The following is a 72,089-nucleotide window of genomic DNA, read 5'->3' as shown; positions in this document are numbered from 1 at the left end:
AGAGTGCTGCATGCTTGGCCATGCTGCTCAGCCAAGGCTGGCATCACTGAATTGTTCTTGCAGCCAAGAGCCATTTTGAGATCTTAGATGCTCCAAGACAAGGGTCCATTTAGCAATAGCCAAAGAAGTGTGAAATACAGTATTCTGCTCAGAGCCACCTCATACAATCAGACCCATCTGTAAAATTCACTCACTGTTCAAGGAAACCTCCATGCAGATGTGTGACAGGGATACCACTGCCCATAACTGTTAAATTTAAACTATCACAAGGATACTCTGTCTCCTCCACCATCAGGGAGCTGCCAACAAACCCCCTTTAATCCTCACTGGGCCATTCTTTTTACTCATCTCTCTGGTGAGGAAACTACAAAAGCACTCAAAAGTCTTCACCAGCACTTACTGAGTTTGCAGACTTGGAAAACTGGTTATTTCAGCCCCAAATGAGTCCGATGGTCAAAGACAGAAAATACCTGTCCTTCCTATTGCTGAGCTTCTTTCTTTGTCTCCTGTCTAGGCCGAGATACAAAAGAGCTCCACTGACAAATACCAGGCTCCAAATCCACTTTATTGCAAATTACACACAAGAAACATAGAAAAGAAGATAAGCATTATTGCTAGACAGTGAAAAACATTTTCTCTGTAAGTCTACAAACTGTGTTTTAGTTCAAAGTGTAGTGTAAAGTCTCACAAAAAATGTTTCCATTCAGCTTTTATAGCATGGCAATAGACTAAAATTTTCTGCTCTGGTACTCAATTTTTCAAAAGCATGTAACAGTAATAAAACATAGATAAATAAGGAAAAAAAATCCTGAAATATCTAGTGGTATTTTTCCCAAGACAAAGTCCTCTGCATTATTTTTCTAGATCTCAGTAGGCTTAAACGTTTAATTAAGAAAGAACACACTTACCAGACCACTTGCAGAAAATTCATTTTAGCATGAATTTCAAGGTAGAATCTGTCTCTCCTGGGGCAATGGTAAATCACTTTTTTGACCAGACTTCTAGAAGCAGACTAAGCAAAGCAAAGACATTTCTAAGGAAGACAGCTGGGAAATGTGCAGTGACATTCTCTGCATTAATAAACCAGTTAAGACAAGTAGTTGCACTCTCAGATAAGGTAAACACACAATAAAGTCGCAGGATTATAAATTAGATCTAGATTAATACACTTCATTCTGCATTAAATTAAAAAGATATTTTAGTGTATGCCACAGCATTAATCAGGACATGCTCTGAATACTTACAAGGTCGTTTGGGTTTGTTTTTTTTTTTTTTTATCCTGCCCAAATTACATTACTGCAGTTTGACTTTTGAGGCCGTGGTCTGCAAAATTAAGCAATTGGATTTAAGTGAGGAATAAAATCGGGGATCGATGCTGAAGCAGTTTCGCTAATGCACTTAAGGCAACTTTGCCAGCTGGAGGGGCTCTCGCGGTAAATCACAGGCTGCTGGCGGCGGACAGAAGCACGGACGAGGCAGAACCAGCGCCGGCCTCCGCATCCCTCCCTCCTTCCCGCGCGTTCCTCCCATCCCTCCTTCCCTCTCTCCCAGCCCTCCCTCCCTTCCATTCCTCCTTTTCTCCCATCCCTTCCATTCCTTCCTTCCCTCCTTCCCTCCCACCTCTCCTTTCCTCCCTCCCCTCCCAGCCCTCCCTTCTCTCCCTCCCCTCCGACCCCTCCTTTCCTCCCATCTCTCTCATCCCTCCCGTCTCTCCTACCCCTCCTTTCCTCCCATCCCTCTCATCCCTCCTTTCCTTCCTTCCCTCTCTCCCTTCCCGCCCATCTGGCGCGTGCCGCTCCGATGGAGGGCAGCGCGCGAGCGCCACCGGGCGGCGCGAGAGGCCGTTGGTCCCTGCCACCCCGCGGCAGCGCCCCTGGGCGGGCACTGAGAGGAGCGGGGGGGGGGCGACGGGGTCGGGGCAGAGGCAGAATCTGCGTTGCCCGGGACAGGCGGAACCGTGGTACGGAGTTCGGGTGGGTCCCAGCAGTGGTACGGGTGTGTGGGTAATTAAATAAATACAGTACCCCGCCGAGTGGAGGTGGGGGGATCCTCGCGGAAACCGCAAGGGGTGGGTATGTTCCGAGGAAGATGGAAGCTAAACGATTAAGTTTCTCTTCTGGATTTTTTTTCTTTCTTTTTTCTATTTCTTTTTTTTTTCTTTTTTTTTTTTTCCTGAGAAAAGAGGTTTTACTTTAATTAAAGGTGATCTGAAAAAGAAGAATAATTTTTTGAAAACTCAGTATGTTACTCCAAAATACTTGTATCATCCGCTGTTCCTTACTTTTTAAAAAAGTGACAGGCTTCCAAAATAAATATGTGTTCACTGCTGCAGCTTAGCTAGGAAATTGTCAGTAGCAGATAGTATTGGCAGGTCAGGGAATGCAGAAGAAATGGCGCACTGAAACTGGATGGGAAGCCAGAAATTGCTGCCCTGCTGAAAAAAGATCTAAAACAACTTTTTTTATTATTTTTTTATTTCCCCAAACAGCCAATGAAAATACCATAGCAGATTTCAATGAATGAAAAGGCCCAGAAACCAAAACCAGAAGAGATGCTCATCCCAATGGAAAATCAGAGTCATTAGGACTGATTCACCTGTCTGTCTCCACACACACAGAGAGCATGCACAGGGCCACAGGAGAAATTTATCAGCCATGATAAATTCAGCTCACACAGAGACCTCCTGGGCTACTTCTGTTAGAGACACTGACAGCAGCACCTCAACTCTGCAGCCACAGTCTGGACACACAGTCTGCATGGAATGAGGAAAATGCAAATCTGTAACGGAAGAGGAGGAATTTTCCTCAGCTTCCCACCAGCCTGCAGCTGCCTGTGGGCCAGGCCCTGGAGATCCCCACGGGGTTATGTTGGATGCTGATGACACCAAGCTGGACAGCCCTACAGACCCTCAAGTCAAAGGTCTGTTTTCTTCTGAAAATCTAAAGTAGCCACGTGTCAGCCCGCTTAGCACAACATGGCCTAGAGATAGCTTTCTAACAGACAAGGCAAAGGGAGGAAAGGAGAAAAGGACAATTACCTCTGCCATGCAGCAAGCTTTGATTAGTTAAAAAACATGCTACTGCAGGTGGCCTTGGAGTCACTAAGAAACACAAGAGACAATGCCACATTACAAAAGCCATTCTACGGCCAACATACTGGTACCTTCCCTCTACCAGGCATGGATTGTCTGTTTGCTATCAAGCTGCAGGGAGAGATAAGCAGGTAGGAGACAGACATGACCATGGCTGGGTGTTTGATCTGTCTGGGAAATGCTAAACCTCATCTGAGTGGCCCACAAAGAGAGAATATGTGAAGTAAATGTGCCCTGGGGCTAATCACTAAATGCAGTGCCATGTTGTATCTGACATGTCATACTGCTGGACAGAACCTTCAGAACACTGGGCAAAACATGACACACATCTTTAATTTTGCGGGTGTCAGTCCTTCATGAGCATTTCAGACAGTTCTGATTTTTTGCAAAAATGAAAAGGCCATCCAGAATATCTGGGGATTTAAGAGAAAAACCTGGATATTCACATGCTGTCTGTGTTGTAGCTTCTGAAACAGGAAAAGCCTTTAAAGGACACTGCAGGGAGGAACCTTCTAAATTACCTGTACTCTGGGAGAAGTTCTGAAGGACACGAAATGGAAGAAAGTGGTGATTTTTCTGCCATTACATGTCATTTGTTAAAGCTTGAACGGAAGTGACACCTGTGGAGCATTCTGGTTCAGAGTTCATGTAGCATCACATAAAGGTAACTCACAGCCTTGGCAATTAAATATACCCTCCATATTACTGCCCCCTCAGATTGCTCATCTGCAAACTCACCTTTATGGGGGCTGCACAGCAGACTTGATTCCTCATTGCTTTCAAACAGTGCCACTTCCCAGTTTAATTGAATAACTGCACTTCTTCAACTGCTGACTCTTAAAACAAAGTTGGGGTGCAGGAGTCAATCCAGGTACCCAGCCTGCACTATGACTAGGACTTAAGAGTTGTAGGTTTGAAAGTGAGGGTGCTTGTACAAGGAGAAAATCTGATATTCTCACTTAAAAGTCTGTTCCTAAGGAAAATTTTGGTAACTGTTTTGGGAGGACCCACACCTGTCCCACATTCTGCATCTACCCTTTGTAATCTGCCTAACAGCATGCTTCAGATGTACACAGGTAGCTCCCTGGGACAGATTAAAGAATCTCTACTCTTTATAAATCTAACATATTACTAGATTAGCCTACTGAATTTTGCATCCTTCCACTATGTTGATTTCTACTTTTACTATCATAATTTCAAATGTTCCTGTGGAAAGTTAAATAAAACTCATATCTGTGAATTGCTGCTAGCTTCCCATGGCTCAGTGCATTGCAGACATCTAAACTGATGTTTCCTAGGGCCAACAGTTAATTTACTTCAGGTATTAGCTGTGAAATCTCACAAAATCCTTCAGTCTTCCAGTGTCTCTAGGGCAGGCAGTGGTCAGCTGCTGGCTTGACTGTGAAGGGACACCATGGTTATTTAATCACTTGCATGCATTGCTTATTAGGGTACTACAGATATTTGGAGAACATCATCTCTGTATTTCTCCAAATATAAGATATGTAATGGTAATGAAACCACAGTGGGTCGGTATCAAAAATACCTCCATGCAGAGATTTTTAGAAGTATTCTATGTGACTTGCATGCAGTTTCCCTTGGTACAGTCTGTAATGAGCCCAGTCATCTGAGGTGCCCTTGAAATATTTCATAATATCAGCATGTAGCATTCTGTGTACACTGCTGGTTCCCCTAGGCACAAAGCAGTTAAAAGATATCCTCTTGCAAAGAGAACAGATTTGTCAGCTTTAGTTTGTGTTCCAGAAAGCACATGAAAGCCAGGAAGGCGGTCCAAAAAGATACAGAGCTCCAGGGCTAACCTAACTTAGAGCCACATCAGTTTCCATTGCAGAACTGGAAAAGCTCAGCTTCACCTAATTACCTCCAACCTTACTGGCAAGTAGCAGTTCATGAGAGCTCTGCTTGTTCTGTTCTCAGCCCAGTTTGTTCTGCCCAACACTGTAATCAGTGAGCCAAGCCCACTGAAGTACCTTCAGTGCCAACAGCCTGCACAAAAAGACCATGACTGGATGAGGGGAGTTTCAGAGAATGGGAAGAGTAATGCAAGGCTGACCGGGCAGAAGGGAAGACATTAAACACCACATCAAGCTACACTCGGCTTCTGTTGCACTGCCAGAACAAGGACACGTTCCACAAAACTCACAAATAGCTCAAGAAAGTTGTTTTTTGAGAGTATCGGTAGGGACAACCCGTAATGGAAACCTGGAGGTAGCAGAGCATAAAAACAGCTATTAGTTTGAGTGCTTTATAAATTAAAACCCTCCCTCCTGTTACACAACACAGACTACCCTTGACTGTGACACCACTTCCAGGCTGTTGCTTGGAACAGCCATGAGGTAGTTGTCACAGTGCTGTTAGTGCACTCAAACTCCATGGGCAGCACATACTTACTTTGCCAGCTATAATTCATTATTCTTGCCCTAGAGAAACAGATGCAATGCCTAGCAAAGACAAACACATGAGAGGAATCATTACAAAGCATTCATCAGACCTTTGGGTGATCATCTGTAGAGGTTTTCCAGAAGCATTACTCTTCTTTCAGAGGTGAGAACCACCAACACTCTGTAGAGAATTAAGCCAGTACTGTATACAATGTTGGTGCACATGCATCACCTACTTCACCATAAATCCTCCTGGCAAGGGACCCCATGAGCATTAAAGTTTTTTCTTCTTCCCAAGAATGAAAGCCAAGTCTTTTGTTTCTATTTTGCAGAACACTCCTCCTGCTGGAGACCTGCAAGGTACAGAGCTCAGGAGCAAAGGAATTTTGACCTCAGATACCCACAGGTAAGGAGGAAGGTGCTTGAGAGTTAAAAGTGTGTCAGACAGCATCATCAGAGTCCAGTGGTATGAGGAGTGATTTGAAAGGCCATGTGGGTCAAACAGACAAAAAGCCAGTCAGTCCACTCAAGCCCTCCGCTCTGCTTGAGCCACTCAGCTCAGATTGTGCCAGTCATATTCCCCTAGTGAGGACCAATTTGGCAGCTCTCCACTGGGATGTATAACTTTATCCACAGGACAGAGACATCTGGCAGAAAGCCATCAAGCTTCAATCCATCTTGATCAGTATACAACCTTTGTTTTTAGCTCCATGGGATTAAATTTATTTCCACCTATGACAGACAGTGTTAAAGATTCTTTCCCCCCAAACAACTCGTTGTTGTACTTAAAAGTTTTCCATATAGCTGTGTAATGAGGCACACAATGCTAGTTTTCCCAAAGGAATTCCTTTTTTCTTTTTCTGGAAAGATAGTCACAGGATGAGTCAGAAAGTCCTTACTATGCATCTCCATCAGTGTTTCCCTCCATCTTACCATGACAGGGCATGTTGTTGCAGCTGAGCTCTACTAGGAGTGCAAACAGATGCTGTAAATACCTCTTTCACTGCTGGAGCACCGTGAACTTCACCAGTACTTGGTAGCATCTGCATCCCTACAGGATCTTAGGTATCGCTGTCTGCAAAGATGGAACATTATGGCCAAAGCTGGAAGAATGTAGGTGACAATTTACTCACAAGGGCTGAGGGCATGGTAGATAGTGAACATAAAGTTTTTGTGGTGACTGAAACCCTGATAAGTAAGACAGTCTGGAAAGCACTCTCCTCCAGTCAGTCTGGGTGACTGACGCAAGCTTCATCCACCCATCATGGGAAAAACCTTTAACAAAGGAATAAGTGGACAAACAGCCAGAAGGAACAACATGTATGCTTTTATTAATGAGGATTTAAGATAGTTCCAGTGTTAAACTGGAGAGATACTGCAATAGAAGCAACATTAAAGGTTGTGAAAACCACCAAGGAAGTTCACATGTATGTAACTCTGCACTAAATTTTTAAAACACAACTGCTCCTGTATCATCACTAGTACTTATTTGTACACTAGTACATTTGTGCAAACAGAACTGACCTAGACTGGCTTTTCTGCATCTCACTGCCTCTTCTTCCCAAATACCCCATTGTTTATTACAGGCAGTTGCATGGGACATGCTCTGTCCCGCCGCTGCTCAGAATTCTACAGGACATTTTCATACAGCATTCATTTAGCAGCAAGATGCTTTTTCCCCACTCCCTTTGGGGAAATCACATGGGTCTGCTGCAGCCTGCACTCTGCACTCCAGCATGATCGGGAAGCTCTTTTGCCCCCAAGTCATGCAGTGGTTGAAGCAGAATTGCACACTTGGATGCCTGATCCTGCTCTCACTAAGTGCTGCATGATATCTGGCACCTGTGCTAGGGAGATCTCTAGTGTCTCTGGGACTGCCACAGAAGTACAGTAAACTTTAATTCTGGCAATTATTATCCACAGATGCACCTCTGAGGCCAGCCATGCACGAGGTGATCTCGGGTTTGCCAGAAACATAGGGCTTTGCTTCAGGTGCCTTTGCATCCCACATCCCTCCTGCAGGGCTGGGCTTCCTTGTCACTGCAGGGCATTAGGACTTCCCGTGGCAGGATCCACCACACCAAGCATCTTCAGATCCTAGCACAAATGGCAGAAGAGCCATTGGTACCATTTAGCTATGCTTCATAGAGAAGGTCTCTAATTTCCCTGTTTTTCTTTCTAAGCAACTCCAGTTTAACTGGGGTTAATGCAGCTGGGTTATGCAACTCCAATTTAACTTCACTAAGGCACAGTTAAACACTGCTCAGTGAAACTGTCATTGCTTGCTTGGTTTTGCCATTTCACCTGACACAAAAAATTAATACTCCAGCATCTGCTCAGGTCAATGGTGCCAGAAATACACAACAGCTTTGCTAACAATCTTCCTGAACACAGGAAGACTTTGTTTACAGCTGTGCCTGCATTCAGACCGTGCCAGTTCCTGGGCAAAGCTCATATTGCTCCTAATAGAAAGCAAATAAGCCAGGATCCCAGATACAGGTCAGCAACTGTGAGGAAGATTAAGCACGTGCAAAACATGCTGCAGTACCAAAATACACCTGGTCTGTTAGCCTCATGAACAATTTCAGCTTCATTAATACACACATGTAGCTTCTTTTCCTCTCACCCCATCTCCTCCCTTCCTCTCTTATATTGTGTCATCTTATATCACGACAGACCTCCAGCCAGCCCTGCTTTGCAGCCACCTCTCACGTGCCCTCTCCCCAGTGCCATCCTCTGAATCATAATCACCAAGGGAGTGGATTTTATTTGCTACTTTACCATACCCACTGGGGAGAGCACTGGATTAGCAACCTACACCGCTTTTTTTCAACCCAAAGAAGTGCTGAGAGCTCTCTCACACATTTGCCTTGGTCTGTCAGGGGAACTTGTTGGTTTCAATCTCTAGCCCTACCACTCCTTTGACAAAGAGGAGGACAAGTCCAGGTATAGTTGGCATCTTGGCTACCTGCCTACTCTCACCAGGGTGTGTTTAGTCAGATGCTTGCAGTTTGTGATATGCTTCTGGGTGCACCTAGAGATAGACTTGCCTTCTCCAAGGAGTGCTTTGTGGAGCAGATGACACAGGGACAGTTCCCTTTTCCTCTCCTTGAGATGATGAGAGTGAAGAAGCACAAAGTCAGCAGTGAACCATCGGTTATGGTTCACTAGGGCTTCCTGCACTACAAGGCCTTGAAGGCCCAGTAACAGGGAAGGCCCAGAAATGTACATGTGTAGATTTGTAATTTCTGAAAAACACTGCATTTCATTTAATATTTTAAGGGTACAATGATTTTTTAGTTAACTTGGTGACATTATTGTCTCTAACTGCAAGAACCAGATACTTAGTGACCATTCTGGCATGTCTGGCACAGCAATAGTATGCCCAGTGCTTCAGCAGCACTTACTCATTTGCACATTTAAATCAGCAGCACTTTGTGTGCTGGAATGGAAACTAATTTTTAAAGGGCTTTAAAAAAATTATTTGTTTATTTATTTGTTTGTTTGTTTTTAAATGAGAATAGGGGTTTGTGGATTGCTATGGTTCTTCTTCAAGAAGAATGTTTTCATCATTTGACATAATTTCATGTAACTTCAACTCTCCATTTTTACTGCAGTAGGATCTGGTAGTGCATAGTGCTTTCTATGACCAAGACAAATGCCAGTGTCCCAGACACATGATGTGATAGAAATCAGACACCTCATTTGGCTTGCAAGATAAAGTCATCACAGTAATAGTGGGGATCCAGAAGCGCAAAAGTAGTATTTAGGATTTACAGAGCATATTAAACCTTCAGAATATACCCCACATATGTTTTAGTGTCAGCTTACTAGATCAAGGTTCATGCTTTTGTGCATTAACTGTTGTACTTTTTCAGTTTGTAAGTTCATCTTGCTATAAAGGAGCTTTTTTCAGAGCTCAAAGGAACATTATATTTAAATCCCAACAAAATTCCAAGAATCTCAGATTCCTGAAGCATCTGGAAACAATACATTGAAATAGGTTGTTTTAAAATAATTGGAGTTTGCATAAAAGCAGAATAGTGACACTACCTAATTGAAGTTACTTTTTTTTTTTTTTTTTTTTTTATGATTGTAAATGTCTTCATCTTTTGTATGGCGTAACACATTAAAAAGATTCTATTTCACGGATAGGTAAAATCTCCTGTCAAAGAAAAGAAAATATCACTATCTTTCATGAGTAGCAGGTAATCCTCAAGTTATTATCTACCAAAATTCAGGCCTGGACATTTGATGCCCAGAACAATGTAAAAATATTTCCCACTTCTGTTTCATACCTTTCAGAAGGCATTAGAGAAACTTTTCTTTTTTTTGTCTCTTTAATGAGGCTATGTGGTGTCCTTTCCTCCCCCTCCCAGCAGGGCTCACAGCTACAGTATCTGCGGGGGCAGAGGCAGCACCTGCAGCTGTAGCAAGCTTGCTGGGAGCAATCACCAGGCACACGAAGGGGGGTTGAAAAGCAGCCGCGGAGGAAAGAGTTGGGGGGGGGGGGGGAATTTCTTTCTCTCCGCAGCATTTCTCGGCCTCTGAAAAACATTCTCATGAATCTATCATACTCTTTACCAATATATGAGAAAAATTTAACAAAACCTACCAAAAACTTTAAAAACCAAAACACTATTACTACTAAAATCTGGTGGAATCAGCCTAAAATAAATCAATACAATCTCCCAAACCAAATACTTGTATCAGAAATATTATCACTGTGAATCCACATTTAAAGGCGTTTGTTTCCATGGTCAAACCCATCTGCTCGGTACCCAGCGCACTCCAGTACCTGTAGGTAAGCACATATAACCTCGACCAGTCAGTTTCACCTCTGCCGGCCCTTCCCATTGTCCAGTGATGGAATTCTTGAATTCCACCAAAATTTTGTAGGAAGGTTCCGAAGCAAAGTCTGCTAAAGCTTTTTGGTGAATCAGTATCGGAGGTTCTGTACGATCTCCTGTAAGGCGTAAATAGTTCATGACATACACAGCCTTACTTAACCGGTCCTGAGGAGGACTCCCTTCCTCACCCCTTTTTGTCTTTCAAGGAGTGTCTTTAGTACCAAATGGCAACGTTCCACTATTGCTAGACCCGTAGGGTTATGAGGAATACCAGTAACATGTCAAATACCCCATTGTCCACAAAACTGTAGAAAACGAGCAGAAGAATAAGCGGGGCCATTGTCCGTCTTAATAGACTGAGGTACTCCAAGAACAGCAAAGGATACATATAGATGTCTGATAGCATGTTTCGTTGCCTCACCAGTCTGAGCAGAGGCCCAAACGGCCATAGAAAAAGTATCTATAACAACAGGCACATATTTCAAGCGTCCAAACTGTTGTACATGAGTGACATCCATTTGCCACAGTTCCAAGGATTTCAAACCTTTAGGATTGACTTCCATCCCAATACCAAGATCAACCTTTTGGCAATCAGGTCAAGATTTCACAATTCCCTGGGCATCCCCCAGAGGTAAATGAAATTGCTATGCTAGGACTTTAGCAGATTGATGAAAAAAAATGCATGAGATTGTCGAGCCTGTGAAAAAACATCAACAGAAGAACCAGTCCACGCTGGTGCAACTAAATAGTCAGCTCCGTTATTACCGATAGCCAAACCTCGGTCACTAAGATGACTCTGGATATGAGTGATAAAATAAGAATGTTTTCTTTCTGCTAAGAGTCTTAATAACTTCTGCAATAAGAAATACAAATGCTTATTTGAAATTTCCTTCAAAATGGCATGATACATTCTCAAAACAATACCTACTACATAAAGTGAATCAGAGACTATATTTACAGCAGTATTATTCCACGTTTCAAAAATCCAAATAACTGCAATAAGTTCAAGGGTTTGCAAAGAGTCAAATGACTTCCCTTGAATTAAATGTTCTTTCCATTGCCCAGGCGTCTCCTCCCAGGTAACAACAGCTTTACGGGATTTTTTTCCAGCATCTGTAAAGACCATTATGCCGTCCACTGGACTGTCAGACAAAATAATACATGATTCCCACTGCATGTTAGATAAAGGTGGTAACAAGCAATATGAGGGGTAAGAATTTGCTATTTCCCCACTAAGCTGTCCCAAGGCTATTTGCAGGTCCGTTGAAGTTCGCAGTAGCCAAACCAAATAGTCTTGCATTAGGGGGCAAAATGATCTGTCTCGGGTCCACTCCAGCGAAGTCTTGACATCACGCTCTGTCTTTTTTTTTTTTTTTTTAATTTTTTTTTCTTTTTTTTTTTTTTATCAAAACCAATAATAACAAATATAATTGATAAACCTTGTCTAATTAAATCTCTAAGCTATCCCTATATCCTTAAATGATTTAACCATTCATTTAACCCAGTATATGCAACAGTTAATTTTTTCATGTTATCTTAATCATTCATTTTTGGTTGTGAATTGACTCTGAATGATCAGCTAAATTTATGCAAATACACCCTATCCAAGTCTTCACAAACATAACCTAAAAGCTAACAATAAAAAGTCAGTGGCAGCACGATGTTGTAAAACTGCATGTCTGACACTATCGACATTTTTTAGCATCTGTTTTAAAATACCAAAAGTTAAGTTCATCTGCTTAGCAGTGCAACTGAATAGCACAATCAACAATGAACATATAGATATAGATCCCATAATCAACATATAAACCATCACATAAATTACAACATTAACAAAAACCTGTTATCAATACAACACAATACTAAAAGCACATTTCACACTGCAGTGGAAGGACTTAAACAACTTTTTAGTATGAGGAAGTTCAGATGTCCACTGGCGCGTAGAACCAAGGGGGTAGAGGAGGCTTATCCGACAAAAGTTTATCGGGGGGCCCCAAAAGCGTCCCCAGACCCCTCCCGGGTCACAGCACGGTGGCGTCCTGGTTTCCTCCATGGTTGCCAAATTGAAGCCCAAAAAGCCAAATAAAATTGTTTAGAGACAAAACTCCAAGCCTATAAACGGCAAAAGCACACATACACACACACATTTTTTTTTTTTTTTTTTCTGCTGTGGTGTCTGCAGCAGGGCTCATTCTCTGAGCAGCAGCAGTGTGTGCGGGGGGGCAAGAAGCGGCTGCGGAGGCAGGAGTGGGGGTGCTCTCCATACCAGGAGCAACTCTCACTCTCCACAGCAACTTTCAGCCTCCAAAAAGGCATACTCATTCTCATAACTGTGTTTTTTGTCTTACTTCTCACCAATATATAAGAAAAACTAACAACCACTAGAAGATTCAAAAATGAAAGGATATTGCTACTAAAATCTGGTAAAGTTACCCTGAAACAAAATGAAATGGTACAATTTCCTAAACCAAAACTGCAAGTATAATTACTAACCAAGTTTTTTATCTCTGTATGAAACACCAGTGTACCATGCACCACAATATACATCAATATTGAGAACTATATTGCAATGATGGTTCTTAAGCAGCTTTATCTTAAGCATCTTTACCTCAAGCAGCTTCTAACAATTGGGCTGCTGTAGCACTTTTTTGGGAGTAGTCCTAATGCACTTTTAGTTTTTTCATTAGCATTGTCATACGCCGACATATAAAAAAAATTTTTTTTTCTTTCTTTTTTTTTTTTCTTTTTTTTTTTTCTTTTTTTTTTAACAAATCGAGATGTGATATTACCACTGAATAGAAGTGATCCACAAATTTTTAATATGACTCTGCTCTCTCTATTTAATATTTGTAAAGGAAAAGTTTGCTTGTGCAGGATCATGAACAATTTGCAAAGCCTTATATGCCAATTCTTGTGAAAGTTGTAACACTTCAGTTTGAAATTATGCCTGCAAATCTGCTCATACAAAAGGACAAGCACCCAGTAACATTTGTGCTTGCACTCCTTATATTGCATCGGTGTTCTGTCTAGGAATCACAGCTGCATTTTCACATAGCATTTACCATTTATGATGAAATTGCAATTGTTGAGAAGAAGTTAACAGAGTATTAATGAGCATTTTTGTGTCATATGGCATCAACAATTGAGCAGTAAAAAGATGTTGCAAAAGAGATTGAGTAAATGACTCAAACCGATTTCAACCCATACTGTGCAATGGCAACTTCGACTTCTTTTATCATTTCCCAATCTAATGCAACCCATTGACCTCCTCCTCCTGGTCCCACAATCACTGGAAAACCATCGGACTCATATTGGGAACCATTTCTCCTTCAACTATAGCATTTGAATAATTCCCTTCCATCTAGTTACTGGATACACATTAGCACCCCCCCCACTACCCTTCCCTCCCCATGTTGGATCTGGAAGAGGTAGAGCAGTGGGTGTTAAAGGGTTAAGGGAAATAGGAGCAGGAATAGGGAATGGATCAGGGGGTAAAAATGGATTAGTGCCCCATTGTTCGGGATGTTCCCTGGAGCAAAAACTAGGGTTTTTTCAGGGGTATACTCATCCTTGGTCTCCAGTTCTGTCAGCTTCTTCAGCAATTTCCTTAGTTGCTTGTCTCCGAGTCCCAGTTCCTTCCTTGATTGTTGCTCTATAGCAGGCACTGATGGTGTTGACAGGTGAAGCAGAGGATTAGTTGATGGCAACTGTGGTCAAGAAGATAAATCAGGCTTCGGAGGTGGAAAGGTGGCAGAGCAGTCGGGAGCCACAGTAGGCGGGTGCAAGGTTGGGAGTCTGCATTCCAAGATTCCTCACCTGTGTTCTCCGGCTTCTCTCCCTCTAGGTCCTCCGACGATTCTGATGGTGTTTTCGGTTGCTTTTGGTTTTGCTTCTCGGTCCCATTTTTACTTTTCATCCGACCCCCAGGGTCAAATGGCACAGTTGACTGAGCTTGAATCAGTACAGTCCCTTCAGGTGCTGGTAAGGGTATTTTAGGTGTCTCAAACAACTGTTTAGAGGTCAAGTTCATATTTTGAGCATTCATCGGTACTGGCAGGTCAGATGTTAAGACAACAAACGCTGAGGCTGCTGCTGACCTCTCACTTTTCATTTCTTTTAAGGTTTCTTTAATCAACTTCCAAAGTGTCGCTAAGCGTTGTGCCTCCTTATCTCTATTGCTACTTTTATCCCATAGGGCAATACCTATGGCTCCCCAAGTAGGTAACTCAAAAGCAGTACCCATTGAGGGGATCAAGTCTCTATCCTGTGCCCATTTCAGTAATTCACGTAAGGTCCTGCCTTCGTGTAATAAATCTCTCATAGAGAGAATATATTGGAGGAGCTTAACTACTGCCTCTTCTTGTTGTACATCAGAGTGTAGACCCCATCTCCTCCCCAGCCGCTCACCTGATCAGGGCAAGATTCTTCAATTCCGAGCTCGTTTATTCCATAGCCGGGCACCAGCTACATAGACTGCTGGGGCAGCAATCTCCTTTCGACTGGCTTCTCCGCTCCTCTCTCATTCCAGCTGTCTTCATCGCTCTTGGAAGCAACAGCATGAGAGTCCCAGGTCCGGGCCATCCTTAGTCCCTGGTCCGGGCCACCCTGGGTCCCTGTTCGGGCACCATTTGTGGGAAAACAGTCTGCGGAGGCTTAAGGATTCCATGTGCACATCAATATGATTGTATGAAATCGTTTATTAACAACTTGCACTCATTTTATATAGAGAAGCCTTGTTTACACCATCTTATCATGCAGGTGGCTTTGTATTCCAATTACACATACCATTCTCACGGAAAGATTCTTCTCACATAATTATTTTCCTCTTCTGTTGCCAATTAAGTTATCTCTTTCCCAGTAGCTCATTCTCAGAAAGCCTCTAACTAGGCCTCAATAACCATTAACCCAATGTGGCCTAAACTGAAGTAAGTCAGGATTGCTCACAACCTGTATATTTCTGAACTGTTTCCCCAACAAGGGTGTATCAGGCAATCATAGGAGTAAAAGCAAAGAAGCAGAATTGAAAGAACACAGTAAAATCTATTTCCACCTAGATTGCTGTGCACCCTGAGCCAGTCTTATTGTCAGTCTTACCAGCTTCAAAGGATGATTTTGAGGAACATACTCCTAAGTTGTGTTCGTCAGCAACACCTGGGCTTTGCAGCAGTCCTTGTTCTATCTAATACAGAAAAAAATGCATCCATGAGAAAGAGAGCCAAGTAAGCCTTTGTTAAGGTCAGATAAAGGAAAGCAAATTAATTTCACAAAATGTGTTTTGTAATAAAGGTAGCATAAATACACCTCATTGCTGCCACTAATTTTATAGGGTGTTGTGAACCCTGCTTTGCAAAATGGCCAAGCAGAGTGGGAAGGTGCAGGGAATGGAAGTGAACAATTACATTTGTTCCTATCCCCAGCATGTGATTTTTGGACATATAATTCTGTATACTTTTAACATGTTGTTTCTTAATTTCCTATATAGGGTGATACAGTATGGGTAAATCCCTGTAGTTTTCTGTTTTTGCAAGGTCACCACACAAGTGGATCTGTAGAAATGTGTAATCAGGGCTAGGTTTAGGGCTAGGGTTAGGGCTAGGGCTAGGGTTAGAATAGAACAAGATGTTTTCCACAAAGTGGAATGCTTCAAGGAGATGTAAACTACGTTGCTGAAGAAACACAGACAATTTTCCAGGGAGTGAAAATACAAATGGAGGGGATTTTGTGTGCCCCAGCTGTGAAAAACAGGAAAACAGGGTGAGGGAACCTCACTCATGTGGGCAAACCCCCATGCTTCCATTCTGGAAAACTGTGCTTCCTGTAACCAAAGGGACGTGAAGAGCAAATTGAATCTGGTAACAACCAGGAAATACTGTCATCTGCCTCACATCAAACTGGTCTTTCAGCCCACTGATACAAAGCCAGAATAACTTTGCATCTCTCACTGTCATTACCCACCTTGAAATCACATAAAATGCTCGGCTGCACCCAGATTCTGCATGTCCCATTCACACATGGTCACAGATGTGTAAGGCACTAATGGCCTCACTAAGTACTGCGCCTTGCTTGCTCTTCTCTCAGAAAAAAAGCCCTAAAGATCTGAACATTCACAGGGCAGAAAGTGAGGCTGAATTTGGGGCCACGCCCCTCAAGGGTTACACCCCACAAGGTGGACTTGTACAGCAAAGGGAACTTCCCAGTTCTTACAACTTTCATCTTAGAAAGAATTCTGCAATAATCTGCATATCAAAATAGAACCATGACCTTGGAAAAGCACTGGAAAACAGGTTTTTTAGTGGAATTGTGCCATGTGTCTGTCCAAATACTGCAAGTTAGTTTTTATTATTAATCATTCTTTATAACACACTAGCTAGCTCTTGGGATGATGCCTGGTTCTGTCAGATGTGAATCATCAGATGTGCAGCAAAACCTTCTGCCCACTCTGCCCTTGGCAGCTCCTGCATTGTGGCTATGTGGCTGCTGTAGGGTTTCCTGCAGGAGGAGATTCCGCCAACATGGCCTTGGGGCTTCACAGGCCCATCACTGTGCCCCCAGAAGGCTGGTGCTACTCATGGTGGAGTACAGGGAGCAGGGAAAGGCATTTCGATGACTTTTCTACTCAGCACTGGGTGCAGCCCAGTGTACCTGGTGTTGGCTGCATTAAACATCACGCCCTTCTGAGCAGCATAGGGCAGCTCTTCCACTAGGATTCATCACCGAACATCTCCTCACTCCAGACACAGTCAGAAGAGAAAAAATACTCTTTTATTGTGTATAGCACCTGCTGGAGCCCAGGAGTTGTGGCAGTTCATCCAGTAACTAGAATGCAGACCCAACAATAACAAAATAAAAAAGCTGCCTTTCCCTGTGTTTATATCACTCTATACACTTCAAAGGAAGTATTTTGCCTGAAATTATAAAATACTGCCTCTTCAAGACTGAAAAAGCCTTTGTCTAGCAAACTAGCAAGCCATAGAATGGCTTGGGTTGGAAGGGACCTTACAGATCATCAAGATCCAACACCCCTGCCATGGGCAGAGACACCTACCCCTGGACATGGTTTTTCAAAGACCCATCCAACCTGGCCTTGAATACTTCCAGGGAGGGGGCAGCCACAACTTTCTTGGAAACCTGTGCCACTATCTCACCACTCTCACAGGAAATAATTTCTTCCTAATGTCCAACCTAAATCTCCCCTCTGTGTCGTCTTGCTACACATCCACACAGGAAGTCCTACCCCAGCTTTCTGCAATAAAATCCAGAGACACTCTCAAAGCTGAGCACAGGAAGCAGTAAAAATCATAAGTAAAAATCATAAAAATCTCTAAGTATAAGAGCCCCAGCACTCTCAGCCTTTCCTCATAAGGGACTCTCTTAATCATCTTGGTCACTCTGCACTTAACTCTCTCAAGCAGTTCCCTGTCCTTTAGGAACTGAGGTGCCCAGAACTGGACACAATATTCCAGATGTGGCATCACCAGGGCAGAGTAGAAGGGGAGGAGAACCTCTCTCAACCTACTAACCACCCCCCTTCTGATGCACCCCAGGATGCCATTGGCTTCTTGGCCACAAGGGCATGTTGTTGGCTCATGGTCATCCTTTCACCCACCAGCATCCCCAGGTCCTTTTCCTTTGTGCTGCTCTCCAACAGCTCAGTCCCCAAATTGTACTGGTACCAGGGGTTGTTCTTTCCCAGATGCAAGATTTTACACTTGGCTTTGTTGCAATTCATTAAATTTTTCCCTGCCCAACTCTCCAGCCTACCCAGGTCCCTCTGAATGGCAGCACAGCCTTCTGGGGTGTCAGCCACTCCTCTAAGTTTTGTCTCATCAGCAAACTTGCTGATAGTACACTCTATGCCCTCATCCAGGTCATCAGTAAACATATTGAATAGTACTGGTCCCAGTACTGACCCTTGAGAGACTCCACTAGAAACAGACTTCCAACTAGACTCCATCCCATTGACCACAACCCTCTGGCTTCTGTCCTTCAAGCAGCTCCTGATGCACCTCACCGCCCAATCATCCAGGCCACATTTCTTCAGTTTAGCTCCAGTGATGCTGTGGGAGACGGTGTCAAATGCTTTCCTGAAATCAAGATAAACTCTGTCTACTGCTCTGCCATCATCCATCCACCTGGTCATATCCTCAGTAAAGGCTGTCAGGTTGGTCAGACGTGACTTCCCCTTAGTAAAGCCATGCTGACTGCTCCTGCTAAGCCTCTTGTCCTTGATGTGCCTGGAGACAGCACCAAGAATGAGTTGTTCCATCACCTTTCCAGGGACGGAGTTGAGGGTGACTGGACTGTAGTTAACTGGGTCCTCTTTCTTGTCTTTCTTGAGGACTGGAGTGGCATTTGCTTCCCTCCAGTCTTCAGGTACCTCTCCTGTTCCCAATTTACCAAAGATGATGAGATCAGTTTAATTGAGATCAGTTTAATGCTGAGTGACTGTGTCTACATCACAGTGTAAAAAGTGGAATTAATTATCTTGAAGTTCACAGGTTCACAATTAATATGGATTATTTTTTCTGATTGCTCCCATCTTAAGAAAACCCTGAAGACATTATTACACTGTAAGAGGTATCTTATAATTACTGATTTTATAGCAAAATATTCCATTAGTGGAATAAGAAAATATCAGTTACCTATAAAATACAAAATACCGGTTAGAGCTTTCTCGCATTGAATTACATAATTGAATTGTGCTCCTTGCATGGAATGCAGTTGGGTTCTCTTAACAGCAGGGCAGGTTTATGCTTTCAAGGCTAGTTGGTATAACTACAAGAACAATTTTCTATTGTGAGGCTTGGCAGTATCAGTCAAACTGGAATAGTTTTGACTCTTATTACATTAGCACCATGCACAGGTAATGAGAGGAATAAGTATTGTTCCATTGTGTATTTCTGTTTTATAGGTTTTCTGCAATGTTTTGCAGTCTAGTTTAAAATTACTCATTTTAAACTAACACAAAGTAATTGTTATAAAAGATAAAATGTAGAGTAGGTTATTTTTTTCCAGTCCAAATGAAGTCCAGAGAACTGCCTGAACTTCTACAAGTATATTTTACATGGGACAATACAAAATAATTGTATTTTGCTGTGGAATTTTTTCCACAACCATTTCAAAGGTCACAAAACAGTTGCTGATAGTGATGCTTTAGTAATTCGTGAAGGGAGGCATGAAGTTAGTCCTCTTGCAAACCTGAGCAGTTTCCTTGTGATATAAGTGCCAATTAAAGAGACTGTAGACACACTCCCATGAAATGCTCCATTCACATCTTTTTTAGACTCCTGTAATAGCTACTGAAAGAAGGAGGCTGAGCCAGGCCCATCACTGGTTTGCAGATAGAGGGAAGCCGCCAGCAGTACAGAGTTCAGGGAAGTGTTAGAATCTCTAATAATGAGGACGTGGAATATTTAAAAGCTTAGTGCTAATGTTTATTCACTTTTAAGTGATAATACACCGGTAAAGAGACCTTATGTGAGAAGTCCCTCATGCTGGTGTTTAAATTAAGACAGTAAGTGACAAATGCCTGATCTCCTCAAGACCATTACACATTGGTACTACTAGTGCAACTAAGAAGTATGGATATGTATAAACCCCCAACTTCAAACCAGCCCATAGCTGTTGGCAGCTCCTAACAAGCCAAGAGCAGGAAAAAAACATTCCTGCCCTCTCAGAATGTAAGAGCAGTTCATTAGCTATAAATTTCATTACCACACGTAGATAATGCAATTAAATTACTGTGTGGTTTTCCTGTATGATCTCAACTAGGCATTTCAATTAATTTTACTAAAAAAGCACCTTTATCTTTGATCTGTTCAGGTATTGAAATAAAACTCAAAGGATCCTGAAGGAAAAAAGCTCTAAAAATTACAAAGAGGCAAAACATACCCAGTTCACGAACCAAAACTTACTCTCAGTTAGGGACCTTTTTTTTTTTTTTTATCCTAATAGCTCAACAAAGTAAAATAAAATAAAATGAAAAAATGTGTTCTAGAATTCTGCATATCAGCAGGTAAGGGTAAGACTGAAAGTCATACCTAGAGGTCAGGTAAGCATCCTTTTATCCACAGATCCAGAAAGACACCAAGGCAATTGTTTTTCTTCTTTGTAGCTGAAACCATTTTATTTCCTAACCACCACTACTTGCCACACACTTGTCACAGACATGCTGCCATTCTGTGCAGTGGCAAGACTTCAGGCCATGTGTGTTTTGAGTAAAAGGCTGACTATGCCAATGCAATGACACTTCACCAGTTTTTCAGTCATGCTGTGTTTGTTCAGTGCTATGACATTATAATGCCTTGTCATACGATGCCTGTGTTCTTTGGGGAAAATGGGACAATAACTTCCAGCCTGACAGTTTTTCAGTTAGTTTCTCTGCTTTTATTAACAAGCATATAATATTAATTGGCAAAACACTGGATACAAGCCCCACTATCATAAAATCAAAACATTAAGCAATAATCCGAAAAGGCTTATTCAGACAAAACTAGCCACCAATAGTACAAAAATTACACAGCAACACAAAGCATAAAAAACTGTAAACTTTCAAATGAAGCTAAGCCAAAAATATGGTTTTACACTGTGACAGTTCCAGAATCTTTATTGTGCCACATAGGAGCATAAGGGCTTAGTGGTTTCACTGGCTTATTGTCCCTTAACCATAAAATAGTATTGTTGCAGAAGGAAAGAACAAGCTTTTTTTTTTTTTGTCCAGATAAGTCACTTGAATTCAAAATTCCATTAAAGCAATGCTCTAAGTTGGTAAATAAAGTAAATTTAAAAAAAAAAACAAACTACAAAAACAAAAAAACTGGAACATAAGTAATAAAAATCAGGGCTCCATCCTTCAGGCACAACTAACCATTCACATGAACGATCCATCTGGTTTCTGTGGAAACATCCAGGATATTGGTAAAGTTACCAACATAAGTGTTCATAGAAGTGGACATTTTGTTCCTATCCTACCACTAGGATCTGGACAGGCCACTGTGGCTTTGCTTATTTTCAAAAAGCTCCAAGATGATCAAACATGGATCAAACACCAGGACCAGAGCTTTAGATTTTATATAAATAAACTATAACTCCACAGTAAAACATTCCTGTTGATTTGCCACAAGACATAGAAGGTGTTCCTAGAATAAGTTTGTATTAATCACAAGTTTTAATTAAAGCAGAGACTGAAAAATCATTCCATGTTCCTTAATGTTGCTCCCCCTACAACCTTTTACTTCAAGAACCAATCTCAAGACGTTAGTTACAGTTAATTCTATCTTACATAGACATTCTACTGTATGGGACAATTTTTTGCCCTAGTATCACCTTTAGCCAGTCTAACTGAAGTGTAGGTTGCACTAACATTTCCAGTGAAACATCTAAACTGAAGGAATTACCTGAGGAAATACAGAAATTTGATTTTTCTGTACAGTGAAATCTTCTGTACAAAATGCATTTTAAGTATGTACTACAATTCATCTTGCTGATGTACAGACTGGTTGGCTTCCTCCTGTTATATCTAGCTCAACAGTAAGATGCATAATCCTGTAAAATACACTAGCTGAATGGTTGTATTTATCATCCAGTAGAAAAAAACCCTCTGTTAATCTCCTAGGACTAACTATGCTGTTAATAAAGACAATAAGGGCCAGATAAGCTTTCAAAGGCTTGTAGCCTATTGGAAAAAAATAGCACCATCATAACTGTAGTCTGATATTTTTATGGTTCCATATCCCCAGAGGTGATAATGTTGTGTATACTATTGCACAACTAACAAAAATAAATATTTCAAAGTTTGATGTACACAAATATACCAGACATAACAATGGCACAAACCATTTTCAGATAGGCTGCAAGTCTTGCTGATTGCTTCCACAATTCACGTTAAGGTTTCTTGCAAGATCATTTATTTTAACATATTGCTGACAGATAGTTCTTGCACTTACACAAATTTAAATCCCACACTTTCATCTTAAAACAAAAAAGGAATAACTCAAAAAACAACCTCCCTAAATAATATCCCCAAATAAAATCTCATTTTAACAAGTGAGAAAAGCCATCTACATTCCTTTCAAATTTAATAGTAAGTAGATGCTACATTTACAATTTAATCATATACCTAATAAATGCATGTTTCAAACCTATTGCACAAAAGCTGAAGTAATGCTCTTTACCCACACAAAACAAAAACATACAAATAAAAGCTATTCAAACTCAACGTTAAAGGAAGAAGCTTGTAAAAACATCTTAAAATTTCATTTTATATGCTCGTAAATAAAGCTGGACCACTGAAAGAAAAAATACTTGGATGGTAAAATAGAAGAGAATGCTTAAAATAGAATAAATAATTTTATAAAGTTAAAATTTAAAACACCAAATCTTATTTAAAGTCAATATTATATATTCTATCTGAAGTATCTATTTTCAATGAAACTATATTTACTGAGACTCTGAGCCCAGGTGATTCATCAGTCTCATTGTAGCTGAGGATAACACAAGAAGATAATTCTTTACTGCAGTTATTTACCAGCAAAAGCATTGTGAAAACTACTTCACAGTAATGGCATTATTATGAAACCCAAAATAAACTAACATAATACCACTAGGACTAAGAGATATCTATGCTGAGTCAAACTTCTACTCCAATTTTGAACAGCAGAGTTATTTTACTCAATATATCCTTGATATAAATTGTCTCTTAGGCTTCACAAAAAGTGAGACATGGCTCTGACCCAAACAAGTCTTCCCTCTGACCTCAATTCAATTTCTTCATGGTTTTTTAGTAAGTCTGAATATAACAAACATATGATACAGACACAGTCACATCCCCCTTGAAGGAAAAAGTTCCTGCAGTGACGATGATATGACATGATTTTGAAAAATAACTGGGTGGGTTTGCATTTGGTGTTTGTTTGGTTTGTGGTTTGTTTTTGTTTGTTTTTCTTTTTGCTGGTGAAGTTTTAACAGATTAAACAGATTGTAAAAGCAGTTAGACACAATTATGAGGAAAGAAAAACTAAAGAAAACACCAAAAAACAGCTGTAGGCATTAATACCAGCTTGAATTTATGTACCCATAAAGGTATGGAGTTCTCAATATATTTATAGCACCATAACAAATTCAAGTGATTCTAAAGATGGTTATAATCTTATAAATATATATTCTGCACTATAGATTGTTACAGCAAAAGATAGATTTGAGAGGCTTCCGAATTTGCATGTAACTAATGCACAATTACACAGGAAAATACTAAAATCTCAATGTACTAATGTACTTAAACGGTACTACATCAGTATCTAGTACAAAAAGTTTCTGCAGTACACACATTCTGAGGTAGACAAGTCTCACATATATATGTTTGGTCTTGTGTGTGTATATATATATATATATATATATGTGCTAATTAAGATGGATAACCAAAATGCTCTCAGGGAGTTCTAATTTTATGTCTACATCAGGTACAGCCAATGTCTGTGTAGTGAGGGTGCTCAGAGGGTGGACACCTACAGCCCTGTAGTGCTTTACTGGCTAAAGCCAGTCCCTTATTTAAATTAGGACAGTAGCAACCACATAAACAGCTCTAGAAATGTCTGTTTGTGTACACATCCATATCACCTGTGCGCACTGTTTCATGAGAAGGTTATAAAAATGGTAGAGCCATGATCTCATTTCTTCTCTTCTGCCAGTTGAAGCAATGGTAAGGACGGAAAAAAAGCTCAAATGCATAAGTCTCAGTCCACAAAAAGTAAGACAAAGCCAGAGCCAAATTCGATTCCATTGCCCATATGTGTGCACACTGATTTCACCCCACACCCAGACGCAGCCCCACGTGGGTTTTGCCTAACCCTAACACCCAAATGCAGCTACCCTGTTCCTACATCTGCAAGGACAGTAGCACTTTCTGGCCTCTGTGTGGCTCTCTTTTTCACCTCCACAGATCAGTAGCCTCCCTTCCATTGTCTGCTCCCATACTTTTTGATTTCCTTGCCATTCACATCTGTGACTGAGTTAGAAATGAGGAACCCTGTTTTTAAGGTAAGCACAAGCTGGAGTATCCCTGCTGCAGCAGCAGAGCTGAGAAAGGAGGACTAAGACTCCAAAGAAGGAAACATGCTGAGGAATGTGGTGCTTCGAAAACTCAGTAAGAGGAAGAGGAATTAAAATGTTTGGATAAACCTTCTGCATTATCAGCTTCCTGTTAGCAAGTAACAGGTAATACATTTTAGCAGAAGACAGGAAGGAGCATAGCTAGAGTAAGCTGGGCAGTTACAGGCAAACTTGTTTTCTTATTCAAAGCTATTTATAAAAAAATTACAGGGTTTAATAATAAGAATATTAGCATTAGCATTAGCAACTAGCATTTTGAGCTCACTAGAAAACTCTTCCAAAAAGTATAACAGTAACTATTTCTAGCTGCCAGTAATATGGCATAGGCTGTTTTTAGTTACATAGACACCTCTTTCAGACAAATACTCTCACAATCATACTATATATGCTATACTGTATATAGCTTGCAGAAATCACTTTTAAGTACTTTTTTAAAGAAGCCAACTATTGCAAAATGCCTCACGAACTGTAGCTAAGGGCTGCTGATGGATTCTGTAACATTTATAGTGATACGTGTGTACAGATCTATGCACACACATATACTTGCATGTGTATTAACTATTAGTTAAGGCCAGAAGGTGCCAAAATAATCTTGTCCAACCCACCTCCCCCAGGCAAAACAGCAAGGAACTGCAATAAAGAAAATCACATGCTTTCATAACAAAAGAAGCATAGGAAATACAAAGCTGCTCATACTGATCTGAGGAATTCTTAATCAGTAAAGTGAAAACTGTGTAGTATCTCTCAAAGTCGCCAACAAGCCAGTATTTCAATACCTAGTGAGGGAAAATTCTCTCTAAATTAAAAACTGATTTCTGCAAGCCACAACAACATAAGAAATGTTTATTTTTTTTTAAGTCCACAAAGCTAGTACTTTTGAGTATTTGTCATTATGTGGTGCCATTTATGCCAGAGCAAAATATGAGGGCACATTAAAATCAACTGAAATTACTTCTATTAATCTTATCAAATCAACATGCATAAGGGAGTATCAAAATTATACAATAACACAAAGTGAGGGAGAGAAGTAACTCAGCAAAAATTACAAACTTAACTTGTTTCCCCGATTTTCAGAAGTTTTCAATGCAGCATAATAAATTATCACTAGTCACTATATCATTACGTATTTTCAATGCTCTACAGAACAACTTGAATAAAGCCAATGCAATCAGGCAAACTATATATGAGAGTAACACTTTGCAAAAATATAGCTTTTAAATATTCAGAATGTAAAAAGTAACTAAATGCAATCTGGTGTAAAACCAACATTTTTAAATCACCCCACAACATCCTAACTTATTTCTGTAGAATTGTAAGAGATAAAATTAGGCTGAGCTACATAGAACTGTGAAGTGTTTTCAATATCTGTAAACTTAGTGCTGGTAGTGTCTTGTTGAGTTGCAACTCCTTTCTTCCATACAAAAAAAAGGTATAAATGTTTTCTGTCCAGCAACCTAGGTAACACATCCTTAGAAGAAATATTCAGAAAGACAGTCCGCTATGAAAGCACTACAGTCTTCCAAAATTATTCAGCTGGTTTGTGTCATGTGATTAGTGATGCACTAAGAAGGTGCCAGATGATAGTCTCTGCAAAAATCTCTGTCCAAAAGGACAATAAAGTTCTCTTACAGCAAGTCCATTTTGGGTCTGTAATGTAGCAGTAGAGGTGCTTTCTGCAAGACAGAAACATCAGATAGTTAAGAAACAAAACCAGAATTACCTGTTCAGGAGGCAAAACTTTTGTTCCTTAGACTGAAGCTCAAATGAGCTACCAGAGCTGCTATATAAAGTATCAAAATTTCACCAAGACAAAAGACAAGGTGCTGTTTCATCTGTAGAGCTCAAACAAGATGAAGATCCCTTCCCTTTTGTCTTGGGAGCTGATCACCTTATGATGAGTTCTACCAGGTCTGTTTAACTTGGAAAATCCATTCTCAGTCAAGGAAAAATGAAAATGACTAGAAAGCAGCAGCAGAGTGTGTGGTACTTCACATTTAACAGCTCTCATCTAATTCCTCCTCCGTGAATGTACCCATTGTTTTCTTTTATGAATAGGTTAACATCCACAACATGAAGGAGTTCCTTCCTCTCCAGGTCATTCAGGATCACACAAAACAGATTCCAGAAGGATTCTACTCATGAACTCTGCTTTTCAAAAACTGACCATTTACTTCTATCCTGTCACTATTATGCGAGGCAATTCTTTCCCTACAGAAACGCAGGAAAAACTCTCCTTCTCCCATCTGCAACTTTTCTAGATATGTATCCAAACTATTAAGTTGTTCTGTCTCAGTGTATACTGTGCTGCTTGTCCATTACTAACATTAATTTCTAGTTCAAATATCCCCAGATATATACACTCTGACTCTGTAGGTGTGACTTGCCTGTTTGGTGTTCAATTTTTCAATTCATTCTTACACCCATTTAACTTGAGCTGTCATTTTTTATGTGATAATTAGCATTCAGAATTAATGCCCCACTGTATACTACTATTCACCTTCAAAGAAGTTTTTAAAAGAAAACAGAATAAGCAAGACAAAATTGTACTCAAATAACTCTAGCTAGCCTTTTTTATGCCTACCAGATGCCATTAAAAGTTTTGTTAATAAAGGCAGCTAAGCATTGCAACTACTGACTCTCCTACAGAAGTCAAACAGCCTTCTTGAGCTACAGAATTGAACTGTGCTGAAAATTTCTCCCTTTGCTGCATCACAATCAATTTCCCCACCTATATGAATTAACAGCAGCTTTGACAGTTGGAAAAAAACCCAACACAAAACCCAACTCTTTTTGTGGCTTCTGCTTTCTTTGCTAGACATGGTAACAATTTGACAGTTGATGTAGCATTCCCTTTTACCTCACAATTCACTCCCTTTCATTTTCTTGGAATCAACATTAATACTTTATGGATGTTGTATTAGATATTTCCTAATGTATCTATTAATGAGTTGCAGTTACTACAGTGTAGATAGTTCCAAATTATGCCTATTTTGTTAACATTTTATTTGGTGTCTTCATGATTTACTCAGAACCACTGTGCCATACCTTAAATCTCCATCTAGTAACAACTACAAACTTGAGCGTGTGGTCCTTGCCAAGAATCTCTTCATTGCATAATATGTCCAACTGATAAAACAAAAATAACAGTTAATTCACTGGGACATGATACTGTAAAAATACTACAAACATTTCGCAAGATAGTTTTTCCCAGAAGATACTGGAACCATTCTTGCAGTCACCCTGCAGACAAAAGTAGCACCTGGAAAGAAAAGTGAGCATTTTCTCAACTGCAAGTGCTCAAAGACCATGTTTGTGTCTGCCTAGGGCATACTGTGAGAACTGGATTTAACTGTTTGATTTAGCTTCCCAAGCAGCACTGGTGCCCTTTCCTGAAAGCTTTATATGTTTTAAAAAGGTGCAATTAAAGGATCAGTAAGACAGAATTCACAAATCTCAAAACCAGCTCCATTATTTATTTAACATACTATAAAATCTTTTGCCACCAGCCAAGTGGCTTTCTGATGTAAGCCACATTTCTGATATAAGGACACATTTATTAAATAGACTTTCTGACACTTCCCTCATAAACTATATTTATCTGCAGATACTCAATAGCTATTATAATTATTCTCAGTGTAGAAAAATCTTGATATAAGAAACAGTAAGGGTATAAACATTTTTTAAAATGAGGATCATATGACTACTAAATCAGTTGAACTGAAACAGGGAACACACATGAAAAAAGTAACCTCTACCAAAGTGGTTTATATTAACAATACTTAACCACACAACCCAGAAAGGCCTGAATGTGCACACAGTCCACTTACACAGCTTATCTAATTGGCAATAACTCAAACATGCAATAGTTTGCATTACAATGCAAACCAAGTGGCCCCAAGCTTAAATGCTTTTACTGTGTATCCTGATTACACCACCGTTTATGTACCCTTTAAGAAAACAGGGAGGAATGGCAAAGGAATTAACAATATTTCTCAAGGTTTTTTCCTTCAGTAAAAGCCAAGCAGATTGTTAAATCACCGACTGGCAAAGTGCAACAGAGTGCTTAAACATACACACACAAAAATATCCCTTTTTGAAGAGTGATTCTGGGTTGCAGCCAAGAGTCAACCACTTCCAAACCAATCGAGGAAACAATAGAAGATAACAGTTCTGCTTCAGGAAAAATAGCTGAGTTTGGGAACATACTCCAACCATAAGCCAGAGTTTTGGTTTGAAGCATACAAATGCTAGGAAGGAAGAGAGACACAGGTGAAACTGGCTGCTGAAAAGTTTGAGAAAAAAAGGTGTTGACACACTGGACTGGAAAACAGATAATTTGATTTGAAGGAAAAGTCTTACTCAAATTCAGTGACTAAGTGATGTAATGTAGCATTGGGAGATGCCAAGCAGAGAGTCAACTGCCCTATCCAGAGACTGTGACCAGGACACAGCAGAGATGTAAAGACAGGATGCACTCATATATTTCCCACTGATAATTTTGAATCGGAACTAGAAGAAGAGCAAAGAATTGCTTTCCTTTCTACATCTTTCACCATAAAATCTTCCCATTATTCCAAGTGTTCCGTGTAGAGCAAGGAAAAAGTAGTGAAAACACTCTGCCTGTAGTAGCTCTGAGTTAAGCTTCACTGAGAGCATAGAAAGGAACACAATACTTGTGCTGCTTTCCCTTAAGTTGGGCTTTAGTAGTGTTAAAGTGTAAGCTACAGCCTGCCCCTGTACCAAGAGCAAAATCTCTGAAAGGGGGGTACCTGACTACAAGCTGTCAAACAAAGTACACTGCCAGAGCCCCTTTCAAAGCATGTTGAAGCACATGAACCAGGCCTTTTAGCTCAACTACTTATATTTCAACATGAAAAGAAGCACTGCCAACTAAGTGGCAAGTCCTGTATGGATACAATAAAGGTCAAGAAAATGGCTTTGTAACATACAGTTCAAGAAATTATGTATGTTTCTGTTTGTTGAGAAAACAAACCAAAAACAAATAAACAAAACCAAACAATAAACAAAAACAAAACAAAAACAAAGAAAACCCCACCACACAAGACATTCCTTTGCAAACAATCACACATTTTTCTTAAAGTTTTTGTACCTCCAAAATAAGTTTAAAAAACAAAATATTACCTCATTAAAAGAAGAAAGGTTCAGTTTTTTGGCAATGAACTTCTTTAGATGCAAGACTGTCGCTTGTGCTGAGCAGCGAATCCATTTTCGTTTCAATCCACGCAATTTGCTGCTATTGCATTCCAAGCAAATGCTTACCTTCAGGAAAAAAGCAAACAGTCAGGGATGGCTGGAAAAAACGTGTATTTCATATGCAGTTTTTACTATTACAACAAAGTGAAAAAGTACAAGACTAATGTTCTTTAAACTGAAATGCCTGTAGTCCTATCGGTAGAGTAATATAAACAGCAAGAACACTGTTGACATTTTATGATAGTTTCCAACACAAGTTCTTGCTTTTAATGCAACTGCTAAATTCAGTTTAAATAAGAACTTTAACATGTTTAAAAGAGAACGTAAAGTTTAAAAAGAATGGACACAAGTGACAAAAGACCTTCAAAATTCTAAAGATGATCTCCCCAAAAAGTCTCTCTAATTTCTGCACTTTGGTTCTCACTTCTTTTCTCATCCAGCTATTCATTACTTACTCTAAGCTCTTTGTGATGTTTTTTTTTATGCACTAAGAGGATCTAGGATTTGGTACAATCCCCTTGAAAGTTCCCATACGTTGTAATTGAAAAGAACATTAATCCAAGTTTAATTTATTCTGGACACACATAACAGGAAAGCATAAAAGGAATGGTTTCTTTATCCCAAAAGGAGATTTCATGCTCAAACATGCTTTGTGTTTAAAATTTAGTGGTGAGCTTCCCAGCTTTCATACTATTTTTATGGTATAGGGCTAACTATACCATAGGTCTCAGCATTAGTAGTTTAAAACAATAACCTACAATAACTACAAAATATAACTACATAAGTAAAGTAACTACTTAAGTAAAATAACTAGATAAATTAAAATAACTACAATTAAAATTAACTACGATTAACTAAGTTTGTAAAAGTGCAAAAGGCTTTATTCATAATTATCTACATACATTCAGCTTAATGTGGCCTAATAATACAATACCTTCAAAAAGGCTAGGGAAGGCAGGACAGAAATCCTGAATTTGTTTTGAAAGCAAATAAATAGTTTAGAAACTTATAAACAAACAGAACTATAAAATCTTAATGCAAATGTCTAACTTTTTGTACATTCCTGCCAAAACCAAAAGACAAAACTCATCTTTACACAAAAGCACTGGATAACACTGCATGTTGTTTGTATCAGAACACAGGAAAAGTAGCTTGAAACAATAATTTTTCTTCTCTGTTAGCCTTTCAAAGCACTAAAGCTAAAATACAAGAGCAGAAACATGCCCTGTAAGCTCACCTGTTCATCACTTCGGTGGTAGTCATTATCTTCTTCCTGCTTTTCCTCAGATGCTTCTTTGTTTGAATTTTCATCTGTTTTAGTTTCACCTTAAGTAAGCAAGATATATGGGATAACACTCAGCAGCAGCCTGTAATGCTCATATTATTAAAACAGCATAGCTCAGTACTGCGATATAGAATAAACTTTGCTTTTCCCAAAATTCTGCTTGTCTGCTTAGGCAACACTACCTGCCAACAGCCCCACACATGAAAGAGAGGAATATATACAGAGCAAAACCTTCAGTTCAGCTTCTAACAGCCCACATGGTAGGTCATTTCAGAGACTCCCCATGCAGATAGGCACTGCTATGAAGATCTCCTTCACCAAGAGTAATACAGCTAAACAAAAACAAACAAACAAAAAAACCCCAGATTCTGTGCACAAATAAGTGATGAATCCTACACTCACTGTGATGTGGCAGTGCTGTAAAATGACTGTGATTATAATAAAACAACAAGGCACACACATCCAAGAGGTCTGTTCATCAATTTAATAGCTGCCACACAACCCAACAGAATAAATAAAGGTCCATTTACCATTTCGATGGGAATCTAGGTGCTGTTTTGTAGAACACATCTCCCCTTTGATGTCCCCTGGAACTTCCATGCCGAGTTTGTGATAAAACTCCCTTTGTTTTTTCATTTCCGCTGTTTAAAATTGTAAATATTAATCCCTGTAATAAAGTTCTAATGCAATATTTATGAAGTTATTACAAATTCCTTCCCTCTAACGTGAAACAGGCTTGCCAACAAGTAGTGGTATTGTCAGTATTTACAACTCTTCTATAGTATTCTATCAAGTCATGCCTGCCTTTTTCACAGTCAGAATACTGCAAAGTGATCTGTATAGCTACTATCATAGCATTCCTGTGAGAATGAAACAGTATTTAAAGCACTATACCTTATTTTGAATCCCTCCCACAGTATTTCAGTCAAAGCATTGGTTTTGTACTTTTATTTATAGTTCTGATCTTCAATATGCTGGAAACAATTTTTAAATAATCCAGTCTTATTGATGGTTGAGAATGCTCTGGTTTTGCAGCTTAAATGGATTAAGATAATCTATTTAAATTAAAGTTGTAGCATATATTAAGACAAAAAACTACCGAACAGTTACTATGAAGTACTTCTTTAGTTGAACAGATTCAGTCTTTGAACAGATTCAGTCTTAGACAGGATTATTAAAAGACAAATTGAAAGCTACTTACTAAGAAAAGGACTCACACAGTAGCAGAAACTTCACTAAAACTAAAAGCTGCACTGCATTACTTTCTGCCTCTGAGAAGTCTAGAAAGCTGGTACAAGAGCTTTAAGTACACAGTTTAACAAGAACAAATGAGAGTTACAGTGTGCCAGCATGCAAAAATTGAACTACTGTTCCACTTTACATAATACTGCTTTTCGGAGAAATATTCCATCTTTCCCTGCATCATCATCCCCTGCCAACTGCTGCTAGCACATGTATGAAGTTAAACACTGTATATGTCACAAATGAAGGAGTACTCCATTGTATTTGTCTCAGTTCCCCCATTTGCATTTTCATCACCTGAACTTTTTTTTTTTTCTGAAGTGCTAAATTATATTCAAAGCAATCCCTAAAAAAGAGTGTATCACAACTTACCTTCTTGGAGGCCTGGCACAAGTTTGTAAACAATATCTTGCATTGTTCTGTCATGACTAGCAAGAGAAAAAGAAAATCCAAAGTTTAAGTCAACCACCTTGATTATCTTTATGAAGTTCCAATACTAAACTGACGTAACACCTCTAAATTAACCTAAGATGGATTTCAATCCTCAATTCACTATTCACATCAAACAAGGCAAGACAGCAACATGAAATAAATTATGAAAAAATACAGGCTAAAACAGAAACTTAAAGGAAATTTGAAGTACAGTCTTGGACATGTGGAAGATGTACTGCTACCTGAAGTGTTCTGCAGGAAAGCTGTAAAGGGACTTCTCACAAGGCTATGTAGTGAGAGCACAAAAGGTAATGGTTTTAAACAGGAATAGCATAGACATAGGTTAGGCACTAGGAAGCAATTCTTCACTATTCTTCACTATGAGAGCGGTGGAATACAGGTTGAGCGGGGAAGCTGTGGATGAACCCTCCCTGGCAGTGTTCAAGGCCAGGTTGGATGGGGCTTTGAGCAACCAGGTTGGGGGTTGGATCTTGATGATCTTTAAGGTCCCTTCCAACCCAAACCATTCTATGATTCTATGATACATCTGAAAGTTTTCTAGACAAAGGATTTTTAGTCTTGAAGAGGCAGTATTTTACAATTTCAGACAAAATACTTCCTTAGAAAAATACAGAGTCACATAAAACAAAGAAGCAAATTCCTTTACAGACGTTCACAATTTCCTGGCCTGTTCTGGGACAGAAATTAAGCTTCTGAATGAAAGCATTGGTGTACTCCTGTAGCTTTAGAGAAGATAAATGTACATAAAATAAATAGATAACTGACTAAATAAATTTTTTAAAAAATTCTATTGACTTCTACTTGTCCCTTCAAAGTGTACACTCATACCGGGTTTTATTAGTGCGTCTTGGAATGTGTTTTCAGTGTACATTATTCTTCAAATAATGAAGTGATGGCGTAACTAATTTCAGGCTCCTCAATCAGGATCAGCTTAAGCAATATAAGTGTTCATAAAACATAAACAGTTTTCCATAAAAGAAAAAGAAATCAGCCTCATCTTCTATAAGCATTACTGTAGACATTGCTATAGAAGCAAGAAAGGCATACTGAAAACTGCCACACACATACGCAAACTTTTCACATAGGCAGCCAAAACACTACATCATATGCAACAGACAGTACAAACATACTGTCAGAATTACTTTCATCAGTGAAAGCTACAACAGTTCAATAAAATGAAAGGAAGCACTGACGGCAAAGAAAGCAAATATCCTTTCTGGAAAAAATATTTGAAAATAGCAAACAAACAAGCAAACAAAAAACCCAAAACCATAAACAAAAACCTAGCAAAACAGAAGAGAAAATTAACAATACCACAAGTATGGTCCCAAAGCCAGAGCATATTGTGTAGGGGTCAAAATATAATGAAGGACAAGATTGTTTCAATCTAGAGATTACCACCACTGGTCTAATATTTTTGCTGTCAGTCTTACATGTTCCTATGAACTAAATAGGCCTTTGAAAAATTAACTGAATAATAAAGCTAACAATTACATCTCTTATTAATCTGTCAGACACTGAAAAGCACTGTTCAGCTGAGGCTAGTTACTTTGAGGATTTTGCAGAAGTATAATTTCTACAAATATTTAACTTATGCCATTTTTACAACCCAAGCATACAAAATAAGAATTACTAAATCCCATTAGAATTTACACATAAGTTAAACAGCAAAGTGCATACTTTTATTATTTTTAAATCTGGAAGATGCTAACAGATGTCAAGGAAATTCAAATTCATAGCAAAGTCTGATGTCCTTTATCACCTTCAACCTTCCTTTTAAATCTTTAAAAGGAAGTGACTAAGTGACTAAGAAAGTTTAGGAAAATAGTGTGTATTTAAGATCCTCTAACAGTGTAGAGTGAAGCTAGTTGCACTTTTGGTTTTATACTTACCCAATGTACTGTAGTGGGTGGCTCTGATGTATAACAATTCTACACGTTGGACAGGTGTTGTTTTCCTCCAAATACTTCACTAGGCAACTTCTACAGACTGGTAACAAGGACATTAATAATTAAAAAGAAATAAAAGAAGCATAATGAAATAAAATTTTATACAGTCACAGAAACGCATCTCACTGAAATCTACACAAAGTTCATTTTTTTGCAACATGTTAGCATGATGTCTAATCATGCAGAATACATTTCCAATATCTTCCATTAGAATTCTTGAAACAGAGAAGTGATGCACTAGAATTAAAGACATCTGCATTCAGCCAGTCCTCCTAATAAAGCACACAACACAATCCCACTTTTGAATTTACTAAAACAGCAATTTCTACCAGGTCTACCATTCAGCTTGCACAGGTATTAGAGCAACTGTATGCCATTAAGGTACTGAGACCCTTAGCTTTAATCATGTGCTTCAACTGCTTACAGTCAAGTGTGCAGTGGCAACAAACCCAACACAAAAAATTTTTGTGAAGTCAGATAACCTTACAAAGAACATAAAACTTTCAAAATAGTGGATATCTAGGTTTTATTTGAATTCCAAGTTTCACAGAGTACACTACAGGTAACTTCCAACAAAAAATTTTGTATGTGCACAAACCTTCAGTATTTGTATAATGCCCTGGTAAAAGCTGCTAGAACAGCAGTTCATTAAAAAGCTGCATGGGTTTGGAATTCTTTCCATATGCACAGACACAATCATCTGTAACTTATTCTAAGTAAACTATTTACACTCCCTCTTCCCCCACACCAGAACAATTCTCTTATCCTACTACATATCCTGATTCACTTTAAGTTACAACTCAAAAATTTAGGGAAAAAAAAGGAAAGGGGGGGGAAGGGAAAATAGCTTTTCCTTAAACTGTGGCAGTTCATTCACCTTGAATGCATACATTACCACTAATTACATATGGCTTCAAGTTTGTGGAGTAGAGCTTTAATGTTTGCTTCATTTGCTTTGATAAGAAAGCAAGTAATCTGTTAAGAAAAGCACTGTCTAGTGAAGCAAGCACTGTGCTTGCTGATGCATGATAGATTTTTTAAATTTCAACTAAAAATCATTAAACATGTTGCACAAGTTAAAAAAACAAAACAAAACACAATTTCTTTAACTTAATAACTCCTCTACTTACAAGTATGCAAGCATTCTGTTACAGTAGTAGCATCAATCAGGTATCCATTGCACAGACGACAGGTTATGTGGGCATTAATGTCCCAAAGCTTAATCTTTCTTGTTAGCATCTTTGGTGTCTGCAGAAAAGATGTATGAAAGAAACACAGCTGTAGATAACAGATAAAAGTCGTTTGGGAGTAAAAGGTTAACTAGAATTAACTATAAAGATGATTATACAGTTTTAGTCTCTCGTACACATCATGCACTCATACATACACAATGATAGCCCTACCTTTTAAGGGACAACACTTAAGTGAACAATGTAAAACCCATGCTATTTTGATGTAAAAATTTCAGTAGTATAGGGAAACAGTCTTTATAGCATGTTATTATTAAGTTCTTTTACCAACCACGTTAGTTGGATTTAAGATGAAACTATGATTCTACTAAGGAAAGTCATGACATTGTCTAGTAATGAACAAAATCACAAAAATTTGTAGAGAGAAAATAGTCAAAACAATTTAAAAATTGAAAGCATTTTGAGAACTGAAGCGAAAATAACTGGGTCTGATTTGGCAAAACAGGTTTAACCATCCATTTAAGTGTTTACCTTGTGCCAGTATGGTTAAAGCTAATTTTTTAGCTGCATTTCAATAATGGAGCTGAAAAGTAAACCTTCTGGAATCTCATTTTACTTAACCTCAAGTTAATCAAAGAACTCATTGCAAACTATTATAGCCTCATTGGCAGAGCTGCATTATGCTGTACTAAGAAACATGACCTAGAAAGTTTCTTTCTTTAGAGCAAGGGATGGTATAACCACCACAAAATGTAAGAAAAAAAACAAAATAAAAAATTAAACAGCAGACTTATATTTTTGCAGCAATTCCTATTTCTTTTGGAACAAAAAAACCCACACAAAAACCATGCCTGAACAAACTTATCTTTCATATGTACCGAGACAAAAATTTTTCTGTCAGGCTAAGTTGACAGTATCAGCTAATTAACAGAGCAGGCTAAACTGACCTACAACCTATTTAATTTGTTTCCCATACTGCAGAAGTCACCAAATCACACTGTTTTCCATTGAAGTGACTTTACTGCCCCTGGCTCTCAAATACTAGTTTTTATCTAGCTTAGTTTGGAATACATTTCAGAATTTCAGTGGTGACACATATCCACAAACTTCACAAAGAAACACCATTACAAGCTTGTCTGATCTTTAGTTTAATTTGTCACCATTTAACGAAGTGGTACTAAGCAAGAAGAACTATCAAAAGGCAAAGTTTCACACTGAAAAAATACTTTATATTCCTTTATACCATATGGAAAAATACATCCAACACTCTCATTAAAATCTGTATTGTCCTATACAAAAATGACTAGGCAGACTTCCAGTTCTCATGGCAAAGAAGTATGTGACACAGGAACCAAACTTCTTTTATGACATTTGAGATTTCTTCATTAAGCTAGTGACTAGCCATTGAAGAATAATGAAAGCAGAGTCTGGCTTTCCAATACACAATACTGAATTACTTTTCTAAATTGTCATAAATTAGACCAGTCATATACTAATCCTTAAAAGCTAGTTCAAGATTCCAATTAAAAAAGATACTACATGAAGTAAGCACATTCTCATGGCACAGTGGAAGAGGCACTAAATATCACTCTAAGATTTGTTTGGGAGATGGCTTAAAACCACCAGCAATACAGAAAGCCAGCACACTAGACAATATAATTCCTGACAAATACAAGAGAAACTGAATTACAAGCATATTTAGAAGGGCACTATCACTGCAACTCTCATTACTGGCTGAGGCAGGAATTGGGAAAAAAAAAAAAAAAAAAAAGGTGCTTGGGATCACCACACACTGCATCCAGACACTATTGAGGCAGAAGAAACAAATATATTGTGGTGAAAACTGAAGCAAAGAAATCATATGTTTTCTAGAAAAAGCATGACAATTTTGCCAACTACAAAAGAGATACGCACTGGCACTAGAAAAAAAACTAGAAAAAAATAAATAACTGTTCAAATAGGGTATAATATTATGAGAACAGTAAGAAAGCCATACAATGAAGAAGGTAAAAACACTACAAAATGTTTATTAATAAATCCCATTGTGTAAGAGAAAAAGGATAGCAAAAGTAATACATACATACTTCACTGACAGGGAAATAAAACCATAGAACCTTTGGCAACAGAAAAATACATGTCTACTAGAATATCCAGAGCAAGTCTGTCAAATGAGCCCTCTGAAAATTTCATACACGTTTTAAGAATGACACAAAATCCCCCGCATTAGACATTTAAAAAACAGAAACAGGGAACTATTGGAAGAAGCAGCAGAAGGGGAACTGGTTTTTCCAGATTATTAGATATCTCAGTTTCAAAACACAACAAAATCTAGAGCAGGAGATTTCTCCAGAAGGCCTGGCCCACACTGCTATCTTGCAGCTGCTAAAAGAGGAGAATGAGCTCTTCTCTGCACATGCAGAGGCCCACAGATAGCAACTTCAACACGGCTTGAATCTCCCATTAGCAATGCAACCTCTGTGGTCTGTAAGCAAGCTGTCAGTGTCAGGCTTCACTTCAGGCCACATCTTGCACAACTGAGATCTGTAACCTCAGGAAAAAGAAGAAAGCAGGAACGCCTCTGATTTTTAAAACAGCTAACCTGTAACAATAGGAAGGCTTATTGGGGGAAAAAAAAACCAAATAGATGAGTTGGTATCTATTAGAAAGGGAAGAGCTAGCAACAGAACAAGCTATTACCAAGATGTTAGTTAGTTCAGTTAAACAGCATATTGAAATACTCAAACTTTAAACACAACTTGAATTGCTACCAAGAGGGAAAAAAAATTAGCAAAACTACTGACATATATGAGAATAGAAGGACTAACATTACAGCCTCATATTTATTTTATAAATTCACTAATTTAAACAATGAACAAATTAAACAATAAATTAAACACAAATTCCACATTCATCAGCTGTTTTGCATAACCTCAGAGGAAAGTATGTAACAACAGCAAATTTTACCATGGACTACTTTTTTTACCATTATTGTCTTTGAAAACTTTGAAAATCATTCCACAAAATACAAAGTGAAGCTCCTATTCACAGTATTTAGGAAGAAAGTGTCCATGTGGGTAAACAACTAATGTCTTCCATGTTCCTATCTGGAATATATTAAAAACTAGCAACAACATTCCTCCAGCCTACTGTCAAACAAAAGTTCAAAGTCATTTGCATCACATAAGAGAGCCAAGTTCTTACCAACCTACCAAAAAACCACACCAAACATACTTTTCAGCTAACCAGATATACACTGAAGTACCCTGCTGGAAGAGAAAAAATGTGTATTAGGTCTAAAGATTAGAACCAAAACAAAGTACAAAAATTTTCAAAGACATTAACATTGGTGAGTATATAATAATAAAAAAAACCCCTTATTTTTATGTCATCTTAACTCTACCTTAATTATTATAAAAACTACCCATTGTTTCAACATTACAAGTAGAGGAATTAATTAAAAATCTATTTAGTATAAAACAGAGATTTTATACCACTCAGCTTGCAAATTTCAGTTGAAATATTATTTGAGTTTATCAGCCAAGAAACTGAAAACCTAGGAAATGTTCTGTAACTGACAGGCCTCCAATGGAAACAAGGTGACATCTATTTTGATAAAATCTCAGCACCCTTCAGAAGCACCTGTTTTTGCTATTTAGGTAGCACTCCCAAAGATCTTTGTTTACCATATCAACATGTAACAGAGGGAAGGAAGAAAACCATGTTTACCAGATGCTGGGTTACAAATTAGAATGAAGTGACATGCTGCTTCTTAAGACCACTGACACTCTCTGCACACACAACCCATGCTAGTAATGTGATACAAACTGGAACAAACAACACTACTGCACGTTATCCAATGCATTATTTTGACTAAGAACCACAAAGATTAGCCAGCTCTCTTTAGCCAAAGTATTGCTCTACCTTCTAGGCAAATCCAGGTTTGCCTTTACTAGTTTTCCTTGGAAAAGTGAATGAGATTTTTCCAAATCTGAACTCCAGGCGGAGTTCCACAAATCTGTGATAGTATGCTAAAAGTGAATTCAGAATCTTCCAAAGATTCCAAATTATACAAATCTCAAAAACAAAAGTCCAAGACAATGTCTGAATAAAGGTTTCCAAGTGAGCTTGCAGCTTAGGAGAATGGAAATACTCAGAGAACCGGGTAAAGCACTGAGCAACGTGGTCTGACCTCATAGCTTACTCTGCTTTAAGCAGTCCAACTGTACAATCTCATAATGCCTTTCCTAACTTAAATTATCTTGTGAACTACTATGGAACTACTACACTACCTTTGCCTATCCATGCATGCTGAGTTTCTTACTGTTTGACTACACTCAAGGTGCTCATTGAGTGCTTCAGGTGATTTTTATCTGGTCAGCATGACATACAAAGGAACTCAACTAAGTCACCATGAGCTGGATACCTAGAATTGTTTGGTTTAAAAAGAAAATGGGCAGAATCAGGTTAAGGTTAAAGTCCCACACACCAGCATGAAGTAATAACAGGAGGTGGTGGTAAATTTACTTTTCCAAAGCACCATCTGGGCTGATGCATTCTTGCACAGAATTTTAAAAAATCAAAACAAAACAAAAAATATCTCCAAACTAAGACTAAAGACTAAGTCTTTACAAAGACTTCATATTCTCAGTAGACTCTACAGGAGTTAGCATGAAAAAAAACGTAAAGATTATTTGAATTTGCCTTATTGTCTAATGTGATCACTAAAAGACACACACTCAAGTTTTTGAATCTTTCACAGGATTGCAGCCAAGTGAAGAAGTCTCAAAGAAAGTTATTATCCTACATAAACACAAGCAACTTCAGAGTATAGATCAGAATCTAAGCAGTTACACCACCATTTTTAGGACACAGTAGCCCTAGACAACAGTAATATCACAGTTTAGTTTTTAGAAAGCTGAACCCAAGCATGATAAATGCTTGGACAGAGCAGATTCATTAGTTCTTCTGCACAGTTACTTGCTTGACTAATAACCTGCTCCACCGAGTAAATAAATAAATCTCAAATAAACTATAAGAACTGTATGAAACTTTTTGAGACTCTCAATTCATTGACTGAACAGTCACATTTGATAAAAGATTAGTTTCTCACTCTTTACTTAGCCACCAAGTGAACACCACCACAGCCAAAGCATGACCCTTCTCCCTCAAAACCAGGTTGCTGGAATACAAAGAAGTTACTCTCACCCTTTGGTTCCACAAATCACAACATACTTCTCAACTACAGATGTTTCATTCAAAGAAAAACAAACAAACAAATAAACAAACAAAACCCCACAAAAGAACACACCAACCTTAACCTCAGCTGTTTTTACAGATTTTTTTAGAGGAATATAAGATAATACATAAAATTCATAAATAAAACTGATTTTAAACAGCCCCTCAACAAGTTACAGATTCACAGGACAATGCAGTTTAGAATTATCCTCCAAACTTCTCTAATACAACCTTGCAGTCAAAGTAAGCCCCCATAAATTGAGTTGGTGTTTGCCTATTTTCAAGAAAATCTTCAAGAAACAAGATTCCACAGCTTCTCTACGCAGTCTGCTATGAGGTCTGACCACCCTAACTTGCAAAAAATATTCCTACTGTCTCTACAGGAGTGTCCTGTGTGGCAAATTGTGTGCAATGTCTCTCATCCTGCAAGTGAGCACCTGCAAAACCAGCAAGTGCAACATCATCTTCTGGATTTTTGTCCACAAGTGCGTTGAACACAGCAGTGATCTATTCCTTTATTCTTACTATCATTTCCTTTGTGATCTCTGTAAGTACCGCATAAAAATCAGCAAGCCCAGAAACTCAGTCAATAGCTGAAAAGCCACTTTGTAACTAAGTTGTTACTTCGTTGTACTGGGAATTATTTTTGAGTCAAAACAAAACAAAACAAGCACTGTTCTGCTTTAGGGAAATAGGAAACCTGAAGTTTCAGAGACCTAAATCATGACTAAAAAGGAATTAAGAGGTCCTGCCTATAAAAACTCTACAACATCAAGAGTGCTGAAAAGCCTGGGTTAGACTATTTTTTCTCTCAGAAAGACAAATAAAGACTACTTTCCTAAAATCTGCCACTTTTGCATCCTGAAATAGATGGAGACATCACAGAAGAGCTGTCCAATTCAATTTCAAAGACACCGATTTCTTAACATCTGTAAAGCAAAGAAGCATTCAGGAACAATGTATAATGTATAATGAGAGAAAAGACAGATTCTTTATGCGCTGGAACATGATGAAACCCCAAACAAACACAATTTTCCTAACATCCAGCAAAAGTTATCAGTCTCACAATAATTAGTATTTCTTCATCTGGGTTTCAACTGGTAATTATAGCACACTGCTGGCATGGTGTCAGCCTCTCAGTGCCTGTAAGTCTTACAACACAGCACGAGGAAGTGAGTGACTGAGACAACTGAAAGGGCATTAGGACTATATTCTCAATTAAAAAAACAAGCAAACAAACAACCCCACACACAGTCAGGTAATAAGCACACATCAGAGAGTCAACTGCTTTTGTCCATGCTACCTTGCACCCTCCAAAGCAGTGCTCTATGAAGATGGTCACGAAAAAATGTAAGCAGTGCTGTAACAGATCTGCCTGCTGGAACTGTGTGGCTGATAGGAAAAGCCTGAATGTCTCTATACAAGCTTTCACCTTTCAGAGAGACTTCAGCACTGACACCTGTTATTCATGCAAGTTTACAGAGATCATCAGAGGGATTCCTTACAAGTATGGCCTTATCATTTATATTGATGTCTATACACTAGTTACAAATATCTTGGCCTACATGAGGCATACCTCTTAAAACAGCATTTCTTTTCAGAGTCTGCCATCCAGAAACCTGAAAAGACAGAAAAATAGTCTGAAAGTTAACATCCAAAATTCCTCAAAATCCAGCTGCCATTAAGAAATACTTTACTACTACTTCACCTAAAAGCATCTAAGTATCTGTACCAATTTAAGACATCAGTGGGGCAGGGGCACCTCTGCATAAGGGGAAAAAGATCCTCAAGAAAAAGAAAGGAAAACAAAAAGGAAAAAACACAAAAAGAAAGATGTAAAAGAAAGAAAGACGCCATTTCTTATGAAAGGACACAAAAAGGTAAGGAAAATTACTCAAAAAATCCAAGCAGTCCTGTCATCGAGTGACAATAAAAAGAAATTAAATGTGATCATCTTCACAAATGACAGGGGAAAAAACCCCAACAATTAAATAAGTAGAAATCCTGAGTTTTCAAGGCATATTTGCAATTAATCAGCTCTTTGTGTATTAAGTTCTGAAAAATACCTTCAAGGAAGTAATTTGTATTTCCAGAATCTATAGTTATTTTCCAAAATAAAATATTTTTAAGAAGTAAAAGTGTATCACCTCTAGCCAGAGGATAACCTCACATGAATAGTTTAACTTGACAAAAGAAAGTAATTTTTCTTTTTGACTTAATTCAACTTAGGAAATACCCAGATGTTATGGAGACAGGGAAAGAGTGCTACTACTTTTGTCTTCCAAACCAAAGGTGTAGCCTGTAGAGGTAATGGATGCAAGCCGGAGCACAGGAAGTTCCTTGTAAAAATTGAAAAAGCTTTTACTCTCTGAGAGTGACAGAGCACTGGAACAGGCTGCCCAGGGAGGTTGTAGAGTCTCCTTCTCTGGGGACATCCAAAACCCACCTGGACAAGTTCCTGTGTGACGTTCTACACTAGGTGGTCTTGGCCTGGCACAGGGGTTGGACTTGATGTTCTTCAGAGGTCCCTTCCAACCCCTAACATTCTAAAATTCATTGCAGTTACTGATTTTAATGTTGTATTTCTACAGGAATTATAAATACAATGGCACAAGATATTAATGATAACACTAGGCAAAAGCATCAGTACAATGTAAATAAAAATCTATTAATTATACCATGAACTTTGCATTCAGAGAAAAAATATTGTTAACTGAAAACCATGCAGATGCATGAGATGCTTTTTTTTGAGTCCATAAAAAAGTCCTGACTGAAGATAGAAAGCTCCTCATACGGACAGAAGAAAAAATTTCAGAAGGCAATTCATTTGCCTATTTACAGTTGATGGACACCAGGCAAGTGGTCTGCTCTGCTGATCCTGCACACCAATGAGGCAGAAACAAGTACCAATATCCCAAAACATATTTTCTTTAATGGACTGTTCAACTGTTAAGACTCTGCTTGATAACTCAGTCAGATTATCAAACTACTTCTCACTTGTACCACCTAGCTTTCTAAAACAAATCAGGACGCAACTCTTATCAGAACTGAAGTGAATGCCCAGAGGATTTACAAACAACTACAACCCTGATGTATTTTATAAGTATAAGCACATGTATTTTCTTTTGTTGAAACCTAGCATAATAGTGTTACATAATTAAAAAACATTGAAGCTCGTGATGGAGAGCACCTGAGAAAAAAAACTGTACATGGCAGTTGCTAGTGATTTTGTTGAATAATTACTTGAAGTATGAATTACAGAATATATGTTAGATAAATACTGCAAAGTACTGAGGTCATACAGTAATGAAAACTGAAAGGCAACAGTAATAGCAGCAGGTATAACTCAATTAACAAGGACAGTGTCATTAAAGAGAAAGTCCGTTCTAAGAACAAAACAACAGAACTTTGATCAGAGCCAAAACACTGTGGGAAATTAAATTCTTGGATTTGATTCTTACCATTGCCTGTTTTATGCCAGGCAGAAGCCTGACACAGTGCTATTAGGAGCTGTGTGCAGATGAAACAGAGCAGACAGACCTAAGTCTACAATGAACTGAACTGCAGTAAAGACAGTACTTGCAATGGCAGCCAAATTAATTACTCTCAAAGACATCCAATAAATATTGATAAATCAACCTTATGTATAAATTTAAATATTAATATTAGATATTTAAATATTTTCAATATTACAATGGTAACAGCTGCTTCCTACTAACTCCACAATCTACATGAGCTGAATGGGCCCATAAACAACTCACTGCATCACAAAAGGATCCAAAACAGACTCCTGACATCATGAATATAACCACTGTGAGCTTACACCTAGGTAAGAGTGAAATTCACACCTTCAGCACTATGCAACTGAAGGCAGTGTTACAATGTTGTGAGGTCAGAGATCACAAAGAAATGCAAGCACAGAATATGTGGCTTTTCAACTAGATGGATTAAAACATAAAAACAGCATAAGAATTGGAATCAACAGCAGTGGAAAGATGCAAGTTGTTAATGGCTGAACAGACACACATCTATTCCATAAGCAGATTCCCTAGCAGTAACTTATTAACTACTTTCATGTTGACCTCTAGCAGATCAAAAGTGTTATGACTAAATGAAACAAATTTTTAGAAACCACAAGCTTAATATAAAGTAGCTTGCACTTCTGTGAATCTTTCCACCATAAGAAAAGATATTTATGAGTTAGAATTTATTTCAAGAGAACTAGAGAAACTGTCATAGTCCTACTTCATTGTTAGCAAAGGTTTATACAATACTCTAGAGAATGATGGGGATATTACAGAGCGTGATACCTGTGATGAAATACACTCTCTTTTTAGGAGACTGAAGGATAAAAAAGAGAGAATATTTGTTGCTGCTTTGGCTTCAAATATCAAAGTTGTTTATTTAACTGATGTCAGGTTTTCCTTGTTGAATATTTACTTTCAAATTTCACATATATGAGACTTAGAAAAACAGAACAGTAACTTCAAACCCTAGCAGCGAGGTTTGCTGGGCTTAGCAAAATACAGTAAAATAAAGGAATTTTCCATCCAAATTGAGTTTTGAAGTATTTTAAACTTTAAGAAAGTTATTTAAGTTGCTTTGCAGAGTACTATTTAAGAAACAAACCAGAAACAGAATGTCAAGCAGAAAGAAATATGGTTGAAAAGTTAAATTTACCTTGCCAAGCCAAGTGCTGATTAATAGCCCATGTGAAGCCTTTTATGACTTACCTCATCCACATGATTTTATGTTCTGGTAACAATTGTATCCCTGTAATCTTTTTGGTGTCATGCTAGCAATTTCTCTCATTTCAGTGAAACTCCTCATCTTTCCCATTTCTCAGAATACACTACCACCAGCAGATGGCAACAATACTCTAGTTTCAAAATAACAGGTGTTTGTATCAGAGGACCCTCTTTCCAACATAAAAACAAATGAACAACCACCTTACAAATCAGTTGTCTGTCTTCTTAAAACAAAGATATACAGATGATAAACACACCATGCAGCTAACCTACATCAGCACACAGTATTTTGACACCACTGTTAAAACAGGCACTACCCTCACAATAGAGTCAGCAGCATGCTCCCCGATGCATTTGTTCAGGGGGGTTTGCTGCTATTTCATGTTTACCCTTTATTTACTGTAGTAGTGTATTTCTGGTTTGTGCCCATTTCATGGATGTGCTGAGCAATTTGCAGACATGACATCACATATGAACTGACAGGTCAAGCTTCTTCAGTTCCAGCAGAAATAAACGTACCAATTTCACATCATGTCCAAAGAAACAAGAGATGGCCCGCAAGAATACACCTCTTTTTCCAGTTCTCTAGTATTTGTCTCACCATTAAACCACTAAAACACTACTAAAAACCGATACACAAAGAAGAATTTTAAATCATCTAATGCTACTTACAGAAAAAAGGTGCCATACTCTACATGGAAAACCACTTGCAATTTTTTTTTCTGATGGAAAGACTCGAGTGACAATCAATTTCTTCAATGGTGGGCATTGTGGAGTTGAAAGTCAGTGCACCACAGGAGACTTAAGGTGAAATTAGCCTAAACGATGTGATGCTGCAACAGCTCCAGATGCAACTTGTGGTTGGGCTTAGCACAACTGTAGGCACACAAACACAACAGATATACAAAACAGCCATACACAGGCACACATGTGAACATGAACCCAAACACCAATAACAGCCTCGTACTGCTCCCCTCTCTGGCTGAGCAAAATCGAGGCCCACTAGTGAGAATGCATACATGGACATGCAAGGTACATCCCCACAGCAGATGAACTCAGATGCCCCAGTCAGCCCAGGAGCCGTCTCCTGAACCCCAGTCTCCAAAATTGCTGTCACTTGGACATACATGCCTTGGAGGCCCCTGCCCCACTACAGTAGCTGGTATAGACTGCCCAAGATCTGGCAACTGGTGCACGCTCATGCACAGACACACAGACATAGACAGACACAGACACACACACACAGACACACACAGATGCATGCACAAAGCTCACTGGAACTCTACTCTTCCCCCAGCAGTTTTGCCCTCCACCCCTCACCATTGTCTCACACCCTAAGAAACAACACAGAGGAGGTCTCCCAGTAGCCAGTCCCCTGTGGTCCTGGCCTTATAGCCATCTATTTGCCAGCAGTCTCATCCTTACAAGATGCTACCATGTCCTGGGCAGCGAGCCAGACTAATTTAGAGAAGCACACACATCTGCCTACTTTGACCTACAAGCAGGATAGCCTAGCTTGCTCTTCACTAACAAACACCCACTCACCTCCTGTCATTGTTGACACTATGGACAGATGGGTTTTTGGTGTCACCCCAGTGTGTGTCATTTGGTTTTCACTCACTTCAGTCTTTCCAGCTGCTGGCACTCAGGCCCATGGTCCCAGCAGCCTGCAGTCCCACTCCAGCTCCAGCGCCCAGACCCTCGCTGGCTCTAGTCCCTGGCCACACAGACACAGGGACTTCAGTGACCTGAGGTCCCACTCCTGTACCTGGTGGCACCTAGGTCCACTTACAGCTGCTTCTCCAGTTGCTGGCACCCTGGACCCTCCAGCCCCTGGCACACCCACAAACACACCTGTACATGGAACAGAGCATCCTCTACCTCTCCCCAGGAGGTAGTTAGAAAGAAATTTAAAAGCTAAGACAGACCTTAATGATGAGACACAGCATGGTCAGACACATGCACGGACCAGACTTACACATGCCTGACCTTCTAAACACCCTTGTCCCTGTTTTCCTGTTTGTCCCTCTTCACATCACCAAAAAGAACCCTTTCCTGCTTCTAGCTTCTCCCCAGAACATCCATAAAATCTGCTGCAATCCCAAAATGCTCTTCCCCTGCACCCTACATATCCCGTTCCTCTAGCAGTATGTTTACTCCAGCCCTCAACTCTAAAGATCCTCCAGCCTTGATTCATGGTCATGGCTATCATGTCTGGACAACGGGGCTGATGACTCTGCAGGGACAACCCTGGTTAGGTTATACACATTGCATGATCAGGTGCATTGTCCTCCAAGTCTTAAATTTGGTTTCTCTATCTTCCACTGTGCCCCTGTGCTCCTCTGGGGTTGTGGAGATACACCCTTAACAAGCTGATGGCTCCTGTGATGGGCCTGGAAGTAGTGAGGCGAGGTACAATTTTCCCATCTCCTCTGTCACTGTGTCTGTGCTCCAGTGGCTGCATAAAAAGAAGCACGACCAGAAGATCAAGGAAGGTGATTCTCCCCCTCTACTACATTGTCACGACACCCTACACAGAGTACTGCATACATTCACAGACTGTGTCCCCCAACACAAGAAAAACATGGCAAGTCCAGAGGAAGGCCAAGAAATTACTAGAGGAACAGAACACCTCTGAAGTGACCCAAAAAGACCAATTGTCTCAAAACATCCATCCTGACTAAGACATTATGCTCAGGTGGAGGACTCATCCACCTGGATGCTGCTCTCTCAGGGAGAAACCCTCATTTTGGTAACCACCCTGATAAATGGGGCCCTATTCTTGCAAGGAGAGGCTCTCATATTGGTGTTCATCCTGATAAACTGGGCCCTGGTCTCACAAGAGCAGCCCCTCCTTCAGTGGCCATCCCCACCAGCTGAACACTGTCCTTGCAAGGGGAGCTCTGACTGATGCCACCCTGACAGGCAGGACACTGTCCTTATTCCATAAGGGACAGGGGCAGGCAAGCTGTGCCCTGCAGAGGCAGAGTGACATCTTGTGTGTCCCCGGGTAAGGACACTGGAGAGGGCTCATGCACAGAAATCAGAGTTATTGCTGTGTCCACCCATCTGGAGGGACCCAAGTGAACACCTGGCTGTGCAAGATATGCCAAATTTCTTCCCCTCCTCCCCCCTGCAAAGATGGAGGGGTGGCATAGAAGTGGGACACTCGAAATGCTGGATGTGCACCTGCCATCCAAGGACCGTGACTCCCTACCAAGATCATGGCTGGATCCAAGGATGGTGATAGCTTTCCTAGCTCCCCTTTTTCTTTCTCTCTCTGTTTCTAACCTTAGTTCAGCATACAAAGGTAACATATATTTAAAATTTTACAACCCATTGCTTTGTAAAATTGTAACCTGTAACTGTTGTTTTGACAATTTCCTTAAGTTTTGTTAAATTAAAATCTGTTGATTTGAAAGTACCATTTTCTAAGTTCTGCTATTTGTGATTCATTGCTTTAAAAGTAGCATAATTCCTAATTCTGCTAGCTGTAATCTAGCATGCTTTATAATATTACTTATTTTTAAGTAAAATTGTTGCTATACAAACCTCCTGGATAACACTCTTACTCCCAGAGTATTGCAGAGAATTCCCAAACTTAATCTCACCAAATGGGTTGTTAAAGGAGATAAAAGGAGGACTGGGCCCAGCCACACCTGGGCTCCTCTCTGGAGTTCAGAAAGTAAGGGTGTCCAGACCGAATCTCCCTGGGTCAACCCTCAGTTCTGAGGAACCCTACCCATGCCCACTCTGTGGGACGTGGTAATTGGTTTGGCCCCCACACCTGGGGAGCTGTGCTCACTTTGTGAGACATGACAGTGCTGCACCCACCTTGTGGGACATGAAAATCTCTCATAAGAAAATGTGCTGAGGGAATCAGGGTTGTTCATACCAGACAAGAAACATCTCTGGGGTGACCTTATTGGGGTGTGTCGAGAGAGACCTCTCAGGGCCTGTAGTGACAGGGCAAGATGCAATGGTTTTAAACAGAAAGAGGGTAGCTTTACATTGGAAGTTAGGAAAAAAGTTTTTATGACTAGGGCAGTGAGAGACTGAAGCAAGTTAGCTCAGAGAAGTTGTGGATGCCCCAACTCCAGAAATGTTCAAGATCAGGGGCTTTGCGCCACCAGATCTAGAGAAAAATTTCCCTGCTTGTTGCAAGTGGGCAGGACTAGATCATCTTTGAAGGTCCCTTCCAACCCAGACCATTCTACGATTTTAAGCAATGTAAACACAAGCTGTCCTTCAGCCTTGCAGAAGGGAAATAACGAAACAGAACATGAAGAACACAGAGTGGAACCTCACCAAAAACAGTTATACCAATGTATTTCTCAGCTGGCAAATGCGAAAGTATTTTTTTAATCTGTTCCAGACCTACCAAAATAGGGCATTTCCACTGCCGCTTAGAAACAAGTTACCTCTCTTTAGTCTCTCAAAGAAATGCTTATGGAGTATATGAATGCTAAACCAGATTAAACTGCTAGCAACTAGACACACATTTTAGCTACAGCTCAGAAACCAAGAGAAAAACACACGCACGATCAAGTAGTTTGATTTCCAAATGTTCAGGTCTAGGATACTACAGATGAACCCTCAAGGAAATGCACTGGAAAACTTGCTAGATGAACATTTTGTGAAGTTCCATTAATATATTACAGTTCATCCCAATTAAAAGACACAACATTCTTCAGTACTGGAAGTCGTCATATGATTCTAATCCAGTTAAAGCTAGACCAAAGACTATTTGGTCTAGAATAATCTAACAAATCTACTTAAGCACAGGGTGAACCTCCAAAGACTAACTCAGCCATGATTATAATTTACACTGTGTACTGGAAACATGTAAGAAGAAAACAGCCTCTCAAAGTTAATTGTATCGTTAAGTGAGATACTTAAAATAAAGAGTCTTAATTTACTATTTTACATGTAAAATATTAGTTGTTTTTGCCACTAGAAGAATGGGCTTAAGAATCTTGTCATTCCATCTATACAGAGAGTATAAATTATTCAGGTAAGCTTAGGGACTTGCCTGTCTGTCAAAACCAAGCATAGGTTAACAGCCTGACTCTTGCAATCAGCATGACATTATCCACTATTTGAATTTCTGGACAGTTAGTGTCTTCTTAATTGCTATTTCCAAACACAGGTTTAAGTTAATGTCACTACAGATAAAAACTAGCATATTACAAGACTTATATAAAAGTTCCGTTACCAGAACATGCTCACTTAACCTGAAGATGCTAGAAAGCCACTGTGACTTCTCAGCACAAGCAAACATAAATACCCATTTAATTTTTACATAATCCAATACTTTGAGGTTTCTGGGGGGAGGAAGAGGAGGGGAGCCTGGGAGGGAGTGATGAGACATTTCACTATTCCCTGATGAATCATTAGCTTTCTACAGAAGGTGTAACTATGAATGATCAGAGGTACTGCGGCTTGGCATCAAGAACACTGAATACAGAAAACATCCACAAAGCCAGAGTCACTTAACCAAGTGAAGGAGAAAAGAGAAGAACAACTGGAAGAGCACTACTATCCCCGTGACAATATTGGAGAAAATAAAAACGGGTTCCTAACTGAAAGGCTTGGTTCGGTATTTTGGGGGTTTCTTGTTTGTTTGTTTTTAACTCTCTTGCCTTGGTTCCTAGATAAGTGAGAGAGATGTTTTTTCTCTCCTTCCCTGCAACCACCCAGCAACCAAAATAAGCTCTGCCTTACTTCTGCAGTAAAATTGCCTGCACATAATAAGTGTAATTCAATCTCCAATATTACTCCCCAGGAGACTGCTTCAGTGATGGGTTTTATGCTAGTCAGGTATTTTAAGTCAGAAATTCTTGCTATTTGCTAGTCATTATACATTTCTCTTAAGTTTTCATTTATTCATTATCAGAATCAAAGAGTGGCAGTAACAACTCAAGAAAGCATGAATAATACCATCTTTAGCCAATTTATTTGAAATAAAGTCTGCCATGCTATTTTAGAGAATTTAGATCATGATTAATGGTAATGTCAGCCATCAAGTAATAAAAACCAAAGAGGAGACTCTAGTATCACATCACTGTCATGAAAACATACTCTGAAAATTACAATAACAGTATTAAGTTCTTTGATCTCTACTCAAGATTAGTTTGAGGTTTTTTGAGGAGACTTGCGTAACAGGTTAAAGAGAAACTACTTTGGGTACTGCATTACTAATAGCTGCAGTAGGGTGGCTGAAGAAACTTCCACTCCACAGCAAAACATATTCACCTTTACAAAAGTCACTTTCATTTCAGTGCAAAATAAAAGACCTCACTGTTCATAGATGACACATAAAAAGTGACACAAATTTTTGAGAATAAGTAGAAGTAATAATCAGGACACCGTAGCATTAAATCTGTCCATTTAATCTTTATTTGCCACACAGTTTTACCTTTAATGGTACAATCGTAGACTGAGCTACCTCATACTTTTCCATGAAACACTCATTTGTATAAACAAAATTAATTATGCCCTGCAGTAAGTTATCAAAAAAGATGACTTCAAAATTTCTGTCTTTCATATTAGTAGTAGAAGACATAAAAAGGGAAAAAAGGACTCCAGTAAGGCAGGAGAAATTCTAGTGGAGTTGGATACAACTCAGTGACTCAAAATCAGGTCCTATGCCCCTACATAAATTTGTTAACTTGTTTTTCATCATTTCACTTTACAGAGAGAAGTAAGGAACAATAACCAAGAATCTCCTCTCAGCTTTTATGGGAATTAACTTTCTTGGAAAATTCACAACATATAAGGAATATGAGAATGTTAAATTTATTTATTAAAACAAACAGAGCCATTTAATGTGAGTTTCGCATTTAATAATAAAAAACTCATGGTTACTAGACACACATTTAATATCAGGGATGGATACTAAGACATTTCAGTGTAAAGTTTACTTTAAATATTTTCTCTTATACATTGCTTAGATTAGGAACCTGTATTAAAACCGACTCTATCAGAGGCATCAAATCCCCTCAGCTCTGAAGGTGAAAGCAAACACAGTGCAAAGAAATGCAAGACAAAGTTTTTCCTGACTTCAAGCAGTGTTGACTGAAAATTGCTTTGTATTAATATGCATAAAGCATCAATATTAAATCAGACCTGGCATTTTAAAAGGTTCTGTTTAGGTAGAGAATGAATAAAAGTAAAAGGTACAAGAAGCACAGATTTTTAAATAAAGTGCAACCTGGCCTACTTACTTGATTGCTTCCCACCTACCATCATGACTATCAGCCCCTGTGTGTTATTCCCCATATCCATCCTCCTCCACTCCTTCCACCGTCTCCTCTTCTTACAGGCAGGCAAAGGATAAATACATATTACATCTACCCAAGACACACTGGCAAGTGCAATTATGGAATAGATCACATTCTCATAATTTAGCAATAGGAGCCTCAAATTAGGAGGCTTTTCAAGTGACAACAGATGGCAGGCACCTCTTAACAAAAATAAAACTTTACCAGGAACATCAAAAATACATGATATGATTTTAATTTTTTTAATAGATAGTTTCAATTTTTTTTCAATCTGAATCTTAAATTTAGAAGATGCCAGAAGTGCAGATAAAATGATCTACCTTGAGCTTTCAGCACAGATTTCATTGCACAATGATGTGTTATCTTAAAGTCAATACACACAAGTAACTGGGACTAATGCAAACAGCTGCTGCTATGTTACAGAAGAAAAATGGAGGAGGGAAGTAAAATATAAAAATGTAAGATGTAAAAAAAAAAAAAAAAAAAAGCTGAACCCTGGGAAAAGCACTCAAAAGGACTCATCCTAGAGAAAGAAACATTAATTACAAAAAAAGCATTCATGTAACTATCCAGATTAATCACGTTCTCAGAGTACTTTTAAGAGTGGCTAAAAATAATTTTCTATTCTTTTCTTGGAGTGTATTAAGGTATTAGGGTTTGTTTGTTTGCTTCTTTGTTTATATCATGGTTTGGGTTTTTTTCTCCCCCCAATTAAAGTAACCACCTCAAAAGCAGTATACGGTAGTCAGGATTCCTACATGGTCTTATGGGCATTAATGTCATAAAAGTTGCCTGTAAACCTTAGAAATAATAACATTGATTAAACTTCACTATGTTTCATGAATGAACATTTAAAATGGCAGTGAACATACTACCACAAAAATATAGGGAATTTTAGTATTGTGAATTTCTGTCATTAATGATAGGACAGAACTAATAAACTTCTACGTCTGTCAGAAGGCTGCACCAAGTTAAAATTTCAGAATTAAGCTGTTAGGCACCAGATTCACACTACCTGGATGGGAACTCCACACTTTGTAACCAAGTACTGAAATTACTCATCTTTGGACAAAAGATGTCTTTGGCAAAAAATCTGCAATGAGCAGCAGAGTCTACAGAGAATTGCACAACCGCAACAACACAAATATTTGAAATTTCTTTGCACCTGCAGGCACCAGCTAAGACGAACAGGATCCTCTCATCTTCAACTCCATCTTTCCCAGTCACACACTACTACAGCATTAAGGGCAAGTAATGTGGTGGGCAGCGGCAAAGTGGAAGGAAGGGCAATGGTAAGACAAAAAGGTTCTGGAAACATCAAAACTCTTGAAGAGCTTGGTGTCTTGTACTGCTTATCACTGAAATTAGAGATGTGGTGTTTAACTACCATTTCAGTAATTACAGTAATATTAAGGACAGTTAGAGAAGGTTAGGATGAAATTATCAGGGGGAACCAGGAGGGGGAGAAAGTATTAAACAGAAATAATAATGACAGTAAGTATCTTTCATAAATTTTACACTGACCTGTTAATGGAGACAGCACTGTTTATAAAAATACTTGACTGACATGCACAAACTACTACAGGTTTGTGTTCAAGATAAGCCAGCACCTTACCTTCTGCAGAAACTACTTTCACACCGTTGCTTTTTCTGGTTTTAGCAGTCACAGAAGTATGCAAATAGTGAGTAACAGCAAGCATGCAGTGCATCTCTCAATACTCTTGAAATAGTGTTATGGTGATGTAAGCAGTTTCCATTTCATTCTGTTAGAGCTTGGGCAGCTACGGCATAATCAGAGAAAAACTAAGACAGGAAAAATGAGGAAATAGTGTCTCAAAGTAGATGTTCCATTTAACATGACATAACTAAGAAAGACCAATCAGAAAAGGTGTTTTAATGGCCTCAAAACTCTAAAATATAAACATTATTATTTCAATTGTTATTTTTATCAGATTGTCTTTTAATCAGATGCACTTAATGCTGTTATTTTTGGTTTACTGCTTAACAGCTGTACACGCATGAAGTTATACAATTAAAATAAAGTTTAGTTAATGACACTTTGTTTAAAAACACTTTTTTAGACTACATCATCAGTACACATTCTTGCAAGAAAGATTCCTCTTGCCATTTTAAAGTAAAAAACATTTTTCCTTATCTCTCATCTAGCTGTCTTGATTAGCAGAACTTTAGAATTTCATCCTTATATTGTTCAAAACAGCTTATTAGAGTCCCTCTAAAACAGCATCTTCTACACAGTTACTGCATGGATTAGGGATGCATTGGGAATGACTTGTACATCTGTGGATAGTCTTCTGCTGGACTGAAAAATTCACTTATTCACAGGAAGGTGAAAGGAGAACTTGAGAATGCTCAAGGGAAGAGGATGCACTGCAACAGCAAAAACTGAATTCTGGCAAAAGCTTGGCTCCATAGCCTATGAAATCACATCCTTCAAAACTTCTAAGTTACCCTAGACACCTCTTCCAATTAGAACATGTACAGATCATGAGTTTTTCATGGTAGGGACTTGAAACATTCCCAAGAGCACATTAACAAATACTGGGATGCAGAATAGCTATGCAACAACAGTTAAAATTTTCTGCAAACTAGTCTGGGTGAAACCACCATCTGACTGGACAGACTTAATCCTACCAGTTTTCCATTTCTGACAAGCTATCACTAGTTTAATTATATTCAAATCACCCTTTCTGCTGTTTCTTTTGTTTAATGCTGAGGATGCAAGACTTATTTCTGGTCAACATGGATTAAAATCACTAATAAAACTGTCAAGAGGTCTTAAGAGTGTCAAAAGTTCTTGAGGTATTTAAAAATACTATAAAAACACTGCATTATCTCAGGAGTGCCCTTCGTTTCACCAATGAATAACACTACAACCTTCTTTAAATAAAATCTGGCTTATTACCAGAAATCAAAATGACTGCTATAGGCAGCAGTCTTTTGAAGAAAAGACTACTCTTAACCTGAGTATTATCCCAGATTAAGTCTTGGCAAAATGCTACAGTCACTTTTGTCATACAGTGGAAGAATATGTTCTAACATCCTCCTTATCAAGACATTAAAAAGGCACTTTATTTCAGTTCAGTACACATGGATCAGAGGCCAAAAAAGAGATCTCTGCCAGTAATTAAGAAGTCAATCGAAACTAGCCTTGAATCTCATGTTCAGTGAGATTCTATAATCTGAACGCACAACAGCTCTTTGAATGTTTATACCCCTGTATTTCAGAGAAAGTAATTTAGGACTTTACCACAACTGAAGCAGATTGTAATCTTCACTAATATGTCCTCTGCAGAACAGGTGAGCAACTCAAAATATCAAGTGACTTTTACTTGTCATTTGAGCCGATGGTGTATATTTTCACTGACTGTTCTATGACTCGATGCAAAATAACACAGGCTTCAACAGTTCAACGCAGAGAAGCAGCATTATGGACTGGTGACCTCAGTGACTATTTGACCTCAGTGCCTGGCAGGGTTATGGAGCAGATCATCCTCAGTGCAATCACACAGCACCTGCAGGATGGGCAAGGGATCAGACCCAGCCAGCACGGGTTTAGGAAGGGCAGGTCATGCCTGACCAACCTGATCTCCTTTTATGATCAGGTGACACGAATGGTGGATGAGGGGAAGGCGGTGGATGTGGTCTACCTGGATTTCAGCAAAGCCTTTGACACCGTCCCCCATAGCATTCTCCTGAAAAAGCTGTCAGCCCACAGCTTGGACAGGAGCACCCTGTGCTGGGTTAGGAACTGGCTGGAGGGCCGGGCCCAGAGAGTGGTGGTGGACGGGGCTGCATCCAGTTGGCGGCCGGTCACTAGTGGTGTCCCCCAGGGATCAGTATTGGGCCCAGTTCTGTTTAATATCTTTATCGACGACTTAGACGAAGGGATTGAGTCCATCATCAGCAAATTCGCAGATGACACCAAGCTGGGAGGAAGTGTGGACCAACTCGAAGGCAGGAGGGCTCTGCAGAGGGACCTGGACAGACTAGAGAGCTGGGCTGATTCCAATGGGATGAGGTTCAACAAGGCCAAGTGCCGGGTCCTGCACTTTGGCCACAACAACCCCATGCAGTGCTACAGGCTGGGGACAGAGTGGCTGGAGAGCAGCCAGGCAGAAAGGGACCTGGGAGTCTGCATTGACAAGAAACTGAACATGAGCCAGCAGTGTGCCTAGGTGGCCAAGAAGGCCAATGGCATCCTGGCCTGTATCAGAAACAGCGTCACCAGCAGGTCCAGGGAGGTGATTCTTCCCCTGTACTCAGCGCTGGTGAGGCCACACCTCGAGTACTGTATTCAGTTCTGGGCCCCTCAGTTTAAGAAGGATGTAGAGGTCCTGGAACAGGTCCAAAGGAGGGCAACCAGGCTGGTGAAGGGACTCGAGCACAGGCCCTATGAGGAGAGGCTGAGAGAGCTGGGGCTGTTCAGCCTGAAGAAGAGGAGGCTCAGGGGAGACCTCATTGCTGTCTACAACTACCTGAAAGGAGGCTGTAGCGAGGTGGGAACTGGACTCTTTTCACAGACGACCTTCAACAAGACAAGAGGACACAGTCTTAAGTTGTGCCAGGGGAGGTTTAGGTTAGATATTAGAAAGAATTTCTTCACGGGGAGGGTGATTAGGCTATGGAATGGACTGCCCAGTGAGGTGGTAGATTCTCCGTCCCATTTAAAAAGAGACTGGATGTGGCACTCAGTGCCATGGTCTAGCAACTGCTCCGGTGGGTCAAGGGTTGGACTAGATGATCTCTGAGGTCCCTTCCAACTCGGATAATTCTATGATTCTATGAAATTGACTGGTGCTATCAACTCTCAATATACTTAAAAAGTCTCGGTGATCTTCTATCTCATAACATAGATGTGTTCTGTTGCTGAAAAATCCTAATCCTCGGTAAAATGAAAATACCCAGTTACATAAAATGTGACATGATTCTTCAACACCAGAAATTAACCACTTATTAAGAAAGATGAGGGAAAAAAGTATACCCAGTAAGTATACTGCACGGTAATCTGAGTAGTAGGATTTTTATACATTTTATCTGAAGCAGTTACAGATCTCTGTCTCCCCCACTCTCACGCAAATATTGCCTATTTTTGAAAAAGGGAAGATAAAGAATCATCATATAGCAACCAAAGACAATTCCTGTTGGTATTTAGCAAAAGACTCTTAAAATACCAGGTTTTCAATCACATGGCTCCACTTACTGGACCAGACACAGTGCCAGACCAGTAGAACAGTAGCTGTCAAAATGGAAAACTGTAATAAGAAGCCAGAAGCAATAAGCTGGGAAAAATAACAGGGTGCTACCATTCATTTGAGTGTTTATTTTACCAGCAATCACTTTTCTTTTAAGCATCCCTACATAGTTTAAACTCAGACTACACCACCTGAGAATTAATCCAAACAAAATCTGAAACAAAACAACATATTTTAAAGGATCTGAAAAATTACTTTTTTTTTTTTTTTTTGCAAAAAAATTCTGTGATTAAAACTTTCATTTTCGCCAATATGTCCAATTATTGTTGCCTCTGTGCTGCTATGAGATAAGATGAGCAAATGTTGCTAGAACTGCCCCATACCTTGCAAATGGTTTCTGTTCTTTCTGGAGTCAAATGTACACACAGTAACTAAAATAAAATTAGCTACCCATGAACCAGTCGACTCAAATGAAAAGAAGTCTTACAGCTCATTCTTTTCCCTTCAAAAAACCCCAGGAGGGCTGGTAAGATGCACTCCACTCACACTTTTCCTACTGTTCTAACATTCAAATCTTTCACATATAAATTAAAGTAACCTTTAACACATTTATTTAGTCTCCTTTGTACTCTTGCTGCTGCAGCTGTCCTACCCCAGACAAAATCCTAGCCCTTCAATTGACTGCAAATGTGAAAACAAACCTGGTAAGTAGCATGTCTTATGTAGTATGAAATTATATTGGAGGACTTCAATCAGTAGAGCAGAATACTTTTCATTCTTGCCACAAAAATTTGTTCAGTTTGTTGGGTTTTGTTTTTTGGTTTTGGTTTTTTTTTTGGGGGGGGGGGACAGTTTGCTTTTTTAGTTTTAGTTTTCTTTTTTCTCTCCCAAAACAAATGCAACTGTTAATGTGAAAACACTGAGTAAGAGTCAGAATACAAAATTAAGACCATCTGAGCCAGAACTTTCAGGTGCTAAAATAGAGCAAAAGCACCAAAGGGCTGTACATGTTACTTTCCAAAGATTGCAAGATTTCTCTTGTTAAAAATGTGGTAGAATGCACAACTTTTTCTTAACAAGAACACATAAAAATTTCAACAATATGTCAACCCATTAACAGCTGGAATAAAGCTACACTTATTAACAACTATCAGCCAGAAAAAATATCAATAACCTCTGAATTTTACTCAAATAGATTGTAATTATTTGTCAATATACCTGCAGAGGGCTGGACCAACAAGTTTACTACCTTATTTCACTACTGTAGCTTATATTTAAGTAACCAAGCAATCCCCCCTCATTATCTATGAGAACATTTCACTTTGTTCAACATAAAGGAGTTTGCACCAAAAGACACTGTGAACTTAGGAGAAACAGTTAGCTTTGAAATATCACTAAAATTCTAAAAATGTAAATGCTACATGTTGTAAAAACTGTATAAAATTTAGACACCCCTTATTTTACAGCAGACACAGTATTCTGTGATTACTTTTTGTTAGAGGGTACAAATGAGCATAAATAGCAAAAAACTCTGGCTTTTTTATGCAAGGCATACAACAGCTTTCTTTAAACTGATGTTAATGCAAGTGAAACAATCTGTTTTCACAATGACCATTTCCAAAATTTTACATGAAACACCTATAAACCTGTTGCAACTACTCATCACTGCTTTAAGACCTCAAGAGAGGGACATTAGTCACATCACCTGAACTGATGCCAATTTATGAAGAAATCTAAGCAATACCAAATCGCCCTGCAGAGCAGAGACAGTTTTCTTGACAAGTCCTCATTAATTTTTATATTTCTGACACTGTCCAGCGCAGTGTAGTGTGAAGAATCTGACAGTAACAAAACAATCTGCGGCGTCTGGTACAATTGCATCTTGAGGTCCCCTAACTTAACCAAGTCCTAGGACAACAGGCTGTGCCAAACCACTTCTGGGCTGCTGTACTTCTGTTCTGAAGTTCTCACTCTGCTATGCACATCTGCCTTTCCTTAAACAAACACACCAAGCTGGGAACACAGAGCCCCTTCAAGGAGCTGACTCAGTCAAAAACTAAGCTAAGATACAATTACACATTTTTTCAAATGCTCCGAAGTACAGAAAACCTCACCAGGTGATAAACAGCAACATCAGTACACTTTTACTTCTCATTGATAAAACAGACTGTAGAAGTCAAGACAACCTAATCACATTTAACACCATTTTAGCTGCAAAAGGCCTTGTTATTTTTAATTAGCAGGAACACAACAGTCCTAATATTTTGAGACAACAGTAACATCTGACTCCTTCTGTTATGAAGATGACAAAGTACTTTGGACTAAGCCAAATAAACTACTAAAACGTATTAGTCCTGGACTGAACAGACTAAAGTGAAGAGTTTCAAGTTTTCAGTGAGAAAAGAATTCTCCTTTCTACTCCTTTGCTGAGTAGACCCTTTAGCATACACGAAATATTACGAACTTAAGTATTTTTAAAATAAAATTAATCTTTAGTTCTATATGCTTGACAGAACAGAGTAGTATCTGAAGCTGACAGTTCTATTGAATAAATCTACAATACTTCATACAGCAATTTCCGTTTTAACGCCTAGCAAGGCAAATACATTGTAAACAATTATTTTAACACAACAGCAGCACAGAACTCTTCAAATTCTACCATGAAGCTCCTAGCCTGACTTACATCACCTATCTTTTGGTCAAACTACCCTGCTACATTATCCCCCTAACTTCCTCCCTCCCACCCCTTTCACCAGTGACAAAATTTCAAAAGAAAATCATCAGTTACAAAAAAGGACGCACTTGGAATGAAGCAACATCATCCCCTAGCAGATCCTTCTTTAGTGTCAACCCTAAATGCCTTGTGTAGCATACTTCTCCATATTCAACTACCAGCAATCACAGGTGACAAACTTCCTTTGAAGACTGTGGACAGTACCAGACACAACACTAAGGGGTCAAATGGCATTTCCACTGATCAGCAACAAAGTAGCTGGGCTGTCAAGATACTGAGATGCCCTCTATTCCACAGCTGTACAAAATACCCAAAGGAACATTTCCTTCTGCAGAATCAAGGGCAATGAACAGGCACTTGTTGACTATACAAAGGCAGGGAAAAAACAGCAACCTGTACATAGCAAGTGTGTTCAAAACTCTCCTTTCCTTCTGTTGTACCCTTCACCCAAGCCAACCAAAAAATACATAGGCTTCAACACAGACAGCATTTTAAATGAAAACTGGCATTACAGTGACAAAAGCACATATATTTGTAGAAGAATGAACAGTTGAGAGGAATTATGAAAGAAATGGAAACATTTACCAGATATTAGAAAGAATTCGACAAAGTAGGAGGGAAAGTAAAGTTATTCTCCTAGGAGAAAGAATATTAAACACCAAAATGTAAACTAGTTGAGCATATGATTTTTTTTTAATCCTCTCTTATTTATAATGAAATAAAAATGAGGAAAATCCTGCATTCACGCAATAAGCACAAAATACACTCCTACAACACAGTTACTCCAACCTTTTCAGCTCTTGGCTTATTTTCACATGCTGACCATACCATCTTGTCCATCACGTCCATACAGCACGTGAAGAACAGCCCTAAGCTACTGATAATCTAACCACACACTCTTAACATTTTTTTTTACCTTTACTTTTAGTTATCCAGTAACTAAGTACAGTAACTTTATCCATTAGAAGCAGCAGACAGCACAGAGGTTTTAAAGTATTTTTTACCAAAACTTGGAAGGCATTCATAACTACATTTCATCAGCCCTGTTTCTTGTGGGTGGTATGTTCTGAACTCATCTAAAATGTTTGCATTGGGGATCAGTCACATTACATAAAGGAAAGATTCCACCTCATATTTTCAGGAGGCTTAGTGAAATCATTACTGTCATATGAGCCTGGTATCTCCAAAATTTCTTCAATTGCTATATGTGGTCATGTAAAACAAGTACTACGTTTTTAAGTCACAGCGCAGAAGCCAGCATTCCCAATTATCTGCCTAACTGACCAAATTTTTTGTTTAAGATTCTTTTCCAAACCAAGCTTGTTGCAAATCATTGAGGAATGCTCCAACTTCTAATCCAAAAGGGTTCACAACATTCTCAAAGGTAACAGTTGAAATAATTGTACCTTGAAAGCCCTCAGATTCCACTTATTTTCATTTCATCATCATCATTAGATCTAGTGTTCTGCATGTGTGTAGGAAGAGAGAGAGGAAGTTAAATGTCGAGCAATATGAAAACATTATCTTCCACGAAGACATGACTTTTTTCAGAAAAGATAACTGCAATTATCCAACCTTTTTTTTGTTTTGCTAGGGTTTGTTGTTGTTGTTGCTGTGGTTGTCCTTTTTTTATGTTTCATTTGCCATGCTGGAGCAAGGAAAGATTTCCAAAGTTCACCTGTTAAGAAGTCATTTTTTAACTGCATAATCTAATAACATGTCAAAGTTCAAAACAAACAACCAAAAAAAGGGAAAAAAACACAAACAAGCAACCTAAAATAAGACAAGACATTATGCTCTCTTATACACTTTATCCAGCTTCAAGCCATTTTTAGCCATAAAATCATAATCACACAGCCCATGAGCTAACATCATCTGAGCATGATAACTTTACACAATTTGAATAGATGTTACAGATTAGAGAAAATGTATTCCTGATAAACAATTTCTTGTGGTAGCATCTAAGATTATACCTCAAAAGTTGTACTAAAAATAACTGCAACTAATACAGTATTTTTTAGACCTACATTTTTTAACACAGTCACAAAATGTAACCTTCAAGCCCAAAAATTCATTTAATACCATGTAGATCAATATAGACAGACTGCTTCTGGCAATGTCTGTCCAATCTTGAAAGAACTTGACATGCCAGCAGGTGAATTGAAGAAAACTTGCTCCACTAGCTATCCAGAAGTCATTTTATACATCCTGGTACTATTTATGTTACCCCACATATTGGCCTATACAAATCTAGACTAGCTTTCTTATGGACAATAGTCAAAATACAATGTTTAATGACGTATTTTATGAATATAAAGACAAGTTTTTTCTGAAATTGTTACAGAATTACTCATCTTGGGAATAATTTCTACCCCATTCTAGCCAGTCAAGAAATGCAAGTACAAGATTAGAAACACCAATTAGAATTGGTATGAAAACAGACCACTCACTTTGGTGCCACCAAGCATAATGTTACTGTTAATAAGGGTGGAAATTACTAAAATGCATCTTTCAATTAATCTCCTCCTTTAACAGATTGAAACTTTTTGTACAATAAACTATTACCCCAGTATACATTTAGATTTCATTGCAGGACCAGACACAGATTATAGCAATGAACTTCAGAATTTAGAAGTACAGATTCAAGATAAGGTAATGCCAATTTCTCAAATCCAATCCAAACATCATGGGAAAAAAAGGGTTGGAAGTAAAGTGCATATATGGATTTTCCAGGAAAAAAAGTATAACCAAAACTAAACCCAGTGGCTGTCGCAATGGAACAGTATGAAATACAACCACCTGAAACACAGGACATGAACTAGAATTCCAGTCCATTATGACCTTAGCCCCAGAACACAACTTCAACTTCCCACTGTCTCTGTGTACACATGGTTTTGGGAAAAAGTCACTTTAAATGAACACAGCATGCCTAAAATAAATTCTAATTGCCACTGCTCAGCACTACAGTCAGATTTGTTACAATAAAATTAAACATTTTGCCTAGGAAGTTAAAATAAATTTGGCAATGTTGTTCAACTAAATAATCAATTGACCCATGGCTTTTATTATGCTTTTATTATGTGTACTTAAACTAATAGCTCAAAAAGAAATGCTGAGAATTATTCATAGATAAAGAATACTTAATTTAAAGAGCTATATTGTACCTTTCACCTTGTTCTTTCAGGTGAAAAACTAAAAAAAGCTGTACAGAATGCCACATTATTTGAAAAATCAGTAAACATTGCATTGACAATGCTTAGGTATTTCCATGCATAAATTACATTTATGATCACAAATATTAGTATAACGTTTGCATGCACGCTGCAAGAGAAAATAGCAGAGAGAACCTCTTCCAGCATAACATCACACATGATTAAGACTAGATCTGTAACATCACAATGACACAAAATAATTGACTAAAGACAATAATATACACTGACTGCATGATTACACAGATAGTGAAAACAAAGTTCTTAAGTAAAACTGAGAAGTTTGGCATGACAGCCATTTGCAAGTCAGCAAAATAACATGACTTTCATTCTCACAACCTGAAAAAACTAACTTTCCTCTCTTAATTAAGCAAATACTGCACATTACATTCTTGCCCACATGCAACAGACACAGAATGCTTCCTACCTTAAATCAAAATTAAAGCTATTCACAAAGCAAAAATACCCTCCATTTCCAGTAGTAAGAACAGCTTCAGTTTCGAACAAGAAGGCTCTTCATTGCTGACAAATGACATGAGCCCTACAAACGTATACAAAGTTCTAAATTATTGTTAGTTACAAGATCGAAATACTAAATAGTCATCTGGTAGTTTCAACCTAAACGTATGTCTATAGGGATAATAACAAGTTTCCCCATGTATTATTGCAGAGGGATGGAAAATAACGGTAGAGGTAGTTTAAGCAAGTTCTTCTACTAGCAGCAAAACTACAAAAAAATTCTAATTGTTTTTTACACTTGCATATTATTTCCTTTACATTCTTACTGTACCATAATTGTAGTAATTCCAATACACACAACTTGATTATCACAAATTTTCACCCTTACCTTCTAAAAAATTTCCCTCATTGGCTCCATCAACTTACAATTGAGATTTGAAAAGAAAGGGCTGTCATAAGCGCAAAGAAAAAGTAACCTGAGCTCACTATACTTTTCATGCCCCCGACTTTTGGATCATCGGTATAACTCCCTACTTTTGAATAATACATGCTGTGTTTGACAAAGGAATATAAAGACCCTAAACTTCCTACCTATAGTATGAAATTCCTAGTATAAAGCACTGTTTCCGAATAACGGGGGCAGACAATGGGGAAAGAAAAAAATGGAAAAAAGTATAATTGATAAAGTAACTTGCATTTTTTCTTTCTACCAATGCTGGCTCTGCAATATGATTGAGAGACTTCAGGTCTCTGCAGTAGCAAAGTTCAAATTTTTCATAATAAATAAGGCTATCAGTCTCAGTAGCTCTCACCACATCTTTTTTTTTCAGGCTGTTGATTTAAGCGTAGATGCTGAATACTGAAGAAATAACTACTATTCATTAAAATCAACTTGCAAAAATCTAACTCCAATAAGGGCATCAAGTTTTTTCCTGGCTCTTTGGAGCAAATGACAAACATCCCACTATTTATGATGTGTCTTCAGTCACCAATGAACCCGTATTACATATCTCAATAGCAAAGATCCCTTTTAATGCACAATAAAGTCTTTCTCTCTTCCCTTTTAATGTATTTATGACTTCCACATATTAGTTAAACTTACAGCCTAATAAAACAAGTTTGCATTTTAAATAGAGAGCTACAAGGAATACAGAATTGTGAGTGTACTTCAAGATGGAGCTTCAAAGTAAGTTTCGTATATGCTAAAAGACAGCTTCTTACTGGCTTTTAGCCTGCTCCAATAAACTGCCCAGAGCTGTTTTTCTCTACATTTCCTTTCAATATAACAGTATAGCTAAACTAGCAAATCAGAGCAGTTGCAACCATCACTAAACATTTTTACTAGCAATGACAAAAAGAGAACAGTTTAATAGGTTAATCTCTCTAGAATGCCAACAGTCTTAAATACACAGTATTCTAAACACCACTATCAATACAAGCTCCATTTAGTAACTCCACTTCTGCATGTGTACAAATTGCACAATAGTTTCAAAGCAAACAAACAAAAAAACCCAAACAAAACCATGTTTATTTTATAGCATACAAGATCTCATTACCCTTTCTTGTAAACTGATATAATCTGTCAAGACAGTAGTTGAAAAGTGAAATGCTATCAACACACATACTTTTCAAAACACTGTGTCCACATCCACTTTCTAGGCTGTAACCAGCTGCACCTCCAATGGAAATGCTTCTATTTCTTCTTACAGTGACTCCCAGAGAACAAGGAATTTCATCTGGAATTATTTCAGTCCTGGGAGACTGTTATTTGACAAAAGCTAAAAAGGCCACCTACATTAAATAGTCATATGGGAAAAGGGAAACAGAAGCTATTAAAGCAAATGTAGAACAGTTCTTGGCACAAAAGTTCACCTGTATCTCAAATATAAAGCTTAGAGATTAGCTCCTCTAAATTATGTAGCTAGTAACCATAGGTTGAGCAGCTCCAGATACCAGGAAATGTACTTTACAGTTTCTTCATGCAGAAGTCTTTCATAGCACAGTAATCAATTTCTGCCATTCTAGGAATTAGTATGAGGCTAGCACAGATACCAAACTACAAGGTGACTTAAATAATACGTTTACAAGTGTTCAGTCTTGATTTTCTATGGTTACAGTGGACCAACAAGATCATGCTGGCTATATCCATCCACATAAAGAAACAGATTTTACTCAAAAAGTGACTTACAAGATACTTTAAAATTTCTTTACAAGCTTTCTGTTACAGTACCTCTACGCATCTCTTTGTAAAACGATCCAACTGTTTTCTAATGCATCCTACATGATCTTAACAAGTACCTTTAGTTCTGCACAGGTTCTGTATTCTCCTAAACATTATACAATCTATACAAACACAACTTAAATTGAAATAGTAAAGCTACTGGAAGGGTGCAAGGTTTCTATTTCAATTCACACTGCCACTAGCCAAAAGATAGTAACCATTACAGACAAGCTTTGCCAGACACATTGTAAATATCACAGTTCAGATTCTTACCTGACTTGCCACTAGAAGAACAAACATAAAATTCACAAATATCATGTCCAACAATAAATAACAATTTTTCAAAACCACACTGCCTAGTACTAAAAAGACTTGTAACAACATATTCAGCATACGCCATTGTTCCTACTGTATAAAGGAAAACAACTTATAGAGGAAAATACATATATGGGATCCTCCTTAAACATAAGGTTCTTCTCAACTTTTTTTTTTCCTTAATTCAAACTTTTCATCCACAAACTTACTTCTCCGTGAAACTCTATAAGACAATTATGTAGGAATATTTTGAAAAGTGCCAAACAAAATATTTCCAGAAGAACGGTCCCAAGCATATACGGATAAATCAGAACTCTTTGACTGGTTTTTCAGAGACATACACTTTCAGAAGGCAGGAAACGGCTAAATTGATTTGATGCAAAAATTGCGTACAGCCATAGTTTTGTAACAACTAAAAAAAGAAACAAAACCAAACATCTGGACATTCAAGTAGTTGATAACAATCAAACCTCCTCTGATCCTTATTTAGTTCGGTACATGCTAGGCGTTCCACTCAGGATACTTTGAAGTAACAACTGACACTTTCAAGAAACCAACTTCAGAGACCAACAGCACAATTCACCAGTGGTTGAGAAAACAATCAGAATTCTGTAACATCAAAAATATCAATACGCATGTGTGTATGTAGTATACCCTCTGACTTAAAAAAAACCTCAAATCACAAGCATTACGTTATTTTTACCCAGGTGTACTATTTCATTTCTACTTCTCACAAGACTTAAAATCCCCTATTGCCAGTTCGATGCACAGGACTGAAGCCACGTACCTGCACACGCCAGGGACTTGTCCCTTCTACTCTGCAACTTGTTGGAAACGCTGCCTCCACGGCAGGCACCCGCCATCCCCTCCCTCAAAAGGACCCTTTCTCCCAAAGCCCTGAGGTATTGGAGCCCTGCCAGCCCACCTCTGAAAGGGAAGACATCGACGGACAATTCGGGACAGCTCCACGGGCCCCCAGCCCTGGCAGCTCCGCTCGGGGTAGGGCGGGATGCAGCGGCTGTGTGCGGGGAGGTTCGGGGCTTCCTCTCCCCCCCAAAGAGCCACTGTCCCCTGGGCCGGGACGCAGCTGCCCTGACACACAGGACAGGGACAGACACTCTCCTGTCCCACAGAGGAATGAATCCCCGCTCCGAGAAGGATGTTTGGGGAGGAGAACCCCAGACACAACCCAGACTCTCTTATAACGCCAACCCCTCCCCGACAACACCGCGTGCTTGATGCAGCACGGAAAGTTCAAGCGCAGCCCTCCCCCCCAAGCCCCCGACACTCGAGGGGCAGAACGCCCGCTCCTACGACAACTCCCACCCCTCTGGGGCAGAGAAAACCCTCGCCACGCACCTTTCCCCCACACCGGGTAGCCCCCCTCCCCCCAGCAGCCCCCCATCTCAAACACGTCCGGGAGAAGGGAGGAGTGAGGGGGGCCCTGGCAGGCCCGTCCCGCCCCCGCGACCCTCGCTTGACCTCACACGGCCCGCGGCCCCCATGGCGGGGCGGTCGGGGGAAGGCCGGGACCTCGGCCCCGCTGCCAGCGGACCCCCACTCCACCCCACGCGGCCCCGGACTGACCTGACGGGGGAGGGGCGGCGCCGTGTCCGCTGGAGAGGAAAGGGTGCGCTCGCCTCTCGGGGCTGGCGGGGGGTTCTGCTCCCCGCCACAGAGCCTCCGCTCCCCGGCCCGTCCTTCCCCGCGGAGAGAAAGCAGAGGGTAGGAGCGAGGTAACGCGAGACAGAGAGAAACACCAGCGCCTCTCCCCCTCCCCACCCAAAAAAAAAAAAAAAAAAAAAAAAAAAGAAAGAAGAAAAGAAAAAGGGGGGAGAAGGGAATGAAATTAAAAGGCTCGGCCCGGAGTTTAAAACAAAGAGGCGGAAAAAGCCGAGCGCGGCCCGAGCAGAGCCGAACGGGGGCGCCGCGCTCGGAGCGCATGCGCGCGGGGCGCTACCCCGGGCACAGTGCCGGCCGCCCCCTCCCACCCACAGCCCGGCCCAGCCCAGTCCAGTCCAGCCCAGACGAGCCCAGCCGTGTTGGAGGGGTCCGCCTGGACCACCGGGCTCTCGCCGCGTGCTGTCCCCGCCGCGGTCCTGGTGTCCCCCTGTCCCATTCCCTTCCACCTGAAGCAGCCTCCCCTCCGGCCGTCCCGGGAGCCCGTCCTCAGGGGCTGAGGGAGGGTCCCCGGGGTGCCCAGCCTGTACGAATCACTGGGACTTTGGGGGAGGTTAATGGGGGCGATTAACTTTCCATCGGGGTACGGCCTGTCGTTGCTGCAGGCAACATGGGTGTGCAGGCACACGGGTATCTTCTCTGCCGGAGAACACGGGAGCTTGTGTAGGAGCTGTGAGTGCTGGCGGCAGGACACACAGCCTGGTGACAAACTGCAGGTGACTCAGAGCTCCGGCTGCTGAAATTAAGAGTATCTTGTCTTCTTGAAAGTTGAGGAGTATGAGGCCATGGAGCATGTATGGAGCTTGGGAAGCCCGTGCCATGTTGGACTTCACACCAAGTGGCTCAGTTGCAAAGACAAGCACTTAAAAATTTACTTGTCCAAGCTCTTAAGACAACCAGAGCAAGCTTTGTGTTCCCAATTATGCATATATTTTCAATGTAATGTTTTAATATATCTGCATTATAATAAAATGCCTCTTCCTTTCTTCCCTGATGAGCAAGAATTCGAGACTTCCACCTTGTCCTAGAATGGAACTGGAAATGGTCTGTGAGTGACATGGCATAGCCCTGGAGGATGGTTTCCTCCTTGTCCAACAAACTGCTGAGCCTTTTTTGTGTACCAAGACTTCAGGGTCTGTGCTCAGCTCTAGGAGATATCCAGGAGCTAAGACAGTGTTAACAGAAAAGATGCCAGCACTGTGTATTTGCTCTATAAAGGGTTGTGTGCCTCAGTGGATGCATCTTGTTGGTAAGAGATCTAATTTCTGTTTTCAGTTTAAGCACAAATGAATTTGCATGGGAGTTTTCTTACAGAGAGATATGCTAGAAAGTAATGGGGTTTCCTGCCTGACTTCTGGAAATAGGGTTCAGGTAGCCAGAAGCCTAAGTAACAAACTATAAGTATGTGCCTGAAATTAAACACTGGATGCCTGGTGCTTTTTTTTGTTTTCCAGAGACATACACTGCAGATTGGGAAAACCATTAGGGCGAGAGTCTATGTGTTTTGGTTTTCTTTTACTCTAGGTATTTTTTAGAATCTTGTACTTAAAGCAAGATAATATGGCCATGCCTACTCAAACAACTGATCTACTGCAATATACTCCTTGTGACAAGACTGTCGTGAGCCTCAGAAAGCCAAGGCAATGTTTTGCTCTTTTTCAACCTCATTACCTTAGGATCAGTTCTAATACCTTCGGCAATGCCATTAGGGAGTGTGTTAGCCTACAAGTAATGATTCTAAGGTATAATCTTGACTGGTCACTACAGTATTTAAGATTGTAACTGAGTAGATATGAGTGCCTTGTCTGAACTGCAGCACTTGGTGTCAGGAGAGCAGTGAAGCTTTTTGTTAGCATTGCAGTTAGTGAGCTGTGATCAAACTACAGAAGTTCAGAGAATGAATCCAGAAGAACTAGAAATATAATTTCTAGTAGGAATAAAATTAATAGCATCTTCGGATGTATTAACAGGCCACTGCATTGGAGATGTGATTGTTCCTCTTTCTATGTTACTTGTTAGAATGAGTTTGGCATAGTTTTGTCCGTACTTGGTGGCAATAATAAGAAATAGATACTGATCTTGATGAGGTCCAGCAGAGGCCACCAGGATCGTACTGAGTCTGGAGAACATGTCCTGCAAGGAGAAACTGAGGGAACTGGAATATTTCAGCACAGAGAAGAGATGACTGCAGGGATCCTAGCAGTGGTCTTCATCACTTAGAAGGGGGTCACCAACAAAAAGTGAAGCCAGACTCTTCAGTGAGGCAAGTGACAGGAGAATGAAAGACAGTGGTCATAAAGTGAGACACAGGAGATTCTGACAGGAAAGAAAGGAAAAAGATCACTAAGAGGGTAGTTAAACTTTGGAAAAGGCTTACCAGATAAGCTGTGCATTGAGCGTCTTCAGAGGTTTTCAAGACCAAGCTGGACAAAGCCCTTATTTAGGAAAGAAGTTGTACTGGAGACCTCTGAATGTCCATTCCCATCTAAATATTTCTGTAATTCTGGGATTATCAAGCAGAGAAATCAAAATTGTCCAGGAAAATTTAGACTAACAGAAGAAAGAGTGTCTAAAATGGCTGAATCATACAGGGAAGGCAGACCAACTTTCTCAAGCTGATGAAGAACAACATTAGCTTTTAGGAGATGTAGCAACTAAACTTTATAAGTGAACTGTTGGCTGCTTTTTCCATGCTTAACCTTTCATCTTGGCTTCTATTACTTCTAAACAGGCCCTCACTCTGAGTACAGACACTGACTTACCAACTGAAAACTGGGAGTATTTCTAGTCAGACTCAGTCTTTCCTAGTCAGAAATCTTCTGTCAGCACTGGATTCCCTTAAATGTCTCCATTCAGGTTAAAGTAACAGCAAGGAAAACGCTGAAATAGCAACTAAAGATCTCTGAACTGGGCTTCAAACTTCTCGCAACCTAAAACCAAAGAACCCGAATATTCACCAGCTTTAGTCTCCTAGACGAATGTACCATGCACTAATTAATGGAGTGACTTGTTCTTTCAGGACTTATCTACAAGATTTGGGCATTAGCAGCACAAAATTACCACTTCAGTACAAACACAATAAATATATAAGTATACATATACTTGGGTAGGTAGATAGATAGACAGAGAGAAATGTAAAGTCTTATATTTTAACGTTTCCTTTTTTACACTATCAGGATTGTTTTGTGGCTAACTACACACACACACACA

General features: G+C 39.4%; 1 protein-coding gene across 2 annotated transcripts; it reads right to left on the bottom strand.

Annotated features, from left to right (window-relative positions):
* Positions 1-20,706: 20,706 nt before the first annotated feature.
* On the bottom strand, positions 20,707-69,021 carry PCGF3 (polycomb group ring finger 3). Of its 2 annotated transcripts, XM_030467843.1 has the most exons (10): positions 68,787-68,803; positions 42,594-42,636; positions 35,723-35,840; positions 34,536-34,632; positions 32,563-32,618; positions 31,479-31,589; positions 30,901-30,989; positions 29,592-29,729; positions 27,495-27,575; positions 23,240-26,122 (listed from the first exon to the last, which is right to left on the bottom strand). In XM_030467843.1, exons 3-10 carry the CDS (start codon positions 35,829-35,831, stop codon positions 26,075-26,077), a joined length of 729 nt encoding a protein of 242 aa, XP_030323703.1. In that variant the 5' UTR covers positions 35,832-35,840; positions 42,594-42,636; positions 68,787-68,803; the 3' UTR covers positions 23,240-26,074. The 2 variants fall into 2 exon arrangements, with proteins under 2 accessions (XP_030323704.1, XP_030323703.1); XM_030467844.1 differs by lacking the exon at positions 42,594-42,636 and having other exon boundaries at positions 20,707-26,122; positions 68,787-69,021.
* Between the last annotated feature and the right edge of the window lie 3,068 nt (positions 69,022-72,089).

This window comes from Calypte anna, chromosome Z (genome assembly GCF_003957555.1).
Source record: "Calypte anna isolate BGI_N300 chromosome Z, bCalAnn1_v1.p, whole genome shotgun sequence".
NCBI lineage: Eukaryota > Metazoa > Chordata > Aves > Apodiformes > Trochilidae > Calypte > Calypte anna.
This window is presented reverse-complemented; position numbering and strand designations above follow the sequence as displayed.

Excerpts from the sequence above, each read along its gene's own strand:
- PCGF3 (XM_030467844.1), bottom strand. The coding sequence starts at position 35,831 with ATGCTAACAAGAAAGATTAAGCTTTGGGACATTAATGCCCACATAACC. Across the intron at positions 34,633-35,722 it reads AACAGAATGCTTGCATACTT|TCTGTAGAAGTTGCCTAGTG; the intron begins GTAAGTAGAGGA and ends CCTTGTTACCAG. Across the intron at positions 31,590-32,562 it reads TGTGCCAGGCCTCCAAGAAG|CGGAAATGAAAAAACAAAGG; the intron begins GTAAGTTGTGAT and ends AATTTTAAACAG.